This window comes from Abramis brama (assembly GCF_963993115.1).
Source record: "Abramis brama genome assembly, chromosome: 8".
In the NCBI taxonomy this organism is placed as follows: Eukaryota; Metazoa; Chordata; class Actinopteri; order Cypriniformes; family Leuciscidae; genus Abramis; species Abramis brama.
This window is the reverse complement of record NC_139970.1, coordinates 44,036,591-44,108,679: the sequence shown is the minus strand read 5'-3', so window position 1 is coordinate 44,108,679 and position 72,089 is coordinate 44,036,591. Positions and strand designations below refer to the sequence as shown.

At 36.0% G+C, this 72,089-nt stretch overlaps 1 protein-coding gene across 1 annotated transcript; it reads right to left on the bottom strand.

The window, feature by feature from the left end:
• Positions 1-26,512: 26,512 nt before the first annotated feature.
• LOC311088247 (acetylserotonin O-methyltransferase-like) lies at positions 26,513-44,241 on the bottom strand. The gene is made up of 8 exons (XM_084122099.1): positions 44,096-44,241; positions 42,359-42,530; positions 40,758-40,887; positions 39,756-39,824; positions 34,761-34,879; positions 30,908-31,048; positions 30,622-30,744; positions 26,513-27,089 (listed from the first exon to the last, which is right to left on the bottom strand). Exons 1-8 carry the CDS (start codon positions 44,171-44,173, stop codon positions 26,878-26,880), a joined length of 1,044 nt encoding a protein of 347 aa, XP_083978225.1. The 5' UTR covers positions 44,174-44,241; the 3' UTR covers positions 26,513-26,877.
• Between the last annotated feature and the right edge of the window lie 27,848 nt (positions 44,242-72,089).

The window sequence follows — 72,089 nt, the reverse complement described above, 5'->3', positions numbered from 1 at the left end:
AACACCTGAGATCTTCTGAGATCTGAGAAACACCTGAGATCTTCTGAGAAACACCTCTTCTGAGAAACACATGAGATCTTCTGAGATACACCCGAGATCTTCTGATATACACCTGAGATCTTCTGAGAAACACCTGAGATCTTCTGGAGAAACACCTGAGATCTTCTGGAGAAACACCTGAGATCTTCTGAGAAACACCCGAGATCTTCTGAGAAACACCTGAGATCTTCTGAGAAACACCTGAGATCTTCTGAGATACACCTGAAATCTTCTGAGAAACACCTGAGATCTTCTGAGAAACACCCGAGGTCTTCTGAGATACACCTGAGATCTTCTGAGAAACACCTGAGATCTTCTGGAGAAACACCTGAGATCTTCTGAGAAACACCTGAGATCTTCTGAGAAACACCTGAGATCTTCTGGAGAAACACCTGAGATCTTCTGAGAAACACCTGAGATCTTCTGAGATCTTCTGAGAAACACCTGAGATCTTCTGGAGAAACACCTGAGATCTTCTGGAGAAACACCTGAGATCTTCTGAGAAACACCTGAGATCTTCTGAGATCTTCTGAGAAACACCTGAGATCTTCTGAGATACACCTGAGATCTTCTGAGAAACACCTGAGATCTTCTGGAGAAACACCTGAGATCTTCTGAGAAACACCTGAGATCTTCTGAGTAACACCTGAGATCTTCTGGAGAAACACCTGAGATCTTCTGAGAAACACCCGAGATCTTCTGAGATACACCTGAGATCTTCTGAGAAACACCTGAGATCTTCTGGAGAAACACCTGAGATCTTCTGAGAAACACCTGAGATCTTCTGAGAAACACCTGAGATCTTCTGGAGAAACACCTGAGATCTTCTGAGAAACACCTGAGATCTTCTGAGAAACACCTGAGATCTTCTGAGATCTTCTGAGAAACACCTGAGATCTTCTGAGAAACACCTGAGATCTTCTAAGAAACACCAGAGATCTTCTGAAATCTGAGAAACACCTGAGATCTTCTGAGACCTTCTGAGAAACACCTGAGATCTTCTGAGAAACACCTGAGATCTTCTGGAGAAACACCAGAGATCTTCTGAGAAACACCTGAGATCTTCTGGAGAAACACCTGAGATCTTCTGCTCCTCAGGACTCGCTGTCTCTGTGACACACAATGCAGTCTCTTCACTTTTATAAACCGGTTCAACTGAAGGTTGAAGTTGCTCAGATGCAAACGAACCATTCATTATTACACGAGTCCGTCGATTCCTTCCCAGTGTTGACAATCTCACGCCGGAGAACTGGGACTGAGGAAGAGAATCTATGAACAGTCGGACGATCGTGTGTGTGTGTGTGTTGTTCTTCTGAAGGGCTTATCTATGAACGTCTTTCCCGCACTGTGAGTGTGTGAGTGTGTTTCTGTCATGATGTGATGATCGAATGAATCTGGAGAGTCTCACTCTTACAACGAAAGGTTCAGTGGTTCTTGACTCAGTGAACTCGTTATGAAATGTCTTAAATGATTGCATAATACGGTAACACTTTACTTAAAGAGTTTAATGTTGTTTGTGTCTATGTGGTGTTTTTAATGTGCTTTAAGACAAACCATGTGTAAATTCATAAGTCGACTCCATTGCTGAGTATTTTCTCCTTAAAACTGCAGTGAACCAAAGACAGTCTCAAAAACACGCTTTGAAATCGCTGGTGTTTCTGACGCCACAAACTACCTTGTAACCAATCAGATCAACGTGTGATTGTCAACCAGTGGATCTCTGAGTGAGTGAGTGGAGGCGGGGCTCATTTGCATATTCATAGAACCACGCATACTAAATGAGGCAACGGTGTCGAGTTACATTCAAGATATTTTAAGGCATGAAGTTTTTTTTTCCAAGGAAAAAACTTTAAAATATGTAATTTTGACTTTAAAGCCTTTGTGTGATGCATTATATAGGTATTCATAATGTGCATTATATCTTTTCATAAATAACTGTATCCAAAGTCAAAATATAATATTTGCAGATCTGATATTGCTTCTTTGTCATGTTTTAATGCTTTCTATGCAATGAATAGATAAGTATTATAATGTATTATAACGGTGGGTACAGTTAATCATGAGATCATATAAAGTGCATAATTAATGCATTAAAATACATGATAATGCATTGCATATAAAGGCTTTAATACGCATAATAGGTTATTTAACAGGTTATTTTGCAATTTTTTCTATTTAATTCATAATATGTATTTAAAATGAAAAGAAATTGAAATAAAACTAAATGATTTAATTAAAACTATATCCATAAGATGATCCCACACTTTTAAAAAAAAGTTTTATTTGGCAGCGATGCAATAATAGAAGAACCATTTTTATTTCCCCAAGTGAGAAATTCTTAAAAGGTCTTAGTGACATTTTAATAATCTCAAATAAATAAGATGTTATAGGTTCCATATTTGTAATAGTCGCATGATGGGAAGCGCTATATGAAGCGCCTGACGGAACCCTTTAATGTTCTATAAAGAACCTTTCGTTCTAAGAGTGTTTCTGATGTCTGTCAGTCTTTACGTTATCATCTGGTTTATTCTGAGTCGAGCTGCAGAAAGAGTGTGTTTTTACTGGCACTTCATGAACCAATACGACCTAAACCTCTTTTCATCCTCACAATTGACTCGTTTACTCGCATACATGGTCTTATTGTGAATGATCCATCATTCAGGTTCTCTCAAGGAAATCAAATGTGTGTCAAAAAAGTAGTAAATTAAAACAGCATGCACTCGAAAAAATGTTTGGTTCTTTCAACCCATGTGTGGGTCAAATATGGACGAACCCAACCGTTGGGTTTAAAAAATGAATTCTAAATTTTAAAGGTGTGGTATAATGCCCTTTTCACAAGATGTAAAATAAGTCTCTGATGTCCCCAGAGTGTGTGTGTGAAGTTTTAGCTCAAAATACCCCACAGATATTTTTATATAGCATGTTAAAGTTGTCACTTTTTGAGGGTGAGCAAAAACGCACCGTTTTGTGTGTGTCAAGTCAAGTCAAGTGTATTTATATAGCGCTTTTCACAATACAGATTGCATCAAAGCAGCTTCACAGCATTAAACCAAAATAACACAACAAGGTTGTTTCTAGTGTAAATTTATTGATTGATAAAATTAAATTAATATCCCCAAAATATCCCCAACTGAGCAAGCCAAAGGCAACAGTGGCAAGGAACCGAAAACTCCATCAAGTGACCTAATGGTGTCCTAAAACTCCATCAGGTGACCCAATGGAGAAAAAAAACCTTGGGAGAACCCAGGCTCAGTCGGGGGCCAGTTCTCCTCTGGCATTTATGAACTAGAGGCCGGATTGTAGTTTGAAACTGTGAGATTAACAATATTATATGAATGCCTGGCTGAAGAGATGCGTCTTTAATCTAGTTTTAAACTGGGAGAGCGAGTCCGAGCAACGAACAGTATCAGGAAGACTATTCCAGAGTTTCGGAGCCAAATGTGAAAATGCTCTCCCTCCTTTGGTTGATCTGGATATCCTAGGTATGACCAAAAGCCTCGAATTTATTGATCTTAAAGCGCGCGATGGATTATAGGGCGATAGAAGATCCGTTAAATAGACTGGAGCTAAGCCGTTTAGGGCTTTATAAGTCAGTAGCAATAGCAACAGTAGTGTGTCTGTTCCTTTAAATGCAAATGAGCTGCTGCTCCCGGCACAGTGGGCGGAGCTACAACAGCTCATGTCCTTTTACCTCACTACATCAGGGTGACAACATGTAGAAGCAACAGGACATTTCTGAATGGTTAGTTGATGAATTTATGTAGCTTATGTGTAGTTATCTTCTAGTCATTGATTAGCATATTCTGTCTTGATAATCTATAAATTGTGTTCCGGGGGTGGGGTTTATGTAAATTCTAGGGTTGGTGATGTCACTAACTCGGGAGGAATGTCGTGTAGTCTCTACCAGCCGTTTGTTGTAGTCCTTATAAAAAGTGATTTCTTTAAAAGCAAATATCTCCCTTTGCTTTGAACTTTGAGCGTTGTAACTTTGCAGATGTTGTTTATGATCAAACAGCAACATTACACACTAACTAAAGTTAGAAAAGTCAAATCATAATCAACCAGCCCACAAGCGGTTGGTTTTGTCCATATTTGACCCAAACTTGGGTTGAAACAACCCAGCGATTTTTAGAGTGTATCATTTAGACTTTGCTTTTTCACAACGGCTGTATGATCAAATGCACCAATGTTCTGTTGATAGTTGCATTTATTAATATTAATAACTGGAGTAATCAGTTCTTCCACTAAGCTGTGACTACAGAAACTTGAATCTGCATTTGATTGACAGCCACTTCAAACAGGCTCGTCCAATCCGGATTCAGGTTCTAATAACAGCTATGATAACGGCTCATTTGTTCATGAAAGTACATTCAAATTAATAGAAAGAAAGGTTTGATTTTCTGAATCATATCAAAGCTGTTATAGAGCAATTATTGAAGCTGCATTATTGATGATATCGTCTTCTGATTGAGTTTAATCCCAGAGACGAATCCTTCCAGCAATCCATGATGCTTCGTTTCACTGAGAAACACGAGATGAGAGTGACTGAAGCTGTTACGCACATATCCAAAGGATTTTTATTATATTACACATGATTCAAAGGAAATGTACAGTTTTTTAAAGGTGCAGGATGCAAAATTATAATTCACTTAAAATTGTGATTATTTTCTCACCCGCGTGTCCTTCCAAACCCAAGTGTGTATTTAGTCTCAGTGTCGATGTTTGTATGAAAGTCTAAGAAAGTGAAAGAAACCAGGTGAATATTGGAAGCTAAATAATCTTTCATAACTTAGCCTAAAATAATAATAATAATAATAATAATGTCAGCGCGTGTTTCTTCTGCTGTCGCCTTATTGTGTTGTATGATCGTTTATTGAATTTTTTTAATTTTTCAGAAACCATGCTTTAAGCATAACTCTGATTCAGGCCTCGTAAGTGTGATATTAATGTAGGTGTTATTGAATATTGTCATTGTCACGCGTTTCATTTGTTGTTGTTGAAGTGCTGAAGTCATGATGTTCACGTTTCAGAAGCTCTTAAAATAACTTGCACTAAAAAAAAGAGATATCAAAATCTAAATGCTTCTATGACTGATGATCTCACATATGAAATGCACTTTAGCAAGTATGATTTTTAATGCAGGTGACAGTGTGAATTTGCACAGGTTAATCTCACAATCCAGATCATATTTCATTCAAAATTAAAAGAAATCAAGTGAATCGATAGCCTATTTTTGGAACTATTATTATTATTATTATTACTTATTATTATTAAAAGTGTATATATATTTATTTATTTATTTTTAGTTTGATTATGTATATTATTAATTATATTTTATGTAATTCTTTAGTTATATATATATATATATAATCTTAAGTTTAGCATTAAGTATTGTTGTGCTGTCTTTAATAATGAACAACACTTTTTACATTACAGTAAACCGCAAGTACAGTGAAATGTGCTGAAATGTGCAAAGTAGAAATATTTTTTTTATGTTCCTTTTTTCTTTGTATTTTGCGGTTTAATGTCACTTCGCCATGTTTTTGTGAGATTCACCCGTACACTTTGTTCATACTTGACATTTGCTGTTATTAAAATGACTTTTATATTTTCACAATTTCCTGCAATAAAACATCATGGGATATGAAATCTAACTGTTTAGTGTTTAAACATAAAAATGCATATTTTTATGTATCCATATGTGACTTTCTGGAATATTTTACCAAAGCTTACAAATATGAGATTCACAAAATTTCACTTTAAATCAACCTTTATAAGAATTATGCATCGTCACTGAATTATGGCATTTATGTTGTCACTCTGACAATGAATATGTTCAATGTTTTTTATTACAGAAGTCATTTAATGTGCTTTATTTTGTAGACTTCAGTCATTATTACCCATGAGCCTCTTTCTCTGAGTCAATTCACATGCAATAACTGGTAAATATACCAACACTTGTTGTTGTGGTTGTTGTTTTTCTCTGTGATTTTCTCTGTGAAAAGTAAAGCCTCAATCAACCTGTCTAAATATTCCATATAAACATTTGCAATAATGCTAATAAAGACGTACTGTTTCTTTAAGAAAAGTGTCCTCTGTTGCTCAATCTGCGCGGCGCTCGCTTTCTGTGTAATTCATTCGCAATAAAAGTTATTGTTTTTCATGCGACTTTGTGAGTACTTCATACCTGTATTTGAAATGTATTTTTCAACCTAGTGATGATTAATATTTATTCAAAAATAAAAATATTACAGTAAATGGCTAAAATGAGCCAATATGCTCCTCTGCTGCCATCCCATGATTATAGTGATAATTAGGGGTTCAAGCACGAAGTGCTGAACACCTATTGTAATTGTACTGATTTTTATTATTATTATTATTATTATTCTTCTCCGCTAAAACGCATCATGCAGCCCAAACCGTAAGTGCTGGAGACTTGAAACTTTGTCAGATGGTAGTACAAAAATCGAGGAAAGGTTCAGAGAGTATGACCCCGATTGGCCCATAGGTGGCGCTATAGCGACCAAACGCGCGAAACTGGTCATAACTCCTAGACCGTATGTCCTAGACTCAAGTGTCTTATATCAATGGAATCCAGACCTCATGGCGAACAAAACGTATATCTCCGATTTCATTTCCGGTATGCAAATTTTTCCGCCATTTTGAATTTTGTCAAAAACCTACTTTTGCAAACTAGTCCTAGGTTTTTCGCCCGATCGGAACCAAACCAGTGCAGAAATGTTCTCTGGAGTCTGAAGATCAATAATTATCGAAAAAACGTTGATATTTCGATTCAAAGTCGCTAGGGGGCTCAAAATGAACGTTGTGGGAGGAGCCTATTTTACTAAAATGGCTATAACTCAAAAAGTAAATGAGATAGCTTCACCAAACTTGGTACACATATGTAGGAGTTCAATCTGGGGTCACAGTAAAAAAATCACAACGATTAAACACTAGGTGGCGCTATAACATGAAAGAAACATGAAAAGGGCTATAACCACCTGACTGTTAGTCTGATTGACTTGAAAATTGGTATGCAGTGTCTTGGTCCAAGGTGCCATGTATGTCTATGAGGACATTGACGTATCTCAAAAAACATGGCCGCCATTGGCCAATGAAGTCGAGCACCTATTAGACAAGGTTAACGGAGGCCGATTGGAACGAAACTCGGTGGGCATGTTCGACTCATGGCCCTAGAGGTCTGTAAAATTTTTGAAAGAAATCGGCCACTAGTTGGCGCTAACGAGTTTTATGGCTCTGTAATCACGTGGTGTTACACTTATAGTCACATTATGCATATCATTTGATAGATCTACTCATGCTGAACAACTTTGCCTCAGGAACCATTGCTGTCAATCAAACCGTTCATTAAATATTCGTGAACATGTTAAAAACCTACTTTTGCGAACTAGTCCTAGGTTTTTCGCCCGATCGGAACCAGACCAGTCTAGGGCAATTCTCTGGACTCTCTAGATCAATAATTATCGAAAAAAAGAAGAAAATTTTGCTTTTGTTTGGCTATAACATGATCATTTAGAAAATGGTCGTGTCAAAATACACTCAAACGTTTATAAATCATAAATAAAAACTCAGAACTTTACAAAAATTGATGAGCACATGTGACATAACATGCTAAAGAAGCATGGGGATTTTTATGGAGATTGGACCATAGGTGGCGCTATAACTGTTAAAAAGCTTTAAAACAATATATATTCTATGGTAAATTGCCTGTATTGGCTGTAAATGGTGTTTTCCATTTATGATCTTATAATTTTCAAATCATAATATTCAAATCTAGTGCAGTACAATTCTCTGGACTCTCTAGATCAATAATTATCAGAAAAAGTATAACTTCTTCATTTGGATGGCTATAATAGGGTCACTTTAATATGTAGCCTTGACCAAGTGTCCCCAAAAGCCTATATCTTTTAAATATCTTTCAGATCTAGTCAGAACATGTTACTCTTAACAAGCATGAAAAATTTCAGACAGATCGGACAAAATTTGCCTCTATAACAGTTAAAAAGGTAAAAATGATATAACATGGCATATTAAGCCAATAAGTGGTATTGTACTGCCCCCTGCTGTCATTTCATCATACTACTCCCTAATATTGTTATATAATTCATATTTATACTTTATAAAATCATTATTTTAACATTTACAATCACATTTTGTCAAAATGCATCTATTGGAGTGTTACTATTGACAATTGTTTTACATTTAGAAAACGAAAGTAAAACCTTGTCCGCCATTTAGGCCACGCCCCCCAGTACAAATTCACTCATAACTCGAAAACGGAAAGTCGCCGCGCGCTCAAATTTTGATGGTAAGGACCTCTCCGGGCTCTTGATCGAAACGTAGCGTCGCGGGCCTCGGGAGCGCGCCCCCCCCACGGAACGCTAGTCCGCGGGACCCCCGACTTTGAACGGCCGTAACTCCCGAACCAGATCACCCCGAACCTTGTGTGAGGGCTCATTGGAAAGGGCCCATCCTTGGCTAGCTTCGATTCAAATGTGGTGTAATTTGCCCTCGGCATTCCAGAGAAAACTGCTCCAAAAGACATGCCTTTGAATGGTCATAGCTCCCGGCCCCAATCGCCCAAAAACACTGTGATGGTCTCATTCAACAGGGCTCCTCAAGCACTATCTATGCTCTGAGGTTTAGAATTTTTCGCCATCTGGTTCCCGAGATATAAGTGAAAAAACTAATTCCCATTCATTCACTTCAATTGTAAGATGGAGGCTGTAATTCCACTGTTGTCAACTAGAGGGAGCAGCAGTATTAGACATAGTATTAATCTTTTTATCAGCTTTCAGCTTTGGCCAACAAGCAAATGCTTAAAGCTATTTATTATTATTATTACTGATAATACAGATCACAAAGAAATATGTGAAAATGGTTAGACCATTAAAAGATATTTTCACAATAACATCCCAAAAACATTGAAAACATATTTGTCTTTGTGTGTGTGTGTCTGTGTGTGTAAGCATGCTTAATGGAAAGAACATGGAGAAACTGCTTTGTTTTACTGGTGGATAAAAAAGTCTTTCAAATGAAAGTGAGTCAATTAGTGGTCTTCTACTGCCCTCTGCAGGACATTCTACTTATAAAAATATTTTTACCTGTGCTTTTGCATACATTTTTATTAGACTATATAAAATTGCTTGCATGAAAATCACCTATTATAACACAATCATGTTTTGTCAGTTTATCACTTCATTTGTACTGAGCTCTCAGTTTGAACAATTCTGCCTCTCAGTGATTAATTTGAAATCTGAAAATGGTGTTATACGGAGGAGATTTGCAATTATCATTTTGTTACCTATCTTTAATTTAAAATATCTACATCTACAACCAAATGTGTTTGCATGTGTGTGTTGAAGCATGGTTACTGTATTAAGTATTATTGTTTAAGTATTATTGTTTTCATTTACATTTTAACCACCAGAAGACCACTCATTGCTTCATTCTGCTTACTAAAATATTATTTTCCAGTTAGTTTCCATTTGAAATATTGTTTAAACTTTATAAAATCATTAAAATAACATTTCAAATCATATTTTGTCTGTTTATAAATCCCACAGACTCACATTGGCTGCAATACTAATGTTTTTGAAAGACACAGACCTGAGAGTCTAATCTTTGTGTATTGTGCATATAGTATTGATATTATTACTATTGCAAATCATGTTATTGTAACTCATATCTTAACAGAATATTATTTGTAATTTTAATTCTTTATTTCTTAATTGTTTTTTTCTGATTACTACAGATATTATCAACAAAGATATCAACTACACCTTCACTTTTAATATTGATAAGCTGCACACACAGCGCAATCACACACCCACTAATGCATTCAAATAAATGTAATCTTACTGTGCTACTTTATTTGTACATGATTAGAATGAACAGACATCTAAGAATATTTTTCTTCTTTTGTTAAAGCCATTTCAGACTACAAGTAAGCATTATATTACTAATCAACTATTTTAAAGGTGCCATACAATTGAAAACTGTATTTATCTTGGCATAGTTGAATGGTAAGAGTTCTGGACAAGGAACTGACATACCGTGAGCCTCAAACACCATTGTTTCCTCCTTCATGTGTAAATCTCCTGTTTGCAAAAGACCGCTGAAAAATGAGTGAATTACAGCATAACACCGACTGTGACGTTGGAGTCGGGATCATTCATATTTATACCCCCCCAATTTGCATATACCAGCCCATGTTCTAGGCCAGGCAGTGTTAACGTGGACCTGCACAGCCGAATCATCAGAAGTTCTGCAGGTATTGTGAAGAAGCAAGCAAGGACAATAGTGAAAATGTCAGATCATGGATATAAATGTTATGTTCGAGGCTGTGCTGCGGATTTCAGAACTTTTCATTCCCTTCCCACAAAAGAGAACTGCCAACAGGCATGGTTGATTTTTACAACAGGATACCTTACCATTTTAATTCAAAGCTGTTAGTTTGCTCTGCCCATTTCACCACTGACAGTTTTTCTAACCTGGGACAATATCAAGCAGGTTTCGCTCATCGTTTGATACTGAAGAAGGGGGCAGTTCCAACTAATGTTATATTTCCATTACAACCCCTACCGCAAGCAGAAAGTAACGTTAGTGATTTTATCCACTACTTGACTGTTGAAGACATTTCTGTTTCAGAGATATCATAGAACAATTTAAAATATATCAATGCATTCTACGGCACCTTTAAAATAATTATTTAAAATGGAGATCAGGCCAAACATCACTAAAACATGAAAAGGGCTATAACCACCTGACCATTAGTTCGATTGACTTTAAAATTGGCATGCAATGTTTTGGTCCAAGGTGCCATGTATGTCTATGCCGCCATAGGCCAATAAAGTTTGTGCACCTCTTAGACAAGGTTAACGAAGGTCGATCGGAACGAAACTCGGTGGGCATGTTCGACTCGTGGCCCTAGAGGTCTGTAAGAATTTTGAAAGAAATCGGCCACTAGTTGACGCTAACAGGTTTTACGGCTTTGTAATCACGTGATGCATGTCATTTGATAGATCTCCTCATACTGAACAACTTTGCCTCAAAAACTACTGCTGTCAATTAATTTGTTCATTAAATACTTGCGATTATGTTAAAAACCTACTTTTGCGAACTAGTCCTATGTTTTTCACCCGATCGGAAATATATCAGTGCAGTACAATTCTCTGGACTCTCTAGATCAATAATTATATAAAAAACTTAAACTTTACCCATTGGGTAGCCATAATAGGATCATTTAGAAAATGTGTATGGCAAAAAACACTCAAAAGCCTGTAAATCCTAAACGAAAACTCAGACAACTCACTAAACTGCCTTATGTGCTTAAAGACCCTAAATGCTTGAACCCCGATAAATGCTGCTTGCAGCTTTAATTTATTTTGTATTTATAAATAAAAGTGTTTTCTATCAAATATTGTCATTAGCGGCGCTCCTGTATGAAGAGAACAGATGTGACCGCTTGACGCGACTCGATTTATTTCATTTATTCGTTCTTTTACACAAGAGGCGACATTTACAAATAAAGCAGCAGTAATAAATACCATGTTTTCACTGTTATCTTAGACGAAAAAGGCGCGTAAAGCTGCTTATTCCTCCATTTAAAGTGATATCCAAAAATAAATTAATATATAGGCTTCCTATAAACCTTAATATAAACCCAAAAATAAACATTTCACCTTCATTTATTCCCTCATGTTGAACCAAACCAAACTTTATTTTCTTTCATCTTTAAAACAAACTCCAATTATATTTTGGTTTACTTTTTAAATTAATATTTTTGCAAACCTCTAAAAATATTTTTAAAACAATAAAAAAAAAAATAAAAAAAAAAGGTTGCCAGAACTTTACTGTAAAAAAATACAGTAACAACAGTTTTACAGCCTGGACTTAAAATGTAATATCACACTATATATTTCATTTAATTAAATAATGTAAATATACCAAATTAGTAAATCTTCATAAAATATTGACAACTACTTTAAAACCACAGATGATAAAGAGAAACCAACGTAGTCGTTTCCACAATCTGAGATAAATATCAATATATAGACACATATGGTAACACAATAGTAAAATAATGCAACAAACATCCATTAAACAACATACAATCCTAATGTACATAACTGAAGAAAATATGTTTCTTGCCGGATGTAGCATTTTCCAAAAACGGTACGTTTAACAATATTTCACTGTAAAATGACATGAAATGTCTCAGATTTATACAGTTTAACAGATTACGGTAACTTACCCTTTACATATTTTTACCATAAATATAAGAAGCACCATTAAAGTATCCCAGCAATAATCCATATACAGTATTTTCCAGTGCTTTTATGGTTCATTTTTGAAGGATGACCATTTAAATCATCATCAACATTCTGACTGACATTTGTGTTTCACAGGAGACAGAAAGACATGCAGGTTTGTAATTTCATTTAGTCTGCGTATTGTGTATTATTACATAGTGTATTACTGTGCATTGTTTATTCATATTGCCCCTTCAATATTCATTGTCTTATTATGTTACTGTTTCTAATGCCCTTCATCTTTCTTGAGAGGAATGGACAAAATAAGAATAGCATTGTACTGTAGTAAAGTACAGCTGAAAAAAGATCTTGAATCTAATGAATAAAGGTGTGTAAATAATGGCAAAATGTTCATTTTTGGGCTGAATTGACCGCAAAGACCCGCCCCCTCTAGTTACTGTTGCTATGTCCGACAAGCCACGCCGCTGCTCGTGAACCGATCATCTCTTCCCTCTAGTTCATTTATAGCATCAAATAAACATGAAGGAACATAAGAAGAAATGTTGTTTAACCGTGGAAAGACGTCAGTAACGTTACACTCCGTTTATCAAGTTCAAATCCTCCAACGTTAATCCTCTAACTCTCCTGACTGCTTTGTCGGACAAAAATGGCGGATTCGGCGGATGGCGGCTTATGATTGGTCAGATCGCCTGTCAATCAAACTGAAGGGTCAATTCTGTCTTTAAGATGTTGTTTTTCCTCTAAAGAGATATTCTGTGTGTGTGTTTGATTCTGTCAGTGTTTGCAGGCCTTGGGCCGATGCCTGTAAATGTCAATCCCCTGACCTCCAGGCTTCTGCGTGCCACAGATTCTCTCTCTCTCCGTGTGTGTGTGTGTTTGGTTGCAGGACGACGCCGTCGGCTCACTGTGTCTGTCTGACGTTATTTATGTCTCAGGCTGTGAGAGACGGTCTGATGTTTCTTCCAAAGCCCAGATGATGACGACTGGAAGATGAATATCGCTCGCTTTCTCTCAAAGCAAATCTCTCGTTATGCTTTTACAGGTTAAAAATCTGGGCGTGATAACCATGCCGGTCTAATAGTCTGATCCGAAATAGATTTGATGCTATTTTACCAACAGTAACACAATGAAAAACAAACAAATCAGGTAAAAACGGTAAACCTTTAATATTCTCACATTACAAAAAACGTGATTTTTAAATCAATATTGTTTTTCCACACTTTTCTGTTTAAAATGTTTAAAGTCCCCCTGTGGTGAAAATTTTTTCACCAGTTTTTAATGTTGTTTATGTGTCTATGTGGTGTTTTTAATATGCTTTAAGACAAACCATGTGTAAATTCATAAGTCGACGCCATTGCTGAGTATTTCCTCCTTAAAACTGCAGTGAACCAAAGAGTCTCAAAAACACGCTTTGAAATCGCTGGTGTTTCTGACGTCACAAACTACCTTGTAACCAATCAGATCAACGTGTGATCGTCAACCAGTGGATCTCTGAGCTGAGTGAGTGAGTGGAGGCGGGGCTCATTTGCATATTCATAGAACCGCGCATACTAAATGAGGCAACGGTGTCGAGTTACATTCAAGATATTTTAAGGCTCAAAGAATTTTATTTTTCAGGGAAAAAACGTTTAAATATGTAATTTTGGTGATCAAAGATGAGTTTTAATGGACAAAAGTATTGACTACAGGGGGACTTTAAGGTTACTTTTTATTTTGATAGTCCACTTTAGACATTCTACTAACTATAAGTAACTTTGCAACTACATGTCAACTAACTAACTCTCATTAGAGTATTAGTAGACTGTTAGGGTTAATAGAAGTTGACATGTACTTGCAAACTTACTTATAGTCAGTAAAATGTATGTTTAGAGCATCAGAATAAAGTGTTAGCAGATAAAGACTAAGATTAAGACAATCTACTAATACTCTAATGACTGATAGTTGACATGTAGTTACTTATAGTTATGTCTAAAGTGGGCTATTGAAATAAAGTATTACCAAAATTAAAAATAGTAACAATTGTTTATAATATACAGAGTTTGTGAAAACAGTTAATTAAACAGATGATGTTTTTTTTTGTGTACATGTGAGAAATATTAATATTAAAGATTTACTATATTTTTTTCATGACCATAAATGTGAAAAGGTCACAGCATTTTAAGAAAAACATAATAGGTTAACCTTAAGCAGTATTTCCAACAACTCAAGTCAAAAACTCAACATATGAGGGTTAAAGCATTACTGTGACGCATGGTTAGTGTTTACAAATGTCAGTCTGCAATCAAAATATCAATATGAATGCAAACATTTCTCATCAAATGATCTGAGCAGCTCCACATTCATTTAACAGATTTTTACTCTTGCTGAACAATAGATATTCTTATTTCACTCTAAAAAAGATTTGGTTCAACAATAAATAAATTACAACAGTTTGCATCAAACTTTTTGAGTTATGACAACTAATGGAATTATGTTCAACCAACAAACTTTGTTGATTACTCAAAAAAAATAAAAAAATAATAATAATAATTTCAACATGATTGAGTGATGGGATTGGAACTTATTAATAATTAATTTTTCTATTATAGGTCCACTGAATTTCTTTTTGGAGTGTTGGTAAGTTTCTATTTTTCAAGTTTAATTCAATTCAATTCAAGTTTATTTGAATAACACAGTGCATATTGTTTCAAAGCAGATTTACATTGTTTCAATGTTACAATTTATAAAGTACATTTTTACACTGCAAAAAAAAAAAGTTCTTCCTCAGTGTTTCTGTCTCGTTTTCCAGCACAAATATCTAAACATTCTTAAATCAAGGTACATTTACTGGAGAAGCAGAATGACTGAAGATATTAAGATATTTTCTGAAATGTGAATAAAAAATGAAGTGAGTTTATGCTTAAAACAAGAACAAATATCTGCCATTTGGCAGATAAGTCATCATTTTATCTTTTTAAGAAATAAGTTTGACTTTTTGTCATGATTTTGACTTCTCATTATCTCATAATTTCGGCTTGAATTTTGACTTTTTATGTCAAATTTTTTTTTGTCAATTATGACTTTTTGTCATAATAATTTAGAATTTTTCTCATAATTTTTTTTTTTAAAGTCATATGACATTTTAAGTAATAATTTTGACTTTTTATGTCAATTTTCTTTTTAAGTCTTTTTTTTTTTTACTTTTTAAGTCACATTTTTAAGTAATAAGTTTGTTATAATTTTGACTTTTGAAGTAATAATTTCATTTTTTATGTCATAATTTTGACTTTTTAAGCCATCTCTTGGTTTAGCAAGTCAATTTCAACTTTGTCATAATAGACTTTTTAAGTCATCATTTTTATTTTTCAAGTCATTTTTTTATTTTTTTATTTGTCATAACTTTTTAAGTAATAATGTTTACTTTTTATCTCATAAATTCGGCTTGAATTTCAACTTTTTATATCATAATTTTGTTTTGACTTTTTAAGTCAATTTTTTAATTCAATTTAAGTCTCTTTATTTATTTTTTGTCAATTTTGACTTTAGTCATGACATTTTAAGGTATAATTTAGACTTTATGTCATCATTTTGCCAAATGGCAGATATTTGTTCTTGTTTTAAGCATAAACTCACTTCATATTGATTCACATTTCAGAAAATATCTTAATATAATCAGTCATTCTCCTTCTCCTGTAAATGTATGATTTAAGAATGTTTAGATATTTGTACTGTAAAACAAGATATGCATATATTCAAGATTTAGGTGTACAATTCATATTTTTGCTTCAGTTTTCTGGTCACCATCACTAACCTAAAGATGCATTTAAACAATGAGAGACATTTGCTGAAATAATAATGAGAAACACAGAAGCTTCCCGTTTAGTATACACACACACACACACACACACACACACACACACTGAATGAGTTTTCACACAGTCAGGTTAATTACAGTCGTAATCAAGCATGCAATGAATACTCCATGAGCAAAGGCATGACTAATGGAGTTCAGATGAATGTCACACAATAATGATCTGACTCAATCTGTCTTTCTTCATTCTTTAACTCATGCATGAGATCACTTTCCACACACAGTCAAACGTTTGGAATAAATCAGATTTTTTTAAATAAAAAAATACAGTAAAATTATGAAATATTATTATAATGTAAATCAGCTGTTTTCTATGTGAATATATAGTAAAGTGTAATTTATTCCTGTGATCAAAGCTGAATTTTCATCATCATTACTCCAGTCTTCAGTGTCACATGATCCTTCAGAAATCACTCTGATATGATGATTTGATGCTCGATTATTATTGGTGCTCAATTATTAATAATGGTTCTTATTAATATCAGTGTTGAAAACAGGTTTTGCTGCTGATAAGTTTATTGGAAACCATATATTTTATATATAGGGGGTTTCAAAATAAAAAAGTCATACTTAAGTCATCAAAATTATGACATACAAAAAAAAACAAAAAACTTAAAGTTATGACTTAAAAATTCAAATTGGACCAAAATTATGACAAGTAAAAATTATGACAAAAAGTTAAACTTATTTCTTAAAGATTTCTTATATAAGCTCAGAAGACCAATCCTGCTACACAATGATGAACTCCATTATTGACAGAAGATGGTCTTCAGAAGATTGAATATAGTTATCTTTCTTGATTAAAATTCATTCTAAATGTAGAAAATAGCAGTCATTCTAAATAGCAGAGTTATAACAATAACAATACAGAAGAATGATATCGCTGGAATCACTTTCACAGTGATTTTGTTTCATCTGATGAACGATAAAAACATTGACAGCCAATCAGAATCTATCATGCTTTAAAGGTACCTGTATATTAATTGCTTAAATGATAATAAACAGACCGTTATTGTCCATTGGTGTGGATGTGAATGTGGCCTTTATAATGACTATAATAACATGCTAAATCTTCCACACACTTTAAAATGTGGCACGTGTTTCCCGGCTCTGTCCGTCCTCTTGAAGCGTGTGCAGATGTACTTCAGTTTCTGCTCTGTCTGTGCATTATGAGTGGGATTATATGTGAGCTCATCTCATCCTCACCCGGCTGTATGATTTATGGATATTAGCTCAGTTTACATCACTGCTATGAAAGCCCATTTCTGCCACATAAGAAACTAATTTCTTTAGTAAATCTTAATTATGACATAAAAAGTCATAATTATGACATACTAAATCAGATGATATTAAATTTTGGATTTATTACATTTATTAGATTAAAAAAAGTAGAAATTATGAAATTATAATTATGACTTTTTTTGTTTCAATGTAGTCATACGTTTGTCAAATTTTTTTTGTGTCAAAATGTTGTTGTTTTTAAAAAGTTTTTTCATTTTATCTTTTTAAGAAATAAGTTTGACTTTTTGGTCATGATTTTGACTTCTCGTTATCTCATAATTTTGGCTTGAATTTCAACTTTTTATGTCAATTTTTTTTTTGTCATAACTTTTTTTTTTAAATGTTTTTGTTATGACTTTTTAAGAAATAAGTTTAACTTTTTGTCATAGTAATTTTGAATTTTTGTCAGATTTTTTTTTAAAAAGTCATTTGACATTTTAAGTAATAATTTCGTTTTTATGTCATAATTTGGACTTTTTAAGTCATACTTTTGGTTTAGTAAGTCAATTTCAACTTTTTGATAATTGACTTCTCAGGTCAAAACTTTTTAAGTAATAATGTTTACTTTTTATCTCATAAATTCGGCTTGAATTTCGACTTTTTATATCATAATATTGTTTTGACCTTTTTTCAGAAATAATTAAAAAATGTTGTCAATTTTGACTTTAGTCATGACATTTTAAGGAATAATTTAGACTTTTTATGTCATAATTTTGATTTAGTATGTCAATTTCAACTGTATGTCATGAAGTTTAATGTATATCAAACTTTATATAAACTTGTGTGATAATTAAATTAGTTAAAATTAAATAGTTTTTACTGCAATATAAATCATGACATGAAAAAATATGATTTTTTAAATCATATTTTTGGCTTTTTATGTGCATGATTTATATCATTGCAAAAAAAAAACTTTATTATCGCACAACTCTATACATTAATTTTGACATATATCCCACTTTATCCGCACACATACAGTAAACTCATGTAGAGCAATAGCAATATATTTATTGCAATATTTTCATATAAAGCAATAGCAATGTATTTTAGCATATCACCTGATTTTTTTTTTTTTATTCACAAAATGTAACTCTATTATCGCCCAGCTCTATCTATAAAGTTGGATCTATAGAAAGTTCAACTTTATCTGCATACATGCTTGCATAAAGCGATATATAATGAATAATCTCAACTGCTCGATTGCTCTAATCTACTAAATGCGACTATAAGGCATAAAGATAATATAAACAATGTCATGATTTCTGTAAAGCTGCTTTGAAACAATTCTTATTGGTATTATTCTTATTCTTATTGTGCAAAATGCTAATAACTAAATTTGACTTGAGTGAGTAAACGATTTTTTTCTGGTTGAATAAACTCTTCAACAGAATCTTACGAAACTACGGATGAGAGTGTGTAGATTGACGTTCCTAATGAGTTTGTGTCTCCAGATGGAGGTTCATTTGTGTCTTGACTGGACCTGTGACATGACGATACTAACATCCCGAGGCGTGCTCAAGCCACAGCTGAGACACTCCATCAAACACTCTCAACACATCAAGTTCAGTACAAAAGACAATCTGTGGAGTCGCCCGGTCGACTCTGAACACGAGCAAGAGCCGGAGGCGCAGAGACTCACACAGGAATGTTGCACAAGAAAAGATATCAGCCCTGGGCCACACACACACACACACACACACACACACACACACACACACACACACACACACACACACACACACACACACACACACACACACACACACACACACACACTTTATCAAAAAACAAAAACAAACTGAAAAATGGACACACACTCAAAAATGACATCTTCACACATCCACAGATAAACAAATGAAAACACACACATATAACATGCATAACACCATGTTCAGGTTTGACTGTAATGTTGTGACATAATTGCAAAAAAAGAAAAGAAAAAAAAGGCTAAAATGTCAAATTGTTGTCTTATAATACTGATTTTATAATGTATAAACACAAATCTAAATGAAAAACGGGGGTTTATGAGTCATTGAGTAATCCTCTGCTGCCATCTAATGGCTATAGTTAAACAAATCATGTTATTTTAATTTTAAAAGTGTTTGTTTTCCAGTAGATGAGTAGTGTTTTATTATTAATTTCAGTTTGTGTTGATTAATAACTTCTCCCACTCTCCACTGGAAGAGCTGAGGTGAAGTAAACCAACACACTCCTTCTTTCTTCTGAGGGAAAGAAAGTAAAGTACTTCTCCGGGCACCACTTAAAGGAGCTATACGTAAGAATTTTTTCATGTTTTAATTGCTTTTTTATTGCCAATGTGTGAGAAGCTTGTAACGAAACATAAAAAACAAGACTTTTGTTCTCGTTTAATTGTTAACGTTTACTCTCTCGCTCCTGAGAGTCATATATTTATTTACATATTCATCTAAATGTGGACGACATCTGGATGTTCGTTAAAAGTAAAGGTACAGTATTTACAACTTCTTTTTACTTTTAAGCAAAGAACAAAAAAGTACTTTGCCGTTAGTATATCGGTCCTTGAATCAATCAGTCTCTTATAGATCACTTAAATACAGCAATACGTTTTGGACTGCAGTTCATGTAACGGCCACCGGTGTCGCTAATAACAAAGGTTTCTGAATTCTACATATAACCCTTTAAATTAAGTTTATTTTCCTGACCCCACTGGGAGATGTTTGTTGTTTTAAGCATAAACACTTCATTCTGATATACATTTTTTTCAGAAAACAAGGCTAAATATGTTAAATAATTTTGCTTTTCAAAGATTTATTTATTTATTTTTTTTTTTGCACTTAATGTCCGGTACCTTTTAATTGAATCTGAATATCTTTTTATGTGTGACTGTATACTTGAATGTTTGTACAGTATGTGTAATTTTATGTTGCCTTGCACCTTTCGCCTATCTTGGCCAGGTCGCGGTTGCAAATGAGAACTTGTTCTCAATCGATTAACCTGGTTAAATAAAGGTGAAATAAAATAAAATAAATAAAAAATGTATATTGATTTAAGAATGTTTAGACTGTAAACATTCTTAAATTGATTCTATATTGTAAAAAAAAATACATTTTTAAATAACATTCTATATTGATTTAAGAATCTTTAGTACTGGAAAACAAGACAGAAATACTGTGGAAGAACATCATTTTTGCAGAAAGTCTCAGAAAGGCAGAATATACTTGTGTCTCTGATTAATCTTTAGGCGTCTGATGAATCTTCTCACACTGTATGAATTAAACTTATTATCTAAGTTTAGAAAAGCTGTTTCTCTTTCTTTCTTTCTCTTCTTCTCTGGTCAGAGCCGCAGAAATAGTGAATCATTTATACACACACACACACACCTGCTCTTTTTCCCCCGTTTCATGTGGATCAGGACGTTCAAGGTAATAGAAACTCTGAATCATTTATACCAGAGAACTTAAAGTGTATGACACTCAAAATAAATCCTCATCCTGAGGACAATCTGCTGCTCCCAATGGAGTTATCAGTCTTTCTCCACGCTCTCCTTCAATTCCCAAGAAGAAATAAAAACTAATCAGTCAAGTGCTGTCATATATGCGATTATATAGAGCTGGCAACACTTTACGATATTTAATTTCTTAACTTCAATACTTCTAAAGCATTTATTAATGTATGCATCTTGATTTAAGAATGCACAACACCATGTTCAGGTTTGACTGTAATAATTGACATAATTGCAAAAAAGATGTTTTACTTAAGCACAACATTTTTGTTGTTATAATAATGATTTTATAAAGTCTAAACATAAATCTATATGAAAAACTCTGATTAGTCCTCTGCTGCCATCTAGTGGCTGTACTTAAAAAATCATGTTATTTTAAATTTAAAAATGTTTTCCATGGTCGCAGATGGTGTGTTTTCTTGATGAATATTTGTGTCACCTTTTTGTTGTTGTTGTTTGTTATGTTTTATAAATGTTGTGTAACACGTTATATCAATAAGTTGATACTTATTTGGGAATTGTATATTTGAATTGCATTATAGTTTGGCAATAGTGACACCTACTGGAGAAAATGAGTAACATAACACATGGTCATGTGATTTTATTTTTTGGGTGAACACTGAAAAAAACAGAGAAACATATGGAAGCTTGTTTCCGCCACAAAATAAAACATTTTAAAAGATAATTGCGACTTTTTATCTCACAATTGCGAGTTTACATCTCGCAATACTGACTTTATTGCTCAGAATTGCGAGATATAAAGTCAGAATTGCATGAAATAAAGTCGCAATTGCATCTTATAAAGTCAGAATGGAAGCTTGTTTCCGCCACAAAATAAAACATTTTAAAAGATAATTGCGAATTTATTTCTCAGAATTGCGACTTTATATCTCGCAATTGCGACTTTATATCTCAGAATTGCGACTTTATATCTCGCAATTGCGACTTTATTTCTCAGAATTGCGACTTTATATCTCGCAATTGCGACTTTATTTCTCAGAATTGCGACATTATTTCTCAAAATTGCTACTTTATATCTCGCAATTGCGAATTTATTTCTCAGAATTGCGACTTTATATCTCGCAATTGCGACTTTATTTCTCAGAATTGCGACTTTATATCTTGCAATTGCGACTTTATATCTCGCAATTGTGACTTTATTTCTCAGAATTGCGACTTTATATCTCGCAATTAAGACTTTATTTCTCAGAATTGCGACTTTATATCTCGCAATTGCGACTTTATTTCTCAGAATTGCGACATTATTTCTCAAAATTGCTACTTTATATCTCGCAATTGCGACTTTATTTCTCAGAATTGCGACTTTATATCTCGCAATTGCGACTTTATTTCTCAGAATTGCGACATTATTTCTCAAAATTGCTACTTTATATCTCGCAATTGTGACTTTATTTCTCAGAATTGCGACTTTATATCTCGCAATTGCGACTTTATTTCTCAGAATTGCGACTTTATATCTTGCAATTGCGGCTTTATTTCTCAGAATTGTGACTTTATTTCTCAGAATTGGGACTTTATTTCTCAAAATTGCGACTTCATATCTCGCAATTGCAACTTTATTTCTCAGAATTGCGACTTTATATCTTGCAATTGCAAATTTATTTCTCAGAATTGCGACTTTATCTTGCAATTGCGAATTTATTTCTCAGAATTGCGACTTTATATCTCGCAATTGTGACTTTATTTCTCAGAATTGCGACTTAATATCTCGCAATTGCGACTTTATATCTCAGAATTGCGACTTTATATCTTGCAATTGCGACTTTATTTCTCAGAATTGCGACATTATTTCTCAAAATTGCGACTTTATATCTCGCAATTGCGAATTTATTTCTCAGAATTGCGACTTTATATCTCGCAATTGTGACTTTATTTCTCAGAATTGCGACTTAATATCTCGCAATTGCGACTTTATATCTCAGAATTGCGACTTTATATCTTGCAATTGCGACTTTATTTCTCAGAATTGCGACATTATTTCTCAAAATTGCGACTTTATATCTCGCAATTGCGACTTTATATCTCAGAATTGCGACTTTATATCTTGCAATTGCGACTTTATTTCTCAGAATTGCGACATTATTTCTCAAAATTGCGACTTTATTTCTCGCAATTGCAAATTCATTTCTCAGAATTGCGACTTTATATCTCGCAATTGCGAATTTATTTCTCAGAATTGCGACTTTATATCTCGCAATTGCGACTTTATTTCTCAGAATTGCGACTTTATATCTCGCAATTGCGACTTTATTTCTCAGAATTGCGACTTTATTTCTCACAATTCTGACTTCATATCTCGCAATTGTGAGAAAAAAAGTCAGAATTGTGAGATAAAAAGTCGCAATTATTATTATTTATTTATTATTCAGTGGCGGAAACAAGCTTCCATAGAAACACGATGTGTCGCACACGAATTGAGAAAAGTGTTTGATCAGAAAATGTCTCCTGATTCCTGATTGGAAGCCACACGGTATGTTTGCATATATCTTGGTTATCATTTATTTATAATTTAAGGTATTGTGTGTATTGATTTCAGTTTAATAAGCTATATATCGAACGATGTCAAAATCACTTCATCACGAATTTGATTGTAATTTTGGTTTATTTTATTTATTGGTCCATTTGATGTTTGTGATGTTGATTGTCCCAATTCTTGAGAGGAAGACATTAAACATAGAAGACATTTTCTGGTTTGGAGAAAACATTCAGGAGCCGTTATACTCTGTTATTAGTAACGTTCATATATTTGTACTGGGAAACGTCAAAGATTGGCTACTCATTTTTGCAGTGTATTATAGAAGAAACAATGAATAGACTAAAAATAAACTCTATTTAAATAAACATGGGACCAAGTATGAAACATTTATTGCTGTTTCACAGACTGTTTTCCCCAAATACTATCCAGTATGCTAGCACTAGCACTATGGCTTTCCTGTAGCTCAAACAGTAGAGCGCTGGCGCTTGCAACGCCAAGGTCATGGGTTTGATTCCCAGGGAAAGCAAGAACTGAAAAGAATGTAAATGTGTACTTGAAAAATGCAATGTAAGTCGCTTTGGATAAAAGCGTCTGCCAAATGCATAAATGTAAATGTAAATGTAGCACTAGTGAACTCTTCTCCATCCCAAACACGTCTTTCTCTGAATCCTTTAAGTGTAAATCCGTCCCACATGTTAATCTTTAGCTGTCATCGGTAACAAAGACGGGAGTATTTTGGGTCTGGCCTTTTTGCTAAAGGATGAGATGTAAGAGCATCAGTCTCACATTTGAGACGCATTAAATTAACCTTTCAACTGGAGGAGATGCGCTCTCTCATCCGAGAGCCTCAGATTATCAGCAAACAGAGAGACACGCGTCCCTGGAAAGACTTTAACGCTCAAAGTAGAATTAAGAAGAGGGTTTTATTTCAGCAATAGAGAGACTCACATCAGTTCATCTGAATGACTAACTGGCTCAAATCTGACATGAAACATGATGACTTCAGGAGACACTTTCATACTGTCTGTATGTGGGAAAAAATCAGATATTTCTCTGGTTTTTGACAGAAGCTACAGAACATGCATGATTTACCCTTGACAGAAAGATGCCAGAGTTATTTTAGTATCACTGACCTACTATTATAGCATGTGTTAATATTAGCCTAAGTATTATTTTTTGTTTTTAGACTCTGTTTTTACATTAGGTTTGAAATTGTAGTAATTTTACTGTTTTTGTCTTTTTTTGTTTTATATTTATTTTTAATGCCTGATAGTAATTTTATTTTATTTGATTAATTGTAGTTTATTTTAGTTTTAGTTATTTTAGTATTTCAACTTATGAGAAATGTATATATATATATTATATATATTAAATTAAATTATATTAAAATATATATATAGATGTTTAAGAAAATAGTAAAGTATTTACTATTTTTTATTTATTAATTTTAGTTTATTCAGTTTTAGTAATTTTAGGACTTCGACTTTATGAGAAATGTTGCCTTGAAAACTAGTTGAAATACGTTTAATATTTGATTTCAAACAACAAAACAGTTTTTAATGGTTTTACTTTTAATTAACAATAATAAACCTGATTATTTTAGTTTACTTTGAAAAAAATTAAAATAATAATTACAAAAACCTGCAAGTAACAACATACTTCAAATAAACGTGAAATTTTGAAGTAGAAAACCTAAAATAGTATTTTCTTGTTAAACGTACTTCCATAACTTATTTTTACATATTTTTTACAGTGTAGAATGTAGACAAAACTCCAGTTACAGCGTCATTTATAAAAATTCACAAAGAGTTCTTTATGAAAGACGAGGGATGTCATCAGAGTATATCAAATAAAAGCCTCAGCTACTGATGAAGCGTGTCACAAACACCATCACATGTGGGAACACTGGTGTTTTACTGGCCTTCATTCCCCCCGCAGACACACACACACACACATCATGACTCTCATGTGATCCAGACAGACGGACATCTGTTATTCATCCCGCTTTAATAACACATCAAAAACTGCTTGTTTTGTTTCCTTTTATAAAACGCCTCCAGCAGGAATGTCATTACATTGATCATTACTCATAATCATCAACCTTTTATAATCAACATTTAAATTCATAAGTCCAAAAACTTGTCAGGCGATCAATTATGACAAAAACACCTCAAGCACAATACTATTATTTTAATCAAATCAAAAGCACAAATAGTGAGCTAGTTTTTAGGTGTGTTATGACATTTCATGCTCTTAGTTATTATAATTATGTTTATAATTACATAATCACTTGAATCTTTTGTAGAGACAAAAATTCCAGAATGCATTGTGATTCATAAACAATTTATTTAATATTAAAGTTGTAGTCAATAATTTTATCTCTTAAAACTCATCTTTGATCACCAAAATGACATATTTAAATATGTATTTTTCTTGAAAAAAAAAAAAAAAATCTGTGTATTAAAATATCTTGAATGTAACTCGACACCCTTTCCTCATTTAGTATGCGCGGTTCTATGAATATGCAAATGAGCCCCGCCTCCACTCACTCACTCAGCTCAGAGATCCACTGGTTGATGATCACACGTTGATCTGATTGGTTACAAGGTAGTTTGTGACGTCAGAAACACCAGCGATTTCAAAGCGTGTTTTTGAGACTGTCTTTGGTTCACTGCAGTTTTAAGGAGAAAATACTCAGCAATGACTTATGAATTTACACATGGTTTGTCTTAAAGCATATTAAAAACACCACATAGACACATAAACAACATTAAAAACTGGATTTTCAACACAATCTTTTATTATGAATATTTGAAAATATTTTGTATGAATTCACCGGGTTTCACTTGAAATCCGGGTTGTGAAATTCAGATTATGATGATTTAATTAGTGGATTTCAGGTCTCAATATTCAAGGTTGGACAATTTGAGAGTAAAAAAAAATAAAAAATTGGCATAGAAACTATTTCCACACAGTAAATTTCACAACGAAAAAAAAAAAAAAAAAAAAAAGGCAAGTAACAAAAATCTAATTTAATTTTCTAGAAAAAAACAAAAACAAAACTGAAATAGTATTTTCATGTAAATTTTATTTACAACTTGGAAAACTCATTTGTTACAGTGTAACTGATGATGTGACACTATAAGAGTAAATCAACACAGTAAAAGTTCATCCATGACCTCTTACCTGAACACAGGCTATCACGGTAAACACAGGTAAAACATGGTAAATATGAACACTGGGTAAAACACGGTAAATATTGACACGGGTAAAACACAGTAAAACACTGTAAATATGAACACGGGTAAAACACGGTAACTAACGAACACAGGTATGATGTCATTGATTAGTTAAGCACGTTCAGTGGCCTGAAAACACATGATGTGCTTCATCTAATCTTCTCCAGTAAAAGTTTGTGGATATCAGCACTGGTTTATTTGCAGGCCAGGACGGCATCGTAGATCTTGCCGGTGTTGTGGATCTGGACTCGGGAGAATCCGGCATCGGTGAGCAAGCGTGTGTAATCCGAACCCTTGCGCTCGCGACCCTCCGTCTGAACCAGCATGTTGAGCGAGTAAAGCTGAGCCGTCAGCGGACCGCTGTTATCTTCATGAAGAAGAGCTTCGACCAACAGCACGCCTCCACCTGCACATCAGCACACGAGACTCTCTCAGTGCAGTTAGTTCAGAATGTGAAATTCAGCTCTCAATGTTCAATACTCTGGGATTAAAGCATCTGACAAACTCATAAATGCAAATGTACTTTGTATTTTGATCAAGAACTTGAAATTATTAGTGCGTAAACTGCTAATATAAATAAATGCAAAATTTGTAAGAATGCATATTCATAATTCATGCATATTCATAACTAATGCATTATGCATATTCATAATTCATGCATAAAACTCCAATACACATATTTTACTGGACTGCACTGTTTTTAATGTCAATAGACAACGTTTTTATTCAGAGAAATTGATTTAAGAATGTATTTTAGAATTTTTGTCTTATAACTATTTTAAAGACATTTAAGATTAATACATTTCTGTATTCACTTTGGTTTCGCCATGAAGATTATTAACACATATGAAGAAGAAGAGCTTGGACCGACAACACGCCTCCACTGCACATCAGCACAATCCTCTCTCAACACTCTCAATGCAGATTATTATTAATATTTCATCAGAGGATTTCAGGTTTCAATCTTCGAGATGAAGTAGAAGTGCTGTAAAGTCTACTTATAAATGCTAGAACCAAAGCCTAACAGACTTACCCTAACTTTTACATGTTTACAATAAAACATATTTTATTTTTATACCAAAATGAGGACGTTCCCTAAAAGAGTTTTTTAGTTACTGTAATTTAATGGAACAATCGACCAGGAAATCTACGTCTGTCATTTTTTAGCACGTGTTAGTGGTGAAGTGTGCCTTTAAGAGGTGAAAGTGAAAGCCTCATATTGTTGTCAGCGGATGAATTATATAACGAGCTTCTGGCGTTTGTGCGGGTGTTGTTTAGCGAGTTTTGTTTTCTTGACATTTGCTCATCTTTTTTATAGAGTCAAGAAGCAGCAGCCCTTCAGACATTAACACACACACACACACACACACACACACACCATGTCAACAGATGAACAGGTGTGTATAACACATAACAGTGAACAGACAGTTTCCCAGAAGCCTTTGCTTCAGACTCATTTCTCCTGTTCATTTTTTTTTATTAGTTTTTATTTCTGCTGCACAAACTAAATAAACCAGTTACAGATCAATCAATGAGTCCTTCACATGTTTAATGAGGCGATGAACTACTATCCCATAATGCACTGCAAATCGAGTTATTGAACTATTGACTTAAAGTCAATAAGTATAAGAATAAATTGCAAGATATACAGTATGAGGTTCATCCAAAAATACTGAAACAAACACAACATTACCGTTTAAAAGTTTGGCGTGTGTAATATTTTATAAGATATAAAAAATAATAATAATAAATCCTTTTATTCTGCAAGGAAACAATTAATAGATCAAAAATGATAGTGAAGGCATTTATAATGTTACAAATGATTTTTCTCTGATCACAGGAATAAATTACGTTTTACTATGTAATCGCATAGAAAACAGTTTCTAATAATATAAAATATTATAATTTAATTTTATTATAATATAAATTCTAATAATATTCACAATTTTCACTTTAGAGACAGAGAGAGGGAGAGAGAGGGAGAGAGAGAGAGAGAGAGAGAGAGAGAGAGAGAGTGATCTGCATGAGCTCTTAGATTTTCTTCTTTGTTTGCTATTTTGAGAAAAGAAATAGACCGAAAATCTACAAAATCTAGAAGAATACCACATACAGACGTGAAATTTGATGAAAAGAACTCAGAAAATATAGTATTTTTATTTTTAAACACAAATAATCAACGCAGAGGATCAGAAGATCAGACTTCTAGCAACAGACCTGCTGGAAAACTGGAGGGAAAGTTTAAAACAGGAAAAGAACCACAGAGGGAGAAGCAGTGAGTACAACTAAAACTGCACTGGAAACCTTTTTTTGGCTTGTTTGCTTATTTTTGTCCAAATACAAGGGCATAAAATATGTGTGTATAACACAGAACAACAGTGAACAACAGTTTCCCTCATTTCTCCTGTTCATTTTCTCCACAGAAATTCTTGTATTTATTTCTGCTCCACGAACTAAATAAACCAGTTACAGATCAGTCAATGAGTCCTTCACATCTTTAATGAGGCGATGAACTACTATCCCATAATGCATTGCAAATCGAGTAATTGAACTATTGACTTCAAGTCATTAAGTTTAAGAATAAATTGCAGATATACAGTATGAGGTTCATCCAAAAATACTGAAACAAACACAATTACATTACCGTGTAAATGTTTGCCGTGTGTAATATTTTAAAAGATAAATATATAGATAAAAAATGATAGTGAAGGCATTTATAATGTTACAAATGATTTACAACTATGTTACAACTTACATTTTTCTATTTTAAATTCTAATAATTTCACAATTTTCACTTTATTTTAACTTTTTCTATTTATCAGGGAATCCTGAAAAAAATATTTTTCTCATAAAATATATGACTGTTTTCAGATAATAATCAATGTTTCTTGAGCATCAAATCATGAGAGAGAGAGAGAGAGAGAGAGAGGAGAGAGAGAGAGAGAGAGAGAGAGAGAGGAGAGAGAGAGAGATAGAGAGAGAGAGGAGAGAGAGAGAGGAGAGAGAGAGAGAGGAGAAGAGAGAGAGAGAGAGAGGAGAGAGAGAGAGATAGAGAGAGAGAGAGAGGAGAGAGAGAGAGGAGAGAGAGAGAGAGGAGAGAGAGAGAGAGAGAGAGAGAGAGAGGAGAGAGAGGAGAGAGAGAGAGAGAGAGAGGAGAGAGAGAGAGAGAGAGAGTGAGTGAGTGAGTGAGTGTATGTGTGTGTGGGGATATTTGGGGATATTTAATTTAATTAATCAATCAACAATACTATTGATCAGCATTACCAAACGTGGACGTTTTCCACTAGAAACAAACATTGATGTATTATTTTAATTTAATACTGTGAAGCTGCTTTGATACAATCTGTATTGTGAAAAGCGCTATATAAATAAACTTGACTTGACTTGACTTGTGTGTGTGTGTGTGTGTGTGTGTGTACCTGCTCTACAGGACTGGTGTATCTTGATCAGGAGCTCCACACTCCTCTGGTCAGTGTGTGTGTGTGTGTGTGTGTGTGTGTGTGTGTACCTGCTCTACAGGACTGGTGTATCTTGATCAGGAGCTCCACACTCCTCTGGTCAGTGTGTGTGTGTGTGTGTGTGTGTGTGTGTACCTGCTCTACAGGACTGGTGTATCTTGATCAGGAGCTCCACACTCCTCTGGTCAGTGTGTGTGTGTGTGTGTGTGTGTGTGTGTACCTGCTCTACAGGACTGGTGTATCTTGATCAGGAGCTCCACACTCCTCTGGTCAGTGTGTGTGTGTGTGTGTGTGTGTGTGTGTGTGTGTGTGTGTGTGTACCTGCTCTACAGGACTGGTGTATCTTGATCAGGAGCTCCACACTCCTCTGGTCAGTGTGTGTGTGTGTGTGTGTGTGTGTGTACCTGCTCTACAGGACTGGTGTATCTTGATCAGGAGCTCCACACTCCTCTGGTCAGTGTGTGTGTGTGTGTGTGTGTGTACCTGCTCTACAGGACTGGTGTATCTTGATCAGGAGCTCCACACTCCTCTGGTCCGTCCAGTCATGCAGAATCCGGGCCAGAATATAGAGATCGGCCGGCGGGAGAGCGTCCTTGAAGAAGTCTCCTGTCAGAGACACACACACACACACACACGGTTGACACCTGACAACAGCTGAAGAGGTGTGTCTCCTTTATTTAAATCAAGTCCTCCAAACATGCATACAAAAATTTTGTTTCACATTTGTTTGTTCACACACATACTCTCTCTCTTTCACACACACACACACCTTCACAGAAGGAGATCCGCGGGTCCTGATCCGGCATGAAGTGCTGCTGGGATGTTCGCACGACCTTGGGAAGGTCGAAGATGGTGACGGTGGATTCGGGATATACGGACACACACTGTTTGGCCAGAGCGCCACTGCAGCCTGAGGGAAAAAGCGTTACAACACACACATTAATATTCCTGAGTTCTGTCACACGCAACCATCTGGACCCTCACACACACGTCCTCCCGCTCGCAAGTGTGTTTCAGGACAAGATGGTGTGTTATCCTCAAGTAGAAACTTCTATCCGGACACTTTAAGGGATGAAACTTCACTTATTATCTTCACTTATTATCTTTCTTCTCAGAGATGCAAAAGAGGAATCAGTTTTGATTCTTCAAAGCATCTTTTCAAAGATCAGTTCTTAAAAGAAGCGTTTTCCCCATCGAACACCCACAGATGAAGTGTGTGAGAGTGTGTTTTACTGGCACAGATGAAGTGTGTGAGAGTGTGTTTTACTGGCACAGATGGAGCAGTGAGTCTCAGTTTAATCTCACGGCCTCATTAGCGCCGACACACACTCGACGTGTTAATGCCGCCTTGTCATCATTAGTCGTAACAACAGCAGCTCTACAGGTGTGTGTCTGATGATCAAGGCTTCCTCACACACACACACACACACCTCTGCAAATCACTGCTGTCCGCGCAAATTGAGCGCGATTAAAACTGACAGAGACCTCGTCTCTTGAATAATTGAAGGGAACACTTTCAAGGCACTTCGTGGAAGTAGAGGAAAGCTGGTGTGACATTTCAACACACACACACACACACACACACACACATTAGATTAGAGTCTTCTATAAAAAAAACAGAAAAAAACATTTGAGAACTGATGTCTTCATAACGACAGATGTGTGGAAAAACATGTCAGGCTAATAGTAAAGACAAAACAACTTTGGTGGGCAATTTTTGGTGTCAGTAACATTTTGTTTAAAGAAATTAATAGTTTTATTCAGTAACAATGCTTTAAATTTGATCAAAAACTACAGCAAAGACGTGCTTGTTTCCAAAGTAAAAACTCACAATATTTTTTTAAAAAGTCATAATTATGACACAAAAAGTTACAATTATTACTAAAGTCATAATGATGACAAAAAGTCAAAACTTTGGCATGATAAAACAAAATTATTACTTAAAAAGTCCAAATTGTGACTTAAAATGTCATGATCAATTAAAAAAAATCTAAATTGTGACATAAAAAGTCAAAATTATTTTTGACAACATAATGAAAATAATCAACATAATGATGATTCAGCATTTGATAATAGTAAGAAATGATCTCAGAATGATTTCTGGAGGATCATGTGACACTGAAGACTGGAGTAATGATGCTGAACATTCAGCTTTGATCACAGGAATAAATTACACTTTACTATATATTCACATAGAGAACAGATGATTTACACTGGAATAATATTTCAATTTTTTTACTGTATTTTTGTTTAAATAAATGCAGCCTTGGTGAGCAGAAGAGACTAGTTTCTAAAATATTTACAAATCTTACCGACCCCAAACCTTTGAACAGTAATGTGTATAATACTAATACAATATAGTACATCACAGTTATTTAAGCATAAAGTGCAATTTTAGTCCATATTTGACATCAATAATATGCAATATTTGATTTTAAGAACATTTTTGTTTAGCTTCTCAATAATGAGTGAAATCAGAATCAGCTCCACGGCTCCATCTTGTGGATTGTGTCTGCAAGCGCATGTAATAGTATGGCAAGCCGTTTTAACATTTAATCATTAAAACATAATAGTATCTATTTTCATGCTACTAGTACTTATTCTTTAGGTAAATAGATACAAATAGGCAAGAACAGATGCTAAGGAGCTGTTTACACCTGATCACTTCATGCGTTTTCTCAGATCGAATAGCTATCTGATTTATCAGAACGATTCCATTTACACCTGGTCACTTAAATGTGTTTTCGCATAAATCCAATCTTCAGTTCCCGCGCTATATGCAGATTTAATGGAGATCACGTCATCGAAAGCAACAGATATGAGCTGCATTTTATTGATCATCAGCTAATTTCAAAATCAAAGACCGCAATAAGAGAAAGCTGCAACAGCACTGGTAAGATCATTTAGTTTCTTGACTTTTAATGAAGATGATCGTGTGTTAAGCGTCTGCGACTTTCACTTTGATTTGCGATAGTTTGCACGTTGGCTTTATGAATAGATGCTCATCTGAGGTGATGTGTTGCAGTAGCGCCGTCATATCGGGCTATAACATTACATATAGCCTATAACACGCTCTCACACGTTTATTTTTTAGCATTGTTGGGAGGAGTGAAATTTACATGTGGTTTCAACAACCAGATGCATTTACACCTGTCCAGTTTCATCTGGAATGAACTCCTGATGTGGTTTGAGCGATCGGACTTAAATCCATCTCGAATGCGTTTCGGAGGGCATTTACACCTGGTCTTTTCGCGATCGGATAGCTATCAGTATCAGATCACAGAAAACACATGAAGTGGCCAGGTGTAAACAGCCCCTAAATAGAGACTAGTACGTTTTAAGCATTTAATGTTAAACCAGCTTGCCACAGTGATACAGATCATCATGTGAGAAGCGTCTTATACCTCAGAGATCGAACGCGGTGATGACATTTAATTAAAAATTAATCAACCCAGTATGATGGGTTAAATAAATAACCCAATTTGATGGGTAAATTTAAAACAACATGTGTTCTGTCCTACATTTACCCAGCACTTGGGTTGTTTTTAACCCAGTGTTTTTTTAGTGTATTCTTTAATAATAATAATAATAATAATAATAATAATAAGTTTAATTTATATAGTGCCTTTCCCAAGCTCAAGGACGCTTCACAGTAACAGTAAATAAACAATCAAAGGTAAATAGATGAAAATAGAAGAGAACAGATCCTAAATAGATACTAATACGGTTTAAGGATTAAACGTTAAAGTCCCTGTAAAGGCAATTCTAAAAAAAAAAATCTAAACACATTATAAATGTTAGAAATGTATTGCTAAAACACATCACAAAGACTGTGAACTGTGAAGGACTGAATTGTGGAGTTAGACCGTTAAACAGTTTTTCACCGTTGCTGTGTTCAGGATGTTTTGGGCGGGGCTAAAGCGGTGGCTCGATGACGTACTGGAGCCGCTGAGCTAGATAGTCACACAGGATAGTTTTATAAACTTTCGTCTGAGACAACTGGGATTCACTGATAATCCGCTGTTACTGGTGAATGGGGCCAAACCGACTATCTCCCGCCTCGGCGTTCATCCTCCCGTCCCGCCAACAAATGGTGCCATGATCAGCAGTGCGTGACCGCGAGTCAGCTTTCCCACGAGTGGGCGTGGTTTCAGCACAGCCAGCGGACACGCCCCCAGCAGACACGCCCCAGCAGACACGCCCCCAGCGGACCCCCCCCAGCGGAAACGCCCCCAGCGGAAACGCCCCCAGCGGAAACGCCCCCAGTGGACACACCCCCAGTGGACACGCCCCCAGCGGACACACCCCCAGCGTTTGAGAGCAGAGACCCACGAGTGGGCGTGGTTTCAGCACAGCCAGCGGACACGCCCCCAGCGGACCCCCCCCAGCGGAAACGCCCCCAGTGGACACACGCCCTCAGCGGACATCATTTTTTCAAGATTTTGATCGCTTATTTTATTTACTTGGCTGCTTTTTTTATCATTCAAATTTGGCTGGGTGGCTAATAACACATTTTTCTGTGGTGTGACAAACTCAGAACACAAACTTAATTTTGACTTTACAGGGACTTTAACCCAGCTTGCCATAGTGATACAGATCATCATGTGAGACGTGTCTTGTACCTCCGAGATCACAGATGCGTCTGAACGGTGACAGATCGAACGCGGTGATGACGTCACGACCGCAGATGTTCCAGATTGAGTTCATGAGCTGCATGAACTTCACCATCTCCTCCTCAGACCTGAAACACACACACACACACACACACACACACACACACACACACACACACACACACACACACACACACATCAGTACTGGAGAAAGAGCTGTAGAAATAAAGCTGACCTCAATCCATCCAACTGAGCTCAGATCGACTGAAAGGGTTTTGTAGATGCATGAAATATATAAACATCTAAACGAATATTTGAAACGCAACGTTTAGGGTTCACATAAACAGAGCTTTCATGTAAACATACGAACTGTATTATTTGGGAACAAGAAAACAAGATGCAGACGAATTGATTAATTATATATATATATATATATAAAATCGATAAAAGTGACAAAAGCACATAACAAAATTACTAAAAAATGAAACTGAAATTAATATAAAAGTTGAAAAAAAGTTGGAAAATAAAAGCTAAATCAAAATATCAATAAAAACTTAAACTTTCAAGCTATAACCACCAAACTTGGCTCAGACCTTCAGACTGTTCTGACACGGGTTGCTGTATCTTTTCTATCTGATCCGACTTACGGTTTTCGTTAAACAGATGATCAAATCTACAAACGTCCCATAGACTTTCAATGAGGGGGTCAAGACTTTTGCACAATGAGACTTATTGAGTATTTAAGCTACCTATCACTAGCATAGCTTAACGACTATCCTAGGACAACATGTTAAAACATGCTAATAACATGCTAATTTATGCTAGCAATGTGTAAAAACATGCTAGTAACATGTTAAATCATGGTAACAACATGTAAAAACGTGCTAATTCATGCTAGCAATGTGCTAATTATGCTAGCAGCAAGATAGAAGTGTGCTAAATCATGATAGAAACATGCAAGCAAAATACTAATTCATGCTAGCAACATCCTCGAAATGTGGTTCAATGCTAGCAATGTTAAATCATGCTAGTAACGTGCTAAATTATGCTAGAAACATTTTAAAACATGCAAGCAATGTGCCAATTCAAGCTAACAACGTATTAAATCATATCAGAAACATGTTTAAGCATGTTGTTAACACTTTTTTGACATAATTTAACATGCTAATTCATGTTAGCAATGTGCTAATAATGCTAGCAACATGCTAGAAATGTGGTTCTGTTAGCAATGTGTTAAATCATGCTAACGTGTTAAATCATATCAGCAACAGGTTTTAGCATGTTGTTGCTATCCATGTTAAATCATGCTAGCAACATGCTAATAATGTTAGCAAACATGGTAGAATTGTGGTTCTATGTTAATGTGCTAATCACGCTAGCAACATGCTAGAAATATGGTTCTGTGTTAGCAATGTGTTAAATCATGCTAACAACATGTTAAATCATATCAGCAACAGGTTTTGGCATGTTGTTAGTAATTTTCTGACATAATTTAACGTTAATCATGCTAGCAATATGCGAATCATGGTAACAACATGTTAACAACATGTTAAATCATCCTAGCAAAATGTTAATCATGGTAGCAAAATGTTAAATCATGCCATCAACATGTTAAATCATGTTAGCAACATGTTAACAATGTGTTTTTAAGTAACTTCAGACTTTCAGACAAGGCTTTGACAAGCCAATATCAACGTTTGTTCACAAACTTTTTAACCCTCTGGTGCTCTTCGTGAGTCGGTCAAAGATGACAGATTATTTTATTTTTTTTGTCAATGAAATGAATGTACTATATTTTAGTTTGATAGTGTTTTTTATTTAATATTTTGTATTTTTAGGGGATTTTTTTATACTAAATTATATTTACGTTGTATTTATAATCCATTCATTCATTTATTGAGCATAGACCTGAACATTTCAAACTTAAACTGTGGTAAATCTTGAATGCTTTCAGACTTAAGTTTGATCTTTTTTCAAAGACTACACTTGGCAGATAATTGCTGAAGTGAAAAAAAAAAAAAAAATAGTGAACTTAAAAAACATAACAGAATTCTACGTGTGTTGTTATGAAAAATGCACAAAAATACTATTTTCAATATTTATATGAAATATGTATTTTCAAAATCACGTTTTACTCTAAAACTGCAAGAAAATCAAAGCCATAAATCTAAACAAGCTGTGATCCAAATTTGAGCTTGATATCACAAAAAAACGTGCTTTCAGTCAGTGAGAGTGTGTTCGGCTGCAGTACCAAACGCTTCCACTAGAGGACATTCGTCTCACATTCATTTCCAATGCGCTAATTTTTGACTGCGAGCAGCACAAGTGTGACTATTGTGTACAGGACCATTTAACCTTTTCGAATCATGTCCATGATTTTTTTTTGTGTTCACATAGCAAGTGCCAAAACGTTTACCAAGTTTCGTACCATTCCGATGAAGTAAAAATCAGGGACGTCGTTAGGCCTATTTTAGGGGGGCTGAAGCTACCCCAAAATGTTCCTAAGCCCCCCTAAATGATAATAAGAACAACAATAACAGTTCGATTTATCAATAACCGTATCCTCATTCATATTTAGACGCAACAAATGATATATATCCAGCTACAAAAAATAGCTGAAAAGTCGGAAGTTGGACAGAGAGCTGCCAACTCTCACGCATTCACCGTGAGACACGCAATTTACACTTTTCACACGCTCTCACGCCACACATCCATTTTCTCACGCACAGAAAAATCGCAAAGCAAAGAGGACACGGAGACCGACAGACTAGACAGAGCAGGTTACTTTATGATATAAAAGAATCTCAACTCTCAGATTCTGTCAATTTTATTACGAAATTCAAACAATAAATACCGTTTTGGCGCTTGTAAATTTTACGTGACCCCATAGCGATCCCATAGCGCACGTGAACCGATCATCTCTACTAGCTAATAGTAAAAAAACAGGAACACTGTTGAAAGATACAGTAACGTTAGTAGGCTACAACTTACCTAAATGTATATTACTCATACATAATATCGATCAATCAGTGTTTTTCATCAGCGTGAAGAGGTCAATAACACAGCTGGAGAACGTCACATTTACCTCAGGAAAGCCATACGTTAGTTGGCGAGAAAACAAGAGCTATAGAGAGTATTTTGCTAAATATGTGTTCTATATTACATATTTATTATATTTTTACTTAAATCATTAAATAAAGTTGTTATTATAATAAAAAAAAAAACGCATTATATTTAATTTGAGTTATTTTTAACCTTAAATAATACTACCAGCTGATAGGACTGTCTGTATGTTTACAGCATTAGGTGAGTTGTTTTTTTCTTGAGAAAAATGAATGCCTATTTTGAGTACCTAATATTTATCCAAATGAGTCAATATTAAGTCAAATCACAATAATTGAATTGAATTGAAATAATAAAAAAGCGTAGCTTACCAGAAATTGTACATGCACCATAAAATTTACATATAATTTTACACTTATGCTATACTAAAGCCTGAAATGGGCACTTTTTGTGACAGCAACCCTATCATTTTTGATCAAAGATGTGGCTTAACTTCAGAATTTGAACTAATATTAGTATTCTTATGATTGCTCTGAACATTTCTGACTAAGTTCAACAAACATTAAATGATTTTAAAAATAATTAATAAAAATGTAGGTGTGACGGGGTTGATACTAGGGTAACAGGGTTGAAGATGGTAACGGGGTTGAAGAGACAAATACAGCTAAACATATACATAGTTGTTTTTTACTCAAACTCACTGTAAGATTTTCTATAAACGCAAGTTACAAATACCCTGGGGGCTAAGCCAAATCCTAGTGACGTCCCTGGTAAAAATAAATAAACGTACAATTTTTCAGTCAAAAATCTGGTGTCCGAGAACCACCGCCGCTTTGATGCCTTCCGCAACATCGAAATTCAAGGACCCAAATGTCAAGCTTTTCATACGAGAGTTGCCGAGGGTTTGATTAGCTATATGATTAGTCACAGTCTAACCTCGAGTGTTACCCTTGACTTCACACACTCTGAAGTTCAGCTCGGCGCTCGAGGTGTTCTGCTCTGGAGAAGCTCTGAACTCAACAACCACTGTGTGTTTGTCTTGGAAACACAAACGTCTCTGAGGAGAACCAACGATCAGATGGTGTTTGTACAGTCAGCTCACCACTCGCTAAAATAAACACCCTAGCAACCATCCAAAACATCATAGCAACACCTTAGTAACCGCATTGCAATCTATTAATATTATAACTACTAACATTCTTATTCTTGACTCTAGTTCTGATTGTTACGCGAGTGTCTGATTAGATGGTGATTGCACATGGAGGGTGTGTGTGTGTGTGTTTGTGTGTGTGTGTGTGTGTGTGTGTGAGATTCGCAACAGATCTTGAGGATTGATCATGTGTTCAGTTCTGCTGATGATGCGTCACAGAGACTCAGAGCTGCTGCATTATGGGATGCTTTGAACTCCGATCTGAAGATTTCAACTGACAGAACTACACTGGGGGAATGACAACAAAGCCTACACACACACACAGACACTCACACACACACACACACACACTCACTCACGGCTCACAATCACAAACATGTACACACACACACACACACACACAGACACTCACACACACACACACGGCTCACAATCACAAACGTACACACACACACACACACACACACAGACACTCAAACACACACTCACATACATACAAACACACAGCTCACAAACACTCACACACACTCAAAATCACAAACACACACGGCTCACACACACGTATACACACACAAAAACACTCACACTCAAACAAACACGGCTCACACACACACGCACACACACACGGCTCATAATCACAAACATGTACACACACAGACACTCACACACACACTCACATACATACAAACACATGGCTCACAAACACTCACACACACTCAAAATCACTCACTCACACACACACACACACACACACACACACACACACACACACACACACACACACCTCTCACCTGTACAATGCTTCAAACAGGTCTTTGGAGTTTGTCCCAAAAGCTTTCTCATACTGGTTCTTCCCGTCTCTGAGGAGGAAAAGTCACGACGAAGAAGAAGAAGAAGAAGAAGAAGAAGAAGAAAGTTTTCAAACGGATCCAGGAGTTTATGTTTATTTCTCTCACTTTACTGTCAACACTGACTTAATTAATGTTCCTGTTCTTACTATGAATGATTTGATTTGACTGAAGCTATTCTACTTAAATAAGAGTTTGTCTTAAAATATATATATTTTTCCTTAATGGAACAGTTTATTGAACCTTTAACAAAATATATAAAAAAAGTTTGCATGTGTTTTTGTTGAGTATTATATGTGATACATCAAGCTTTTATAACTCATACAGTCTGATATAGTGAGAATATGGAGGAATAAACAGCAACATTTTATTCAAAGGCCCAAACTGAGCAAAAATAAGCATTTTTATTTATATGGACAAAAATTAAGATGAAATTCTTATGCTTGTAATGTACTGTAAATCAATGAGATCTTTATAAAAGTACAGCAGATACTTACATAAACTGCATATAAATATCAATATCTGCCGATTATATTAGTAAGATTATATTTAAATGCTTAGTTTTATGATCAAATCTCTGTAGTTTTAAAACATATAATGCAATACAATGATGATCGAGAGATAAATAAACCTTCCTCAAAGCCTGATGATCATATTTGATACTCTTGATTTAAAAAAAAAAATAAAAATATTATCAAGTAAATCAAAGTTGCTTCAGTCCAGTTTAAATATTACTAACAATATCAAAGATATTCTTATACGTTTACTTACAGATTACAGATTAAAGACACGTGAAGCACGAGCTGAAGGAGGACGCTTGTACAATTAAAGACCTTTACCTGATAAAACAGTGTGAACTATCAGTCAGACACAGGAGGACTGGAGAGATTGATCATTTCGAGGCCTTATGAATATGAATATGCACAGATATGAATGTTTTCTCACCGCACGGCGTCGGTCAGGTAATGCCAGCACAGGTAGATGGTTCTGGAGCTGTACTCTATCGAGTGATACAGAGACTTCGGGCTGGACTTGGTCAGAAACACGCGGGACATTTCTGTGTTACTGTAGAGAACTAGTAAAGATGTGGAAAAAAGACATTTACTCACAATGCATTTACATTCAGCTGTACAATATTAAAGCACTGAGGACTAGCAGTGCATTATTCTGCAAACTTATGTTTAGAACTGTAATTTACTCAAGATATTAAGTCTTATTTTCTGAAAAGATTTAACTTTTTTATTTATGAAACGATTAATCGCATCCAAAATAAAGTTTGTGTTTACATAATATGTGTGTATAATTATTTTGTATACATAAATACAGAAACATGCAAGTATACATTTAAGAAATATTTGCATGTATATATATATATTTCTAATGTCCAAATCCCCTTATACACTGCAAAAATGATGTTCTTCCTCAATATTTATTTTTGTCCATATAAAAAATTTGGGCCTTTGAATAAAATGTTGCTATTATATTCTCACTATATCAGACTGTATGAGTCATAAAATCCTAATGTATCACATATAATAGCGACTCAACAAAAAGCACATGCAAACTTTTTTTAAAATATATATATATTTTTTGTTAAAGGTTCAATGAACTGTTCCATTTAGAAGAAATTGATTTTTTCTGACTATTATTTCATATGTCAGGCTTTACAGGGTCACTGCTGTTATCTGATTTCTGCTTCACCAATAATGTGGAGCGAAAGACACCTGAATCAGAGCCCGTCTACGGAGAGCCTGGCCACTCCCTATTAAGTCCTATTGTACAGAATTTTGGTTGTAGTTCCACCAGAGTTCCACTGGGGGCGATCACACATGAGTGCAGAATGAATGGGAGTCTATGGAGCTAGACGGCTAAATGTGTCCCTTTCACCCGATTGCCGTTGAGAAATCACAGATTTGATTGTAGGTTTTGCAAGTTCAACATGGGTTATAGGTGGAAAGTTGAATGAACGAGTACTTATGTCCTTTCGATTTCTTACAGGTTGAGTTGTTGTTGCCCATAACACGCTAGCATTCTGCTAATGAACGCTGATGAAGGACTGATTACGACCAGAGATACCGCTTGATGGTCTTTTAAAACAACAAAACAAAACCTCTTCTAGCACGTGTGTTTCCCTGTGTCAGCTGTGTTGTCGATGCCTCGAGAGAAAATCTGCATCTCCTTTCGAATACAACATTCAAATTACTAGAAAAAAAATTATATCCTGAGAAGAGTGGATTTTGAGGGGTATAGCGCCATAGACCTCCATTCATTCTGCACTCGTCCTGTGAGCGCCCTCATGTGGAGCCAGAGTGGAACTGCAACCAGTTCAGAAGCCGGAAGTTTACTGAGAGTGGAAGTTCTCCCCTTATTAGACATTCTCTGCCTGAAGTCAACATTTAATAAATTATGGTGAAAGTGTCAGTACATATTACATATGTAATTCTCCAATTTTCACATGATAATCAGCTTGAAGAGGTTTCATTTTTCCAGCGATCGTGCCTGTGACTGCAGACTGAGCTGCTATAATACATGTGTGTTTGCGGTACCTGGTCCGTCAGGGTGTGTGTGTGCGTTCAGAAGCTCCAGGCCGACACACGCGGACAGCAAGCGTTCAGTGCCGTCCTCACTGGTGCTCAGACACTGGGACAGCTGAGACGCAGACATCGCAGACTCGTTCAGAAGCTCAAACACTCCCAGCTCACAGGCAGAGAACAGGGTCTGAGACGAGACAACACACACACACACACACACACACACACACACACACACACACACACACACACACGCTGCAGGAGATCATGCTCTTCCTCAGGACAAAACACCTAAACATTCTTAAAGGTGCAGTGTGTGATGTTTAGCGGCATCTAGTGGTGATGTTGTGAATTGCATCCAACAGAAGTTACGATGGCCGACAGTAAAATATATCGTCGTCTGAGACAGCAGAGAGTAGCCAGTTAAACAATGAGGTTTCTTTACAAAGATAAATTAAGAAATTAGGTTGACTTAATTATTCAGCAAATATTTTTTTTGCACGAAGAACAACATAGTGACGAAATGCGTTTGTCCGTTCAGGGCCACCAACCGTAGAAACATGTCGATGTAAGCGGACCCGCGGTGTGTGTAGAGAGAAATGGCTCATTCTAAGCTAATAGAAACATAACGGTTCATAAGGTCTTTATACACCACTGAACACTTATGTATATAATATTGTATTTCTGTCAAGATCCTCCTAATTATTACACAATGCACCTTTAAGTCAAGGAGAAGCAAAAAGGCTGAAGTTTTGGTTTAAATGAGTTTATGCTTAAAACAAGTAACAATATGTGCCAGTGAGGTCAGAAAAATAATCTTGTTTTCCTTTTGAATTAAGTTAATTTTTCAGATATTTGTTCCCCATACTTCATACTCTCTCATCTGAAACTGCTTTAAATATAATGTTCTAATTGTATAATACAGAATTTGAAAAATACAGAAAAAAAAATATATTTTTTAAATACTAGAAAAGACAAAAAGTGCTAATAAAATGTATTAGCACTTTTTGTCTTTTCTAGTATTTAAAAAAAATAATTAATTAATAGTGACCGCTTATCTAAAACATGCACTTTTATTTGTAGAGTTATTCTAAAATCTTGATGTTGAAAGAAGTTGTTTATTGGATCAAAAAGCAGTCAAAATATTTTTTATGTTTTTGAAAGGCTGCATTTATTGCATCAAAAATACAGTAAAAATTGTGAAATATTATTCCAGTGTAAATCCAGTGTTTTCTATGTGAATATACAGTAAAGTGTAATTTATTCCTGTGATAAAAGCTGAATTTTCAGCATCATTACTCCAGTCTTCAGTGTCACATGATCCTTCAGAAATCACTCTAATATGATGATTTTATGCTCAAGAAACATTTATGATTATTATCAGTGTGATATATTTAATTTTTCCGGATTCTTTGATGAATAGAAAACAACTTTCAGCAAAATCCTCATATTAGAATGATTTCTGAAGGATCATGTGACACTGAAGACTGGAGTAATGATGCTGAACATTCAGCTTTGATCACAGGAATAAATTACACTTTACTGTATATTCACATAGAAAACAGATGATTTACACTGGAATAATATTTCACTGTTTTAACAGTATTTTTGATCCAATAACTACAGCCTTAGTGAGCAGAAAAGACTTCTTTCAAAAATCTGAAATTTTCCAAACTTTTGACCAGTATTGTAAGACATGTTACGATCTCAATGAAAGTTGCTTTGGACAGAAATGTTCACATCGGCCTTTACCTTCGACACCAGGAATCCCTCCATGTAATCCAGGATCTTCCTCGGATACAGCTCCTGGTCAGTAGTGGCCATGTTCATCAGCGTTTGCTCTGTTCTGCCTGAGAAACACTGAGCGCACGGCTTTACGCAGAGACCTAATCAGATTAGACGGATTATACACGTCCAGATTGAATGGACACAGAGAAGGGCTTTTAATTCAGACCTCAACGTTTATTACTCTGAAAGCAATTAAAGCTGCTTACTCGTTAAACAACAGGATCATCCAGAACCAGAAAAACACCATATAACAGTCCAACATGAAGACTGAAGTTTGTTCTAACATATACGTTCTTCCTCAGTGTTTCTGTCTTGTTTTCCAGCACAAATATCTAAACATTCTTAAATCAAGATGCATTTACTGGAGAAGCAAAATGAATGAAGATATTAAGCCTTGTTTTCTGAAAAATTAATCAAAATGAAGAGAGTTTATGCTTGAAAATCTGCCAGTGGGGTCAGAAAAACACACTTGATACAAAAAGAAAACAAGATTATTTTTCTGATCCCACTGGCAGATATTTGTTCATGTTTTAAGCACAAACTCGCTTAATTTTAATGAACTTTTCAGAGAATAAGAATGTAAACGTATCTTGATTTGAGATGAATACAAGACGAACATAATTTTTTCCTGTAAAAATATACATTTTTTTAACACATTAAGTAGAATATTGTGGCATTTTGCAGTCAAATATTTTTGCATGAAATAAAAGTTAAAGGGGTTGTATAATGCAATTATAATACAATAATTTTAATACAATAATTATTGTATATGAGCTGTATATCTCAGCAGGACTTTTTCAGTATATTGTATTCAGTAGATCTCTACATGTTCTGTGTCCAGCCCCTCTCCCCTTGAGATACTTGTAAGCGTGTTAAAGGGTTAGTTCACCCAAACATTTCTGTCAGTTCTGTCAGTAATCACTCAACCTCATGTTGTTCCAACCCCATAAGACTTTCGTTCATCTTCAGACACAAATAAAGATATTTTTTATTAAATCTGAGAGCTGTCTCACTCCTCCATAGGTTTCTCTGTAATCGAGATCTGCCATCCCAGAAAAGTTGTGTTTTTTTTGTTTTTAACCCACCTCCACCCCCCCGTCTTCGGAGGACAACTTTATTTTATTTTAATTTTTTTGTAAGGCAATATTTTTTTTTAAGTAGGCTACATACACAATATGTTACACAGTGTTGGGGAAAGTTACTTTTAAAAGTAATGCATTACAATATTGCGTTACTCCCCCAAAAAGTAACTAATTGCATTACTTAGTTACTTTTTATGAAAAGTAATGTGTTACATTACTTTTACGTTACTTTTTCTTCTCACCTGGGCTGGGCTTGCTTTTTTGTTTTTTTAATAACAAGACCAACAAAAAAGTTATATTTTTGGCAAATGTTAAGGCCCTTTCACACCAAAAGTGAACTGAATAACCCTCAGGCTGAAGGAAATGTATATTTACGCTTGTACAGTAAAGGGTGCCGCTCAAACTAACCTTTCAGCTGCACTGCTGTTCTGGATTAAAGAACAATAATATACAGGAGAAGGAAGTTCAACACTCTTATTTCTAAATCTTATAAAGTAATTTTTGCTTATTAGTATGGTTGAATTAGATCATTGAAGGTCAGCAGCAAAGACATTAATAAAGTGAGATTAAATTCACAAAGTATATTTGTGTAATTTAATAGTTAATTATAAAAGTTGAGTAAAGTTCTGAGATTGCATTTTACTGTTTTTATTTATTTTAAGCAGTGAGATGAGTAAGTTCACATTTACTCTAGAACTACAATAACCATCATGTTTACACAGCGCACACACCACCACCTCACTTTGTTTCTCTCAACATGGGGACAGGAGAGCTGTCAGTCAATAAATGTGAAAAAGTAACTAGCGTTACTTATTTGGAAAAGTAACTTAGATATTTTATTGCAAATTGAAAAAGTAATGCATTACTTTACTAGTTACTTGAAAAAGTAATCTGATTACGTAACTCAAGTTACTTGTAATGAGTTACCCCCAACACTGATGTTACATTCAAATTACATTTATATTCAGTGCATTTAACTGTTGTCCTACCATAACCTTTCCCCATGTTTTAGTAAGACCCTGGATCCTTATAAGGGCATGGGGGATTAAAGGACCACACATAATGAAACACATAACACCTAAAACACAACAAGGTGACAGACAGACAACAGAAGGAAATGAGACAATATCAGGGCCGAAAAAAACAGTACAGTTGACAGACGCTGGGACGTATTAGTGATTGGGTAGAATGATTAGTGATTTACATTAGGTGGTCACAGTTACGTTGTTAAAAGGGGTTGGAAAACATGTTATGCAAAAGTGTAGTTAGTGTATGCCTATTTTTTAATGTGTAAAGTGGTAGCTGCAGGGGCAAAAAAAAAGAAGAGAAAAAAAAGCCCTATATAAATAACGTAAAAGAGATAGGAAGAGTGTGGTATTACAAAGCGTAGAAGACAGGTGTATGTCTGGTAATGTACTTGGTTTGTAGTTAAATTTAGAAATGTCAGAAAAGGAGACCAGGTGTCTTCAAAGGCTGACATTTTCTTTCCTGTTTTCATTATGTTTTTCCATAGAAATATATTCTAAAATTAAATTAGTCCAATGATTAATATTGCAAAATTTCTTAGATTTCCAATTTTGGAGGACTACTTTCTTAGCAAGAACTAGAGAGATGAGCAACGGATTCCTGAATTTTTGCGGGATGTGGATTTCAGAGATGTCACCAAGGAGACGATGGGATTCTGTAGCTCAGGAAGGTAGACAGTGTCTCAGTGACCGTAATCCAGATAGAGTAAACTGGTTGACAGAGCCACATGGCATGTAAATAGTCATCTGTACTACCTAAAGAAGAAAAGTTAGTAAAGACATTGTTAAAATATTCCAAGTGGCTCAACCTTAAGTTTATCAAGCGACGAGAATACTTTTTGTGTGCAAAAAATAGTGAAAATAGTGAAAATAGTGAGCCTCCGTTCTGACGTACAACCCAGAAGGGCTGCGTTGTTACATTACGTGAAGAAAACACAGAAGAAAAAGTTGAATAAAGTTGTTATTTTTGTTTGTTTTTGTGCACAAAAAGTATTCTCGTCGCTTGATAAACTTAAGGTTGAGCCATTGTAGTCACTTGGACTATTTTAATGATATCTTTAATAACTATTAAAGATTTTGTAAGCCAAACAAAATCTAAAGTTAATGGTTTAAGGGTCAAGAGGCCAACTAAAACACTGATGACCATAACGGTGACTTAACATTACGGTTTTCTCCTTTAGTGATTCTGCTTGTTAACATCAGGTGTCTTCAATGTTGGCAATAAAAAATAAAGAGTTCTTTATTCATCTTTGACGTCTGTCTGTTCTTCAGATATTTTTGTTTAAAAAAAATTGTTGTAAATTTTACTCATTTTAAATGGTTAACTTTTAAGGAATTAATTTGATTAATTATTACTCAATTCTAATTTGTTAAATTTAATTAATAATATTGCTTGTAATCTGTTGCCACAATTTTATTGAGTGGATATACACTGTAAAAAATGTTGCTGCCTTACATTTTTAAGTACAATCAACTTGGATGTTTAAGTCATTCAACTTAAATTACATTAAACTGACTTAAAAATTAGTTAAAAATTGCTTAACTTATTTTGATGAGTTAAAGCAATGTAAAAACATATGTTGTCAACTTATTGATCATAGCCTATTTATTTACAGTGTGGTCGCATGCATCACTTATAGATGTGCAGTTATTTGAGATGTTGGTGGAGTTTCACTTCATTTTACTACAGAATAATGTAACGAGGCGTCACTCGAATTGGAATCCATCAGCAAGCTTTTATTAAAACCGTGGTCAAACAGGCAATGGTCAGATTCCAGCAAACACAGCAACGTAGGACAGACACAGTCGTGGTCGAAAAGCAGGCAGGAGATCAGGGCGGTCGGAGAACAATCACAGATAAGTAACAAAGCAGATAGTCCAAAAGGCAGGCGGCAGAGAATCATAAACAGGGAACAGACTGGGTCACAACAGGAAGGCAATACAGAAATAAACGCTCAGAACCATAGTAATACAAGACTTCACAAGGAAGAATGGTGGAGAGACAGTTTATATAGGTCCAAGAATGAGCTACAGCTGAGCAACATAATCAGTGGCAGGTACGGGGCTGATGGGAAATGTAGTGTGTGAGTGAAAAGTCAATATTCGGGTGAGGGAGCCCTCTGATGGTCAAAGGAGGGAATCGCGGAGTTCGTCTCTGTGACAAGCAGCTTCACATCAGCTCATCTGTCATTTTATTACTGAAGCAGTTTTGAAGAGTTTGTCTTTTCATATTTGTGGACTGAAAACACTGAAGATGTTTCACACTGTTTTCTTCTGTCTTCTTCTAAATGTGCAACACACATTTATGTCCAAATATCATGCAAAAGTGGATTTTGCATAATAGGTGCCCTTTAATTCACTCTCTGTGCTGATGCTTCTTCTACAGTAACATTACACATGAGAACGATTCATCCACTCTGTTCTTGAATCAATAACGCTTGCATGTGAGATGACTTTGGTTGATGCTTTCTTGTCAAAGTATAGCAGTTCCAGCTTAAGCCAACTTCTGTTTTAAGGCTCTTAAACTTCTGTGTTTCTCTGTTTCTCTGGCCTCGACCACATCATGAACCCTTTCAGCGGTCGGCTCAATCCCCTTTCTGAAACCAGCATTCCCATGAACTTCATATTGTATTAATGTTGAGTGTCAATCCACAGTATACGAGCCTCTGCTAAACTGCATGTAGTCTCTCATATTATTACACAACCTCACCTTGTTGTTGTGTGATTTAATAAGGCAGACTCTCGCTAATGTGGTGTTTATGTGGAACGTTGGAATCCATAGCGGTTGAATATTAATCATTTTCATATCAGAGAACTCTTCCATCTCCATAAAGCCATTAGAGAAACTCTGAAATCAGTCTGGGAGAAGAAACAATCGAGACATTTAACCCTCTGGAGTCTGAGCTGTTTTCTGGGCCCTGGAGGTGTTCTGACATGCTCTGACATTTGTGCTTTTTTCAGTTATTTATAAACATGTTAATGGCAAAGGTGTAAATTCACTCTATATAGCACAAACAGGGCTACCAAAATATCTGATCAACATGCATGTATATGTTTGAATTTTTAAGAGAATAATGTTTATGCGTGGTTATTGGAAAAAATAAAAATGAAAGTTGCAGAAATAAGGCCACAAAACACATACTAAATATGTGGCAATAAGACTTTTGACTAATGGATGTGGTCGCCTATAGTTTTTTCTTCAAAATTATGTGAAAATAGTCTTGCTTTATCGTTCACATAAAACCATACATTGATTTGAATTGATGTAAAACAGGTTTTGCTTGGAAAGCCAATATGCGAGGGGGGCGTGAACGAGGAGTGGTTTACACCTGAGAAATACAATGTCCCACCCACTCTGCATAATAATGAGCCATTCATTCAGGTGTGAAACTGACTGAGCCACAATGCAAGGACAAAAGATATATTTAGAAGAAGACTTATATTGACCATTTAAGATTTTGCTTACATCTATCTTGTTAATATGTTTTGCTATTTTATTAAAAAGGTTACAACAACAATAATTACAATTTCAACAATATTTCAAGTGTACTCTTTCTTTGTAAAAAAAAATGATTATAGGCCTACATTTTATCTATGTATTCATCAGGGACGTCACTAGGATTGGAAGACGGGGGGGCTTAGCCCCCAGGGTATTTGTAACTTGCGTTACAAAAAAAACAACTATGTTTAGCTGTATTTGTCTCTTCAACCCCGTTACCATCTTCAACCCCTAGTCTCAACCCCGTCACACCAACATTTTTATTAATTATTTTAAGTTTATGAATAAGTAATGTTTGTTGAACTTAGTCAGAAATGTTCAGAGCAATCATAAGAATACTGATTTTAGTTCAAATTCTGAAGTTAAGCCACATCTTTGATAAAAAATGATAGGGTTGCTGTCACAAAAAGTGCCCATTTCAGGCTTTAGTATAGCATAAGTGTAAAATTATATGTACATTTTATGGTGCATGGTACAATTTCTGGTAAGCAATGCTTTTTTATTATTTCAATTCAATTATTGTATTTTTATTTAATATTGACTTATTTGGATAAATATTAGGTACTCAAGATAAGCGTTAATTTTTCTCAAGAAAAAAACAACTCACCTAATGCTGTAAACATACAGAGAGCCCTATCAGCTGGTAGTATTATTTAAGGTTAAAATAACTCAAATTAAATATAATATAATGCATTTTTTTTATTATAATAACTTTATTTAATGATATAAGTAAAAATATAATAAATATGTAATATAAAACACATATTTAGCAAAATACTATCTATAGCTCTTTTTTTTTTTCTTGCCAGCTAACTTATAGCCTATTTATTATGTTCATTAAATGGCTTTCGCTGAGGTAAATGTGACATAATTGTTCTCCAGCTGTGTTATTGACCTCTTCACGCTGATAAAAACACTGATCGATATTATGTATGAGGAATATACATTTCGGTAAGTTGTAGTAGCCTACTGTATCTTTCAACAGTGTTTGTGTTTTTTTACTATTAAGTGTGATTGGAAGTCATTTTTAAATTCCCCAATCAAATATGAATTACTAGATCAGTAAAAAAATCAGTATTTACAATGACAAACACTTTGAGCACTAATGAGAAAATATGTTGCTGTTTGTTCTCAAATTATGTTCTAGGGTGGAAATAAGCCTCCTAGAAATAAACATACAGTAAATGCCAGCATATAAAGCCATTACAAATAAATGAAGATTAATAAATGGCAAAAAAAAATGTAATAATAGAAATGAAACCATTAGGTTTTTGATGTGTGAATATGTGCTTGATCTCGTTCAGCTCTTCTGGATCTGATGTCTTAAACCAGAACAATGACAGTAGCCACGCCCACCAGAGCAGAGAGGACCAATCGGTTCACAGCTTCAGTAGGACCACAACAGTGGACAGAGTCTGAGGAATAAAAGCATCAAACTGAGATCAGATCAGTTCATAAACGCTAATATCAGGAACAGGCAGACGAGCTGGAAAACATGAGAGAGAGAAAAGATAAATACAAACAAATCTAATCAACAATCTTATTTTTGGTTCTTTTTGGTTGAGTCAGTGTTTATATGATCTATTATCTCAAACTATAAAATGTTTCAACAATTAATAAATATGAAAATAGTTGTTAAAAACAAGAATATTTGAAGGACATGAGAAATGATCTCTACTCACCAGAGACAGAAACTCTGAAAGCTTTTAATGAGAAACTTTCTGAGAGCCAAATCTCTCTCGTACTTTTGATCTTTAGTTGATAATCTCCAGCATGTTCAGTTGTGATGTTTGTGATGGTCAGAGATCCAGTTTTATTTTCCAGCTTCAGTCTGTCTCTGAATCTCCCAAGATAATCATCATATACAGTGATTCTGTCGTCCTTTACATTAATTTCAGCTATTAAAATATTTTCATTTCCAAACATCCACCGAATCCATTCATAATCCTTTATTTCAGTGAGATCAGAGTTTACAGTGAGTGATTCTCCCTCCTTCACTGATATTTCAACTGTATCAACAAACAGAAACAGAGTTTGTATCTGAGATATTGATATTCAAATTTCAAATGAACAATAACATAAAACAAAAACAGAAAGGAAGCAAAATGGTGTTTGGATTAATATTGTTTCATTTGATAAAAAAATTAAATGGTAAAACAAATATTTAACCTACCAAAGACAGCGAGAAAGATATCACTGTTCAATCTTGGCAGCCTTCGTTTATAATGTCCAGCATGTTCAGTTGTGATGTTTATGATGGTCAGAGATCCAGTTTGATTGTTCAGCTTCAGTCTGTCTCTGAATCTCCCATCAAGAACATCATCATATACAGCGATTCTGTCGTCCCGTTTATTGATTTCAGCTATTAAAGTGTCTTCATCTCCAAACCTCCACTGAATCACATCATAATTCTTTATTTCAGTGAGATCAGTGTTTAGAGTGACTGATTCTCCCTCCTTCACTGACACTATCGTCACTGATCCTGATACCAAAAACACACACAGAACACACACAACCAGGGTTTGTCAGATTAATACTGTGAAATCACTTAATAATGTTTTACAAAATAATTTAAAATGCCAGTTTGAAATAAACAATATCATAAAACAAACAAAAAGAAACAAAATGGTGTATGAATTAATTTAAAGGTTGTCATTAAATAAAGGTGAAACAAATGTGTTTAACCTCACCATAGGCACCAATATTGATCTTTCTCTTTCTCACACCGTTGATCTGTAGAGAATAATATCCAATCACTTCAGTGATGTTTATGATGGTCAGAGATCCAGTTTGATTGTTCAGCTTCAGTCTGTCTCTGAATCTCCCATCAAGAACATCATCATATACAGCGATTCTGTCGGCCCGTTTATTGATTTCAGCTATTAAAGTGTCTTTATACTTCCACTGAATCACATCATCATCCTTTATTTCAGTAAGATCAGAGTTTAGAATGAATGATTCTCCCTTCATCATAAACTTCAATTCATCTTCATCACCAAACACACCTGAAGAACAGAGTTTTTCACAGATTAAAGCTTTAAAATCACTTGATGTTGGTTTGATGAAGCTTCACTGAAATACTTTTAATCATTTAAATGTGATATTAATAATATTCTGCAGCAATACAAAAACAAAAGTTTACAAGTGAAATAGAGTAGAAATAGATTTATATATGGAACAAAAACTAAATAAAAACACTTTCTTTATTGTTGTAACAAGAACTAGGCTGAATTTACTGTTGCTGTATAAACTCATGCTATGGTTCTTTTCTGTCTTTAGTAGATTTATTAAACGTTATTGTGGATTAACTAACATTTATGAAATCGAATAAAGACACAGAAAAGAAGCACAGCGTGTGCAAACTGGTATATCCATATATCTTTAGTAGATGTTAGTAAATGTTAGTGCTGTCCTGTAACAGTGAATGTTAATCCTCTCTGACTAATTTAACCAGTCATTTATTACATGGAACCAGAATTGAAGCCATAAAAACATATTTAAAAGAAACACAAACAGAAGAAAACAGTGTGAAACATCTTCAGCGCTTTCAGTCCACAAATATGAAAAGACAAACTCTTCAAAACTGCTTTGGTAATAAAATGACAGATGATCTGATGTGAAGCTGCTCTGTAGTGAAATGAAGTGAAACTCCACCAACATCTAAAATAACTGCACATCTATAAGTGTTAATGCATGAACATCTAGCTCTTTATTCCTGATAATTCACGCTCTGACCTTTATCACTTTGAGCTCCAGTGCGCCTCAACTTCTTGTCATTTTAAAGCATAGTAAACACCGACCCATGACGTGTTAAAACTCTTTTGATATTTTCCTATGATTAATATTCATCCACTATGGATTACACCACTGCTGTGACACTCTAAATCAGGGGTGTCAAACTCAGTTCCTGGAGGGCCACAGCCCTGCAGAGTTTAGCTTCAACCCTAATTAAACACACCTGATCAGCTAATCAAGTCCTTCAGGCTTATTTGAAAACTGCAGGTGTGTGTGTGTGTGTGTGTTGAAGTAGGGTTGGAACAAAACTCTGGGTGCTTCTCATTTCTTATTTGTGCATCCTCGTTTCCTTTCCTCGCTTCCTTTCCTCGCGTCTCAGCTCCACCCCCTGTAGGATGCGAGGGAAGGCTGCAAGGAAAAGACGCGAGGACGGAGGAATCGAATGTAACTTTTTTTTATACATTGGAATACTTGATCACTCGAGCGTCACTTCATCGCGTCATCAGCAGCGCTCAGAGGATCTGCCCTTATGTTGTTGAAGTTTGTTTATTTCAGAAATTCATAATAAAAAATAATAAAGCAAGATACCCTGTTGAAATATGTGAGATGTGTGGTTTATATAAACTGCAAAGGTAAAGTATAAATGAAAATGATTGTGACCGATGTGAAGGGGGAGGAGAATTTAGACGTGCATCACGTTTAAGTCCATAAAACTCTTCCGCATAGGATACACCTGTGTATCCTCGCTCATGACTCCTCAGGAAGCCTCCTAACTCCTCGATCCTCGACTCCTCGCGGTGCAATTAGAGAATTGAGATGTCCTTCAAGATGGCTGAGCTTGATCGGTTTCCGGGTCATAGGATGGAGGACGGAGGAGAGAGGAGACGAGGAGGGATATTGAAAAGCACCCTCTGTAAGGCTGTGGCCCTCCAGGAACTGAGTTTGACACCTGTGCTCTAAATGCTCACTTTATTCAGAGTAAACACTGCAGTAGTGAGTCGGTCAAACAAAAACACTGAAACGGTGCAACAGTTTCTCACATGTCTCAGACGAGCTGATAAAGACTGTGACCTCAGAGCTGACTAAGATAATCAGTTATGAGATATCATTGTGAGCAAATGCTTGGATTCAAGGCTATAAAATTATAATATACAAGGCTATAATAATTTGAGACCAGAATCCAATTCCAGCTCCAGACGAGCTCCTTAAAGCTACGAATGGCTAAACTGTGTTCAGTAATCTTGATCTGAACTGCAGCTTACAGCACAGTCCAGAGGAATCACAACATTTGCTGTATATAATAGTACATAATTGATACAAGCATGTCGTCATTCAGACTAAAAAAGTACTGTTTAATGTTATTTTTCAGGATTAATTGTCTTCATGTTCATAATAATTTGTATAATGTATTTTGTGAAGTCAGAGTATGTTGTGCATGTGTGCTGAGGAGAGATATGGAATGAACTATATTTTGCTTAGAAGTATGTAAAACAAATGTTCAGTGAGCATAAGTTTTCCAATGATGATGTGTACATCAACAGTTGGCATATTCTTTACAAGGAAAGGAATGTTTTTCCACTGATGCATATCTACCACACATGTATACACTGAGGGACAGTTTCTTTATATGGAAAGTAGATTGTGCCGTGTGTAAGCGTCAGAGGTGGGAGTAAGTCACACATGTTCAAGTCTCAAGCAAGTCTAAGTCGCAGTACACACAACCAAGTCAAGTCAAGTCAGTGGTTCACTTCAAGCAAGTCAAGTCGAGTCCTGCTAAGGGTTAAGTCAAGTTCCAATACCGAACAGAAAAAAAGTAGTTTATATTGGCCTCAAACTTATTTATTTTTCCCTCAAAAATGATTACCTTTCTTATACATTTATATCGTAATATTCTGTAATGATAAACAGGACGGAAGCAATTGCAAGTGCAAAAAGGTTTACTGAACTGAAAGTTCACTCAAAACACCACAAAAACAAGTAGAAGAATCACGAAGAATGAAGATGAGCAGATGAAGACAAATCCAAGTCCAGTGTCAGATCCTGAACACAGACAGCAGGAGAGCGTGACGCAGGGACTGAGACGGGCGATCCTTGAAGTGAGTGAGGTGATGAAGGTGAATCAGTGGTGAAGACGGGAGTGAAGCGATCCATATCCAGTGAACTGGGAACATGAGGAAGACGGGAACAGGCACGAACATGGGAAGCTTCAACAACGATCTGACAAACATGAGACAAAGACAGGGCATTAAATAGGCTGGTGAGATAACATACAGCTGCCACTGATCACTGATAATCAACGGTAACGCCCACATAAAACAATCAGTGTAACGAGACAATTAACACACACACACAAACACACAAGACTAGAATGAGACAGTGGATCTACCAACCGTGACAGTACCCTCCCCCCTAGGAATGCCTCCTGGCGTTCCCCGATGAACCTACCTGTCGATTGTAATCATCGATAAGGGAGTGATCCAAGATGTCTCTAGCAGGTACCCAACTTCTCTCCTCCGGACCGTAACTTTCCCAGTCCACCAAATACTGGAATCCGCGTCCCCTCCGTCTCGAGTCCAGAATACGATTTACCGAATAAGTAGGTTCCCCATCTATGAGTCGCGGCAGGGGGGGAACCGGGGTCGGCGGATTAATGCGAGAGTAAAACACGGGTTTGATCTTTGACACATGAAAGGCTGGATGAATTCTCCTGTACGCTGGAGGAAGTTTGAGTCGGACTGTCACCAGACTAATAATCTTGGTGACAGGGAACGGGCCAATAAATTTGGGAGCTAACTTGTTGGAAACGGAACGGAGCGGAATGTTCTTGGTAGAAAGCCACACTTTTTGACCCACGACGTATACGGGAGGCCTTAACCGGTGGCGATCGGCCTTAGCCTTAGTGCGCGCCCCCACCTGGAGCAGAGTCTCACGGGCTCTGGTCCATGTGCGGTGGCACCTCTGGACGAAGGCGTGAGCAGAGGGGACCGCGACCTCGGATTCCAGACTCGGAAAAATTGGTGGCTGGTATCCCCTACACTACATTCAAATGGAGAGAGGCCCGTGGATGACACTGGTAACGAGTTATGAGCGTACTCAACCATAGAAAGTTGTTGGCTTCAGGATGAAGGATTCTTGGATACCAAACATCGCAACATTCTCTCCAAATCTTGGTTGGCTCGCTCGGACTGACCATTGCTCTGGGGATGACCTACAAAACTCTTGCCAGAATTTGGACACAAATTGGGAACCCCTGTCAGAAACCACGTCCATCGGGAGGCCATGTAACCGAAAGACGTGATCAATTAGAGTAACCGCTGTCTCCTTGGCTGAGGGTAATTTGGGCAAGGGAATGAAATGTGCCGCCTTCGAGAACCGGTCCACTATGGTTAAAACAACTGTCATGCCATTAGAGGGCGGGCGGGAGGGCGGTGACAAAATCTAGCACAATGTGGGACCAGGGTCTCGAAGGTACAGACAGCGGTCGGAGTAACCCATCAGGAGGTCGGTTAGACGTCTTACCACTGGCACAAGCCGAGCAAGCCAAAACAAAATCGTGAATATCGCGAGCCATTAATGGCCACCAGAATCGTTGCTTTACTAAACAGCTTGTGCGATTTACTCCTGGATGACAAGCCACATTGGAGCAATGACCCCATCTAACAACGTCGGACCGTAACCCCTCTGGAACAAACAATAGATTCGGTGGGCAACCAGGCTGAGGCGTTACCCTTTCTAGGGCCGTTTTGACCTTCGATTCGACCTCCCATATGAGTGTGGATATAACTACTTTCTCGGGTAAAATGCCCTCAGGAGTAACCGGGCGTTCGGATGGATCAAAAATACGAGATAAGGAATCGGGTTTGATGTTCTTGGAACCCAGGCGGTACGAGAGAGAAAAATCAAAACGTCTGAAAAAAAGTGCCCACCGAGCCTGCCTGGAGTTGAGTCTTTTAGCAGATCTAATATATTCGAGGTTCTTATGATCGGTCCAAACGACAAAAGGTACCCCCGACCCTTCTAACCAATGACACCACTCCTCCAATGTTAACTTGACAGCCAACAACTCTCTGTTACCGATGTCATAGTTACGTTCTGCAGGTGATAAACGATGGGAGAAAAACGCGCAAGGATGCATCTTGTCGTCTGAGGAAGCGTGTTGAGAAAGAACTGCACCTACCACCACCTCTGACGCGTCGACCTCCACCACGAACTGACTTGTGGGATCAGGGGCGACTAAGATGGGAGCCGAAACGAAGCAGCTCTTAAGGTTTGTAAATACAGCCTTGGCTGCAGGCCCGGTTCTAGAACCAAATCACTGAGGGTGCTTCTGAATATAGTGAGGGTGCTGCTTACATAATCGTAGGAAATAGCTCAGTCATCAGTCTGAAACATAGTATCTCAAAATTGGGGATGTTGTATACAACAATACTACTGTAATTGCTGTTATGTTAAACAATATACGATCTGGCAGTAAATTATAGAATAGCATGTAAACAAGCAGCAATCTTCACTTTGCAAAACATTAAAACATGCCACACATAGCCTACTTACACTGTGGTGATACCCTTGTTGTAACCGGCTTCAACTTCAATTGAACACTCCTAGAATGGCCAAAAGTCACTGCCTTACACACGTCTCTCTCCATGACGGTGAGAGACACATTTTTACATAACAAGGCAGAAAATGTACCAAGAACATCCAACCTAACTTGAACATAAACACACGTAACTTTACTAACACAAACCCCAACCATATTGCTGTAATAACGCATAAATCAACTCCCAACAAACAATTACCCATAATGCACTAGCGCTGAATGCCGGGTCTGTACAATATGACAACCATGACAACACATCAACACCCAATCAGTCATTCATTGTTAGCGTTATGCATAAACATATTGATAAAGCACTGCTGCAGTAACGTTATTACACCAAGGTATTGCTGCTATATTCTTTATGACAACTCCAATAACAACGACAAGCAGTTCAAAACAATTGACAGCAAAAGACCAAGAAGCTGCGCTAGCTTAACGTTACACAACACACATAACGTTACCTAAAGCCCCGTCTCAGAAAGTCAGCTAACAAAATTTCTGAGCGGGAAGCACGCACGCAAGCAAAGTGGGCAATTAAAGAGACAGCTTCACCTTTTGCGTATCGCGATCACGAAAGGACAACTACAATGCATTAAACATGAAAGCATAACGAAATAATTTATTTAATATATATATATATTTGTTTAATTTTATTAATTTATTTATTTTGTGTAGGCTATCCTATTATAGGCAAGAGTGTGAAATCCGTCTGTGTTTTATTTTCGGCAAAATCTCGTTTATGTGTGCTATTAATAATTTTTCATCTGAGGGTGCTTTCACTTTTATTTGAGGGTGCTTAGCACCCTCAAGCACCCCCGTAGAACCGGGCCTGCTTGGCTGTATCGGACCACCTGAACGTCGTTCTGGGGAAGGTCAAGGCGGTCAGAGGTGCGGCTAGTTGGCTGAAATTACGAATAAAACGTCGGCAAAAATTGGTGAATCCCAGGAACCTCTGCAGGGCCTTACGGGAATCTGGACTTGGCCAATCTACCACAGCCTTAACCTTGTCAGGATCCATACGCACTTCCTCAGAAGAGACGATGTAACCTAGGAAAGAAACAGACTGTGCATGAAAAACGCATTTCTCCGCCTTGACAAAAAGCCCATTCTCTAGCAACCTTTGAAGCACTTGTCTGACGTATTCCTGGAGAGACGAAGAAAAAATCAATATGTCATCCAGGTAAACATATATGAACTGATCTACCATGTCTCTCAGCACGTCATTGATGCGTGCCTGGAAAACCGCTGGGGAGTTGGAAAGACTGAACGGCATAACCAAATATTCAAAATGCCCCCTGGAGGTGTTGAACGCGGTTTTCCATTCATCCCCCTCCCTAATGCGAACCAAATGATAGGCGTTACGTAAATCCAGTTTTGTGAAAATGGATGCTCCCTGCAACCTCTCGAAGACTGAAGACATCAACGGCAAAGGATAAGTATTCTTTACCGTGATGTTGTTCAGCTCTCGGTAATCAATACCAGGTCGCAGAGAACCATCCTCCGGGAGTGCGCGTGGGTCGAGCGTGTTGCTCCATCCGACTGATGCTGCAATCAACCCGTAGAGCCAAGTCAATGAGTCCATTGAGTCTAGGAGGTAGGTCCAGCATGTATATTTCCTTTTGAACACGGTCGGCCAACCCATGCAGGAACATATCCCACTGCGCCTCCTCGTTCCACTTGCACTCTGCCGCCAGTGTGCGGAACTCAATCGAGTCAATCGAGTAATCAACCCTGTTTGAGATCCGCGAGTCTTCTGGCAGCCTTCTTGCCGGCTACAGCCCGATCAAAGACCCTCCTCATTTCGGCGGCTAGTGCGTGGAACGAGGCGCAGCATTGGTCCTTGTTCTCCCACACCGCTGTTCCCAACAAGGCTGCACATCCCAAAAGTAGCGTGAGAACGAAGGCCACATTAGACTCCTCCGTCTCGAACGTTCTGGGCTGCAGCGAGAAATGCATCGAACATCTACATCAGGAATGCTCTACAGAAGTTTGGCTCACCGGCATAACTCTCTGGAACAGGTAGGCGTGGTTCCGGTCGATGACTCGTCTCTGGCACGGCGAGGGGAACAGACGGTGTGGGCGGCGCAGTGGGAATGCTTAGTTGTTGGATCTGCTGGGTGAGCTCGGACACCTGCGTCACGAGTGCTTGAATTGCGCGTCCAGTGTTGGTAATGCTCTCCTGCTGCTGATCCATCCGGGAAACGCTGTGGTTGATGAAATCTGTCAGCAAGGTTGAGCTTGCTGCTTCCATAGTTGGTCAGATCGTTCTGTAATGATAAACAGGACGGAAGCAATTGCAAGTGCAAAAGGGTTTATTGAACTTAAAGTTCACTCAAAACACCACAAAAACAAGTAGAAGAATCACGAAGAATGAAGATGAGCAGATGCAGATAAATCCAAGCCCAGGGTCAGATCCCGAACACAGTCAGCAGGAGAGCGTGACACAGGGACTGAGACGGGCGATCCTTGAAGTGAGTGAGGTGATGAAGGTGAATCAATGGTGAAGACGGGAGTGAAGCAATCCGTATCCAGTGAACTGGGAACATGAGGAAGTAGTGATGTGACATTTGAACCGAGGCGTCGGAGCGTGTGTCGAGAAAAAGTGGGTGTGCCAGATGAAGCCGTGATTCGAGGCTTGTGTTGTTAACGTGAAAATCACGTGACTAATGACAAACGAGGCCTCGGTTTGTGTAAATACGTCATCGCGCCTCCTTGTGGGTGTTGTCAGGAGTAGTAGAAGCAGTTGTAGTAGTGTTAGAGAGTCAGAGAGTTAGAAAACTATCATTGTCATTGTCGTTATTGTGTCATATGTGAGGGCTGTATATTATTACATTATCAGGTTAGAATAGTTATAGTGTATATTATTATTATAGTAGGCCTAGCTATATTATAGTCTTGTTATATTAATTAGATAAGATTATTTGGATTGCTCTGGATTTTTGCATCTGGACTGGACTGCTTTTTGATTTGGATTGCCCTTTTTGATTTGTTTGCTTTTTGTGACCTCTTCCTTTTTCCTGGTAATGGAGCCAGCAAGAAAGAGGGAATCCTCCCCTGTTTGGGCTCAACAGAAGCATCAGGATCCTCATTTGTACCACTGCCATTTTTACATTCCCCTGCATCCTCTGTTCCTTGTGAAAGGATCTTTTCCCAGGCTAGAGAGATTTTGTCCAAGAAGAGGAATCGTTTAAACCCCAACACACTTGAAATAATTGTTTTTTGTTTCTCAATAAAAAATCTATTGTAATCCTTCCTTCCGGACTATTCTGTTGCAGTTTACTTTAATCTGTTATCTATAATCTGCTAAATGAATAAATGTACTTTATTACACTCCCTCTAACATACTGTAAGCACTGCACTCAACACAGTGTCACTGTTGTTGTTCATACTGTCACTATCCAAACAATTTATGAATAATTAATTAACTGTGTGTGTGACTCTGCACAAGTAAATTCAGACAGAGAAAGATATATATTTTATATTATACACAGTAATGGACAAATGTCTGATCATGTCTTTTTATTATTGCAAATGAAAGGTTACAGACATCAACAGTGAGTACAAAATAAATAAATAAATATTTTTGTTTATAAAAATATTTTTATAAAATATACATTTAAATATAAATATACAAATAAATATAAATATTTATTTGTATATTTACATTACAAATAAATATTTTTATTTATAAAAGTATTTTTATAAAATATACATTTTTTTATAAAAAAATATTTTTTATAAAATTAGAGAGGGAGGGCGCGACACTGGTTCAGAATGAATTCATTTGTCTGCTATTTCTTTGCACAGTAGCTAGGTGTCACTAGTGAGCAATGCTGAATGAAGCTTCGAGTAATGAACCTTTGGCTGAAGCAATGGGCTGTGATGTCTCAGTGGTTCAGGAAGCCTCATTTTGCCATCACTACAAGGAAGATGGGAACAGGCACGAACACGGGAGTTTCAACAACGATCTGACAAACATGAGACGAAAGACAGGGCATTAAATAGGCTGGTGAGATGACATACAGCTGCCACTGATCACTGATAATCAGCGGTAACGCCCACATAAAACAATCAGTGTAACGAGACAATTAACACACACACACACACACAAACACACAAGACTAGACAGTGGATCTACCAACCGTGACAGCTTCATATAATTTATTAGCATGGATTTATGATTATCAAAATTTGGAATTATTATTAATATAATAACAATGATACAAAATGTTTTGAAGATAAAACATTTGAAGGTAAATTCACAAGTGTGATGCATTCATTATAATTGTTTCATAGTAAATATCATATGTCTAACTTTGCTTATATATTTTTTTATGGAATATCACCGGCAGACATTAACTTTCCCATTAAGAGCCAATATTTGACCCCTTAAATTGATTTCCAGGGGCATACAGAAAAAATTAGATGCTAAAAAATGATAAATTATATATTTTTAATTATGAAGTTAAAACCGCCAAAAAAACGAATTTGTTCAGATACGCATAACTCTTTCTGTGGCTTGTTTGGAACTATTGTCATTGGAGAAATAGAGCAAAAACAGAGAATATTTAAAATATTAAAAATGTCACATCACAATATTCACTCTTTGTTTACTGAACTGTTTTATAAAATCATTATCACATTTGCAATCGCGCCAATATTCTGGAAATATTTTTATATGTTATAATTATAAAAATAACTCATACTAGGGCAATTTTTTCCACCACATTTAGAATTTTGGGTGCATATTAATTCTGCTGGCATTTTGCCCCCAACCCCCGATAACATCTGACCCTGCTTTAAGAGAAACATAAAACACGACAAAACATTAACAGTTTTCTATGTTGTTTTTTGTCATTGGAAAGAACGACATATTTGGCTTGATTTGAAAGAAATGTGGCAAATGTTATACAAAACATATGCCATCATTAATTATCATTTGAATATTGACAACATTAAGCTACATTTGAAAACATAATTATGTATAAAGAGGCATGCTGTTTTGACCAATATTCTCTCTAGATTTAACGATAGTCAAATTAACTATAACAAACAGGTTAAACAAGCCATAGCTTACTTTTAGACGTGGTGAATGAAGTTCGACTGTTCGAGGTTGTGATGGTCGTCCGATATCCCTTGCCAGTTATTATGCATACAGCAAATCTTCTTCACTGAATTTAACATAAAACCGCCTTCATAATAATCACAAATACACTTACATTGCTGTAAATGAGTTTTATGAATGAATGGCTTGCTCTTCTAACTGTTGCTGGTCTTTGTCTACAACAAGCGCTTTTGCACCTCCTGCTGGTGAGGTCGATTAACAGCAGATGGAGAGTATGCTCGGCAATCTACTGCTTATCCTGCAGTTCCTGGATGTCAATGTTGAATTTACTGTCGAATTTGAACCACTGAATTTGTGGAAGCGAATTTGTAAAGCGAAATAAAATGGACCAAAAAATGCCTGTTGAATATTATAGGTTGTATTTTTAAACAGTTTGAATATTTTGGAAGGGAAATATGAAAGGTGAATATGGATTATTGATTTTTTAATAATGAAAATGTGTTTGAAATGTTTTTAATTGAAATATTCACAGCTTAAATATTCAACCATGTTGAATTTCAGCCCATAAAAATGCAAGCCCTAAAAATACAATGCATTAAAATGCAAGCATGGATAATGCAATGCCTCTTTTTTTTTTTCAAGTAGTGCAATTCAATAGGCTTTTTATTTCAAAAACATTTGACATTATTTTTCTTCCATAAATGACTGTATTAAAGAGAAAATAATCACTTTGATTATGGAGCGAGAGTTGTCGTGGGCTGTTGTGACATGTTCAGTTACACTTGTCTAAAGAAGGATCAGTTCTTGACAATTATCTTTAGGAGGATTATATGCATTCAGAGTTTCTGGAAAAAGATCCCTATATTCCTCAATGCATGTTCAACACATTGTGCATGATTCATCACAGCATGTTATTCCCAAGATCATATTGTAATAATCTGCTCTACATGAGTGACTCTGTGACTAAGGCCTCTAAAGAGCCTCATAGACATTATATATTAGACAAACTCACATTCAGTTCTGGGGTCTCATTTATAAAACTCCTTACTAAAAGTGTACGTGCCCCCGTATGCCAAAAAATATTCAGACTTATAAAACCTGCGCAGAATTCACTTTATAAATCCCAGTCAGCGGAAGATTGTGCGCACGTGCGTCTCCTCCCCGAAATAACCATATATGGAGCTAACAACGCCCCCACACACACCCCCCCACACACACACCCCAAACACAAGAAACAGAGGAACCCCAGTGGCTCCCCTAACCCCTCCCAGTCCGGGAATCTTCCAACCTCTGAAGTCTCACACACACCCTTCCAGCTGTATCAACATCATTAAAGAAACTCAAAATAAAGTCAAACAAATGAATGGCATTCATTTGTTAAATCATTGAAAATAAAATACAAAGAAAAGATACATTTTTCCATAACAATAAATAAATCAAATAGTGTAAAATCCATTTCAGAGAAAGTTTTTCTCAATCTTTTCCACTGGCCAAATAGTATCTTTAATTTATTTATATTTTTAATGGAAACAGATAGACCTTGTTGTGCATTATTTGCACAAAACTATTTTCTCAGAATCTGCTATCATGATAAGCAATTATCTCTGTAGTTCAAACATTAAAACACAGCATGCCAGAGGAAAAGTGTTCAAAAGTGTTGCATCCACAACAAATATTTCTATTTATTGAATATAAAAAATGTTGTAGGTTGTGAAGGTGTTGTAGATGCATAATAGTCCAGTCATTTTAAGCTAAAATGGGGGTCAACCTTGAACAAATTGCAACAGAAGCAAACTCAACTGATTTTGTATCCTCAATATGTCCTGAGTTAGGGAAAAAAGCCCAGAAGAATCCCCCGCTATTTCTGCCTACGCTAATAACTGAGTTTAGACCTGAATTCAAACTTGATCTCACAGTAAAATCACAGCTCAATTATTTCTATATGAGAATAACAGTGAATGTTAAATCCTCTCTGTCTAATTTAACCTGTAATTTATTACATGGTACCAGAAGAGAAACAACCAAAGTCATATTTAAAACTCACCATCCAGACGCCAGAAACACAGACAGAAGAAAACGATGCGAAACATCTTCAGCGCTTTCAGTCCACAAATATGAAAAGACAAACTCTTCAAAACTGCTTCAGTAATAAAATGACAGATGATCTGATGTGAAGCTGCTCTGTAGTGAAAGTAAGTGAAACTCCACCAACATCTCATGTAACTGCACCAGAGTTGCGACACTCTGTGATCTCGCCACCACGCATGTTTAATTTTGGAAGGAAATGGAGTGCTCCCATGACGTATAGAATACATTTACACCAACGACCATTTGCAGCAGATTTCTGTAATGATGGAGAGACGGCATTAACGCTAGCAGTGTGGTCAGGTGAAATTAAACTGGAGAAATGGTTAATGAGTGGAATACTGTAACTATGTTCATAACATTAACGTTACTGTTAACGGGATTCATTTCAGTACATTTACATGTAAACATACTGTACACATGTACATCGTATGCATGTATTTGTGTGTGTTCTGATGAATGGTTTGAAAGGATGTATAGGTACATTAGCCATACTAAAATGAGTAATTTAACAGTAATGTTAATGTTATGGATCGTATTTAGAAACATAGTTATTTCATTCAGTAACCATCTCTCCAGTTACACACACACACACACACAAAAACGTGTATATGTTTGTATACTGTATAATAATAATAATAATAATAATATACCTACATACATGCATGCATACTCTACCAGCCAAAAGTTTTGTATCAGTAAGATTTTTAATGGTTTTAAAATAAGTAATTTCTTCTGCTCACCAAGGCTGCATTTATTTGATTAAAAATAAAAAAATATTATGACAGTTTAGAATAACTATTTTCTATTTTAATATAAAATAATATAATATATATAAAGTGTAGTTTATTCCTGTGATCAAAGCTGAATTTTCAGCATCATTACTCCAGTCTTCAGTGTCACATGATCCTTCAGAAATCACTCTAATATGATGATTTGATGCTCAAGAAACATTAATTATTATTATCAATGTTGAAAACGGTTGTGTATTTTTTTTTTCAGGATTCTTTGATGAAGAGAAAGTTCAAAAGAACAGTGTTTATTTGAAATATGATCTTTTGTAACATAAATGTCTTTACTGTCACTTTTGATCAATTGAATTCATCCTTGATGAATAAAAGTATTGATTTATTTTAATTCCCCCCCCCCCCCTAAAATAAAATAGAAATTCCTACTTACCCCAAACTATTGAAAGGTAGTGTTTAATGTTACAAAAGCTTTAGATTTTAGATAAATGCTGTTCTTTTAAACTTTCTATTCATCAAATAATCCTGAAATAAAAATAATAATAACTTTTCTCAACATTAATAATAATGAGAAATGTTTCTTGATCATCAAATCATCATATTAGAGTGATTTCTGAAGGATCATGTGACACTGAAGACTGGAGTAATGATGCTGAAAATTCAGCTTTGATCACAGGAATAAATTACACTTTACTATATATTCACATAGAGAACAGCTGATTTACATTAGAATAATATTTCACAATAGTATTTTTTGTTTTTAAAAATACAAAACAGTAATATTGTGAAATCAAATAAATGCAACTTTGGTGAGCAGAAGATACTTATTTTAAAAACATTAAAAATCTTACAGATCCAAATCTTTTGACTGGTAGTGTATGAAGAGTTCAGATGCAAAAGCCTCTGAGTGCCATCTGAAATTTTCTTCTAGAATGACCTTTTTTATAAAGCTTGTATATTTAAGATAAGTAATTTCACTTAAATGACAATTAATAGGTAATTTGCATTGCCATTTAAGTGAAATTATTGAACTTAAATATACGAGCTTGATAAAAATGATCATTCTAGAAGAAAATTTCAGATGGCACTCAGAGGCTTTTGCATCTGAACTCTTCGTATATACAAACACACACACACACACACACACACACACACACACACACACACACACACACACACACACACACACACACACACACACATTGTTCTTGAAACTTTTGTGTCAATAAAGCCCTTTGAATTTAATAAAATTTTGTGTTTAATTTTGGAGGGAAGGGGGACTGCTCCCAATAAGGTATAATACAGTTACAGTATTTACTGTATATATTTTTCTCGTGCTTCTATGGTCATAATTACTAACATCCTAATGTTCTGTTCAAATACATTCACATAAACCTGCACAACAAGTGAATATCAATTAAAGTTGCTCAGTTTAAGTCAAGAAAGAAGTTTGGGCAACAGTAAAAAAATATACAAGGCAACCAATTGCATTCAACAAAACATTTAATTATATATTATATCTAGGGAGAGGGTAAGTTTTCCTTGAATGGTCTGTCCTCAAAGAAACTCATTCGACTTCCTACAGGGAGAGAAAGATGGCAGAAAGCAGGCCAGAAGAGGAATACAAGTGTTCACAGTAGCATTACATTCTGCCACCGACGCTGTAGGATGATCTGGAGACCTGGTGGTGAATCGAGAATCAGTCAAATGCTTATATATATATAAATACACTGCTCAAAAAAATAAAGGGAACACTTGTTAATCAGAGAATAGCATCAAGTCAGTTAAACTCCTGGGATATTGATCTGGTCAGTTAAGTAACAGAGGGGGTTGGTAATCAGTTTCAACTGCTTTAGTGTTAATGAAATTAACAGCAGGTGCACTAGATGGGCAACAGTGAGACAACCCCCAAAACAGGAATGGTTTTACAGGTGGAGGCCACTGACATTTTTTCCCTACTCATCTTTTCAGACTGTTTTTCACCAGTTTTGCATTTGGCTAGGGTCAGTGTCACTACTGGTAGCATGAGGCGATACCTGGACCCTACAGAGGTTGCGCAGGCAGTCCAGCTCCTTCAGGATGGCTCATCAATACGTGCCATTGCCAGAAGGTTTGCTGTGTCTCCCAGCACAGTCTCAAGAGCATGGAGGAGATTCCAGGAAGACAGACAGCTACTCTAGGAGAGCTGGACAGGGCCGTAGAAGGTCCTTAACCCATCAGCAGGACCGGTATCTGCTCTTTTGTGCGAGGAGGAACATGATGAGCACTGCCAGAGCCCTACAAAATGACCTCCAGCAGGCCACTGGTGTGAATGTCTCTGACCAAACAATCAGAAACAGACTTCATGAGGGTGGCCTGAGGGCCCGACGTCTTCTAGTGGGCCCTGTGCTCACTGCCCAGCACCAGGGAGCTCGATTGGCATTTCCCATTGAACACCAGAATTGGCAGGTCCGCCACTGGTGCCCTGTGGTTTTCACAAAAAGAGAGCAGGTTCACCCTGAGCACGTGACAGACAGGAAAGGGTCTGGAGAAGCCGTGGAGAATGTTATGCTGCCTGTAACATCGTTCAGCATGACCGGTTTGGTGGTGGGTCAGTGAGGGTCTGGGGAGGCATATCCATGGAGGGACGCACAGACCTCTGCAGGCTAGACAATGGCACCCTGACTGCCATTAGGTATCGGGATGAAATCCTTGGATCCATTGTCAGACCCTATGCTGGTGCAGTGGGTCCTGGGTTCCTCCTGGTGCACAACAATGCCCGGCCTCATGTGGCGAGAGCATGCAGGCAGTTCCTGGAGGATGAAGGAATGATACCATTGAAGGGCCACCACGCTCACCTGACCTACATCCAATAGAACACCTCTGGGACATTGTGTTTCGGTCCATCTGACATCACCTGGTTGCACCTCAGACTGTCCAGGAGCTCAGTGATGCGCTGGTCCAGATCTGGGAGGAAATACCCCAGGACACCATCCGTCGTCTCAGTAGGAGCATGTCCCGACGTTGTCAGGCATGCATACAAGCACGTGGGGGCCATACAAACTACTGAGTACCATTTTGAGTTGCTGCAATAAAATTTCAGCAAAATTGACAAGCCTGCTGCATCATTTTTTCACTTAGATTTCTGCACATCTCTCAGAAAGGGTTGCACAATATCACAACAAAAGAAAACATGCTCAGTATTTTCAATATTTGCTTCACAAAAAAAACAATTATTCACATCAAAATTAAATTTCAATCTTAAAAATTATATGGTAGGATAAATCTAAATTTTGATGTTCTACCTCCATTTTTTTATTTCAACCATATCAAAATCTTTAAGCACGTATTCCTGTCTATACGGTTTAGGTAATAAGCCTGTAAAATAACATTTCTAATGACTCTATATGTAAAATTTTTATCTAAAAAATCTCAGAAAGCTGCCTCAGTTCTGGGGAGACTTTGAGTACAAAATGTCTTCTTTAACCATTAATCTTAAAGGAACTGGAATGGCTCTGATTATTATATTGTAAATATTAATAGTACACTGCAGTTCTCACAAAAAGCAAATTGCCACTCCTCCAGAACAGCTAGAACCATAACTGAAAAACACCTCATCACCCCATTGATTAGTCCAGAAAGAGGAATCCAAGTCTGAAGAAAGAGTCTCTTGTAGAAACACACAATGAGCTTTCTGCCCTTTACAAAATAAAAAACTGCTTTCCTTTTAACAATGTCCTTTAAGCCCCTAACATTCAGAGAACCAAAACTATTTTGTCCTTAATCATTAACGCTAAAACAGAAAAAAGACAGAAAAATAGAACTAGTAGTAAATAAAAACACAAATTGAACCATCACTTGTAAACTCAGTCTCTAATAACAGAGACATGTAAGCAATAGATAGACAGGAAAGCAAATATAACATACAGTTATATTGTACTTTGTTTGCACTAATGCTTTTTATTAAGTCTGGTGACCAAGTCTGTGGCAGTAAAATTAAATGCAGTTCGTGTTGCACAAAAATATTTAGCCATTACCCACAAATACTGTTCATTTTTACTTTAAGTACGATTGTTTTAAACGTGTAAAACTGCGCAGCATTAACCCAACAAATCATTTGACAAATAGTCACATATCAGTAACAGGCTAATATAGCATCACATTTCACATTCCTTGCAGCTAATTCATTACGATGACATAAAATAACGTTGATAAAACATACAGGAGATACAAAAACTAATTCATTACCTCATCTGTGAACATGATTCATGAATTCCATACATCTCTGGATGATGAAAACAACATTATTCTCCCATCTTTCCACTCTCCTTCATAGCATCATCAAGCTTCACCTTTGTTATTGTTTTGAAAATGGAAGCAAAACTTACATATTGTGCCTTTAACTTCAAATTATCGTGTAATCTCAATTTAAATAATTGTATTAGTGGAAATTTAACTAGCTGTAACTAACTAACTGCATGGTATAGCACTTGCTGAATGACTACACCAATCATTTACTATATCTGAGGCCTTCTTCTTTCTTCTTCTGATTTTTAATGGCAGTTGGCAAACAACTTTTTAATGTGCATTACCGCCACCTTGAGTGGAGTATGGATCAAAATAGCCTACTTTACTCACTACTACTAATTAAATAAATAAATAAATAAATATCTAATAAAATTATTAATATTAATACATTACCATTCACAACATTATTAATACAATTTTACTAACCATTAAACTCATATCCTTCTAATGAGCCCAGTTTTTTTTCCCTAAAAACTAAATATTGCTCTATACCCAACATGCCCTGAATTCAACTGTAATATTTCCTTCATTTCAAATCTAATTTTTTCTTTACTTAGCCTATCTTTCAGAATCATCCTTTCCTGCTTATATCTACGAAAATTAATAATTACATGTTCTAATGTTTCACTACTATTACACTTCTCACACAACCGTTTCATGTTTCCCTATTATTTTAAGTGTACTGTTTAATCCAGTATGCCCAAATCTCATTCTCGAAATAATGTCCTCTTCCTTTTTATTTCTATTATTTTCTCTCATTCCTCCTACCTTCTTCTGGATACTATAGAATATTCTCGCTTTTGCTTCTACATTCAACTCCTCTTGCCACTTCTTTTGCATTTCTGTTTTGATTTATGCTTTTAACTTCCGCCTTAATATAACTTACTGCCATATCTACCTCTGTTTTTGTTGTTGCATTTTTAGGGGCCAAGCCCCGAAGGGGCTATGGCACCTATTGTATCTGTTAGTTTTCTTATTATTATTAGGGGCCAAGCCCCGAAGGGGCTATGGCACCTATTGTATCTGTTAGTTTTCTTATTATTAGGGGCCAAGCCCCGAAGGGGCTATGGCACCTATTGTATCTGTTAGTTTTCTTATTATTATTAGGGGCCAAGCCCCGAAGGGGCAAGGCACCTATTGTATCTGTTAGTTTTCTTATTATTATTATTCTTCTTCTTCTTCTTCTTCTTCTTCTTCCGCCAATGGAAGTCTATGGCAGCCCTATGAACCGTACATAGGAAAATGATGAAATTTGGCACAGTTGTAGAGATAGCCATGAATAGTAATTGGACCAAATTTGGTGTCTCTAGGACCAACTCTATAGCGCCACCACCAGTTCAAAAATTCAACATTGAAATGGTTATAACTTTTGAACCCTTTGATCTAGAGAAATAAAACTTAGTACACTTGATTCATCTCATCATGGTGATCAAAATCAATAGCTTACATTAAGACTCCGCCCATTACAGTAGTAGCCATTTTGTAAAGTACAGTATTCCGTTTTTTCGCTACTCCTCCTTCAAAATTTGTCCAATTTTGTCCAAAATTTGCTCAAATGATCTTTGGACTGAGCCGCATAGAAATGACTGAACAGATTTTTTTTATTCATCTTTGTTCAAAAGTTATGATGTCGCAAACTTAATGAGGTTGACCAAAAATTGGTGTAGAGGCTGTATCTCGGCCAAAGTTTGATCAATCGAAACAAAAATTGATACACTTGATTGGAAGCATTGTTTGAGGGTCCGTGCCAAAGTTGGGAACAGCGCCACCTACGGGTCATGAGATATGGAAAATAGCTATTTTGGTCAATAACTTTTGAACAGTTTGTCAGAAAATC

Excerpts from the sequence above, each read along its gene's own strand:
- LOC311088247 (XM_084122099.1), bottom strand. The coding sequence starts at position 44,173 with ATGAACATGGCCACTACTGACCAGGAGCTGTATCCGAGGAAGATCCTG. Across the intron at positions 42,531-44,095 it reads AGGGATTCCTGGTGTCGAAG|ACCCTGTTCTCTGCCTGTGA; the intron begins GTAAAGGCCGAT and ends GTCTCGTCTCAG. Across the intron at positions 40,888-42,358 it reads CACACACCCTGACGGACCAG|TTCTCTACAGTAACACAGAA; the intron begins GTACCGCAAACA and ends CATCTTTACTAG.